Source organism: Dermacentor silvarum, chromosome 1 (genome assembly GCF_013339745.2).
Source record: "Dermacentor silvarum isolate Dsil-2018 chromosome 1, BIME_Dsil_1.4, whole genome shotgun sequence".
In the NCBI taxonomy this organism is placed as follows: domain Eukaryota; kingdom Metazoa; phylum Arthropoda; class Arachnida; order Ixodida; family Ixodidae; genus Dermacentor; species Dermacentor silvarum.
The window spans coordinates 381,517,393-381,589,481 of NC_051154.1; the positions used below are offsets into that span (position 1 = coordinate 381,517,393).

General features: G+C 46.6%; 1 long non-coding RNA gene across 1 annotated transcript; it reads right to left on the bottom strand.

Annotated features, from left to right (window-relative positions):
* Positions 1-23,606: 23,606 nt before the first annotated feature.
* On the bottom strand, positions 23,607-33,426 carry LOC125942446 (uncharacterized). The gene is made up of 3 exons (XR_007465115.1): positions 33,163-33,426; positions 28,433-28,560; positions 23,607-23,762 (listed from the first exon to the last, which is right to left on the bottom strand). It is a non-coding gene; the product is annotated as an uncharacterized LOC125942446 (long non-coding RNA).
* Between the last annotated feature and the right edge of the window lie 38,663 nt (positions 33,427-72,089).

Genomic DNA, 72,089 nt, shown 5'->3' on the forward strand with positions numbered 1-72,089 from the left:
ACGCCATAGCCACAAAATTATCGCCACGGGTTTCTGATAACAAATGATTACGCCAGAGAAATCTGCAGTTAGGAAAAATAGAAATAATCTAAGCCAGCTCGAGGGTGGCAGCGCAACGCCATAGCCACAAAATTATCGCCACGGGTTTCTGATAACAAATGATTACGCCAGAGAAATCTGCAGTTAGGAAAAATAGAAATAATCTAAGCCAGCTCGAGGGTGGCAGCGCAACGCCATAGCCACAAAATTATCGCCACGGGTTTCTGATAACAAATGATTACGCCAGAGAAATCTGCAGTTAGGAAAAATAGAAATAATCTAAGTCAGCTCGAGGGTGGCAGCGCAACGCCATAGCCACAAAATTATCGCCACGGGTTTCTGATAACAAATGATTACGCCAGAGAAATCTGCAGTTAGGAAAAATAGAAATAATCTAAGCCAGCTCGAGGGTGGCAGCGCAACGCCATAGCCACAAAATTATCGCCACTGGTTTCTGATAACAAATGATTACGCCAGAGAAATCTGCAGTTAGGAAAAATAGAAATAATCTAAGTCAGCTCGAGGGTGGCAGCGCAACGCCATAGCCACAAAATTATCGCCACGGGTTTCTGATAACAAATGATTACGCCAGAGAAATCTGCAGTTAGGAAAAATAGAAATAATCTAAGCCAGCTCGATGGTGGCAGCGCAACGCCATAGCCACAAAATTACCGCCACGGGTTTCTGATAACAAATGATTACGCCAGAGAAATCTGCAGTTAGGAAAAATAGAAATAATCTAAGCCAGCTCGAGGGTGGCAGCGCAACGCCATAGCCACAAAATTATCGCCACGGGTTTCTAATAACAAATAATTACGCGAGAGAAATCTACAGTTAGGAAAAATAGAAATAATCTAAGCCAGCTCGAGTTGGGCAGCGCAGCACCATAGCCACAAAAATACCGCGACGGCGTTCTAACAACAAACAATTATGCGAGAGAAATCTACAGTTACGAAAAATAGAAATAATCTAAGCCAGCTCGAGTTGGGCAGCGCAGCACCATAGCCACAAAAATACCGCGACGGCTTTCTAACAACAAACAATTACGCGAGAGAAATCTACAGTTAGGAAAAATAGAAATAATCTAAGCCAGCTCGAGTTGGGCAGCGCAGCACCATAGCCACAAAAATACCGCGACGGCTTTCTAACAACAAACAATTACGCGAGAGAAATCTACAGTTAGGAAAAATAGAAATAATCTAAGCCAGCTCGAGTTGGGCAGCGCAGCACCATAGCCACAAAAATACCGCGACGGCGTTCTAACAACAAACAATTACGCGAGAGAAATCTACAGTTAGGAAAAATAGAAATAATCTAAGCCAGCTCGAGTTGGGCAGCGCAGCACCATAGCCACAAAAATACCGCGACGGCTTTCTAACAACAAACAATTACGCGAGAGAAATCTACAGTTAGGAAAAATAGAAATAATCTAAGCCAGCTCGAGTTGGGCAGCGCAGCACCATAGCCACAAAAATACCGCGACGGCTTTCTAACAACAAACAATTACGCGAGAGAAATCTACAGTTAGGAAAAATAGAAATAATCTAAGCCAGCTCGAGTTGGGCAGCGCAGCACCATAGCCACAAAAATACCGCGACGGCGTTCTAACAACAAACAATTACGCGAGAGAAATCTACAGTTACGAAAAATAGAAATAATCTAAGCCAGCTCGAGTTGGGCAGCGCAGCACCATAGCCACAAAAATACCGCGACGGCTTTCTAACAACAAACAATTACGCGAGAGAAATGTACAGTTAGGAAAAATAGAAATAATCTAAGCCAGCTCGAGTTGGGCAGCGCAGCACCATAGCCACAAAAATACCGCGACGGCGTTCTAACAACAAACAATTACGCGAGAGAAATCTACAGTTACGAAAAATAGAAATAATCTAAGCCAGCTCGAGTTGGGCAGCGCAGCACCATAGCCACAAAAATACCGCGACGGCGTTCTAACAAACAATTACGCGAGAGAAATCTACAGTTACGAAAAATAGAAATAATCTAAGCCAGCTCGAGTTGGGCAGCGCAACGCCATAGCCACAAAAATACCGCGACGGCGTTCTAACAACAAACAATTACGCGAGAGAAATCTACAGTTACGAAAAATAGAAATAATCTAAGCCAGCTCGAGTTGGGCAGCGCAACGCCATAGCCACAAAATTACCGCGACGGCGTTCTAACAACAAACAATTACGCGAGAGAAATCTACAGTTACGAAAAATAGAAATAATCTAAGCCAGCTCGAGTTGGGCAGCGCAGCACCATAGCCACAAAAATACCGCGACGGCTTTCTAACAACAAACAGTTACGCGAGAGAAATCTACAGTTAGGAAAAATAGAAATAATCTAAGCCAGCTCGAGTTGGGCAGCGCAGCACCATAGCCACAAAAATACCGCGACGGCGTTCTAACAACAAACAATTACGCGAGAGAAATCTACAGTTACGAAAAATAGAAATATTCTAAGCCAGCTCGAGTTGGGCAGCGCAGCACCATAGCCACAAAAATACCGCGACGGCTTTCTAACAACAAACAATTACGCGAGAGAAATGTGCAGATAGGAAAAATAAAAATAATCTAAGCCAGCTCGAGTTGGGCAGCGCAGCACCATAGCCACAAAAATACCGCGACGGCGTTCTAACAACAAACAATTACGCGAGAGAAATCTACAGTTACGAAAAATAGAAATAATCTAAGCCAGCTCGAGTTGGGCAGCGCAGCACCATAGCCACAAAAATACCGCGACGGCGTTCTAACAACAAACAATTACGCGAGAGAAATCTACAGTTACGAAAAATAGAAATAATCTAAGCCAGCTCGAGTTGGGCAGCGCAGCACCATAGCCACAAAAATACCGCGACGGCTTTCTAACAACAAACAATTACGCGAGAGAAATGTACAGTTAGGAAAAATAGAAATAATCTAAGCCAGCTCGAGTTGGGCAGCGCAGCACCATAGCCACAAAAATACCGCGACGGCGTTCTAACAACAAACAATTACGCGAGAGAAATCTACAGTTACGAAAAATAGAAATAATCTAAGCCAGCTCGAGTTGGGCAGCGCAGCACCATAGCCACAAAAATACCGCGACGGCTTTCTAACAACAAACAATTACGCGAGAGAAATCTACAGTTAGGAAAAATAGAAATAATCTAAGCCAGCTCGAGTTGGGCAGCGCAGCACCATAGCCACAAAAATACCGCGACGGCGTTCTAACAACAAACAATTACGCGAGAGAAATCTACAGTTACGAAAAATAGAAATAATCTAAGCCAGCTCGAGTTGGGCAGCGCAGAACCATAGCCACAAAAATACCGCGACGGCTTTCTAACAACAAACAATTACGCGAGAGAAATGTACAGTTAGGAAAAATAGAAATAATCTAAGCCAGCTCGAGTTGGGCAGCGCAGCACCATAGCCACAAAAATACCGCGACGGCGTTCTAACAACAAACAATTACGCGAGAGAAATCTACAGTTACGAAAAATAGAAATAATCTAAGCCAGCTCGAGTTGGGCAGCGCAGCACCATAGCCACAAAAATACCGCGACGGCGTTCTAACAAACAATTACGCGAGAGAAATCTACAGTTACGAAAAATAGAAATAATCTAAGCCAGCTCGAGTTGGGCAGCGCAACGCCATAGCCACAAAAATACCGCGACGGCGTTCTAACAACAAACAATTACGCGAGAGAAATCTACAGTTACGAAAAATAGAAATAATCTAAGCCAGCTCGAGTTGGGCAGCGCAACGCCATAGCCACAAAATTACCGCGACGGCGTTCTAACAACAAACAATTACGCGAGAGAAATCTACAGTTACGAAAAATAGAAATAATCTAAGCCAGCTCGAGTTGGGCAGCGCAGCACCATAGCCACAAAAATACCGCGACGGCTTTCTAACAACAAACAGTTACGCGAGAGAAATCTACAGTTAGGAAAAATAGAAATAATCTAAGCCAGCTCGAGTTGGGCAGCGCAGCACCATAGCCACAAAAATACCGCGACGGCGTTCTAACAACAAACAATTACGCGAGAGAAATCTACAGTTACGAAAAATAGAAATATTCTAAGCCAGCTCGAGTTGGGCAGCGCAGCACCATAGCCACAAAATACCGCGACGGCTTTCTAACAACAAACAATTACGCGAGAGAAATGTGCAGATAGGAAAAATAAAAATAATCTAAGCCAGCTCGAGTTGGGCAGCGCAGCACCATAGCCACAAAAATACCGCGACGGCGTTCTAACAACAAACAATTACGCGAGAGAAATCTACAGTTACGAAAAATAGAAATAATCTAAGCCAGCTCGAGTTGGGCAGCGCAGCACCATAGCCACAAAAATACCGCGACGGCGTTCTAACAACAAACAATTACGCGAGAGAAATCTACAGTTACGAAAAATAGAAATAATCTAAGCCAGCTCGAGTTGGGCAGCGCAGCACCATAGCCACAAAAATACCGCGACGGCTTTCTAACAACAAACAATTACGCGAGAGAAACGTACAGTTAGGAAAATTAGAAATAATCTAAGCCAGCTCGAGTTGGGCAGCGCAGCACCATAGCCACAAAAATACCGCGACGGCGTTCTAACAACAAACAATTACGCGAGAGAAATCTACAGTTACGAAAAATAGAAATAATCTAAGCCAGCTCGAGTTGGGCAGCGCAGCACCATAGCCACAAAAATACCGCGACGGCGTTCTAACAACAAACAATTACGCGAGAGAAATCTACAGTTACGAAAAATAGAAATAATCTAAGCCAGCTCGAGTTGGGCAGCGCAACGCCATAGCCACAAAAATACCGCGACGGCGTTCTAACAACAAACAATTACGCGAGAGAAATCTACAGTTACGAAAAATAGAAATAATTTTAAGCCAGCTCGAGTTGGGCAGCGCAGCACCATAGCCACAAAAATACCGCGACGGCTTTCTAACAACAAACAGTTACGCGAGAGAAATCTACAGTTAGGAAAAATAGAAATAATCTAAGCCAGCTCGAGTTGGGCAGCGCAGCACCATAGCCACAAAAATACCGCGACGGCTTTCTAACAACAAACAATTACGCGAGAGAAATGTACAGTTAGGAAAAATAAAAATAATCTAAGCCAGCTCGAGTTGGGCAGCGCAACGCCATAGCCACAAAAATAACGCGACGGCTTTCTAACAACAAACAATTACGCGAGAGAAATCTACAGTTAGGAAAAATAGAAATAATCTAAGCCAGCTCGAGTTGGGCAGCGCAACGCCATAGCCACAAAATTACCGCGACGGCTTTCTAACAACAAACAATTTCGCGAGACAAATCTACAGTTAGGAAAAATAGAAATAATCTAAGCCAGCTCGAGTTGGGCAGCGCAACGCCATAGCCACAAAATTACCGCGACGACGTTCTAACAACAAACAATTACGCGAGAGAAATCTACAGTTTCGAAAAATAGAAATAATCTAAGCCAGCTTGAGTGTGGCAGCGCAACGCCATAGCCACAAAAATACCGCGACGGCTTTCTAACAACAAACAATTACGCGAGAGAAATGTACAGTTAGGAAAAATAAAAATAATCTAAGCCAGCTCGAGTTGGGCAGCGCAACGCCATAGCCACAAAAATACAGCGACGGCTTTCTAACAACAAACAATTACGCGAGAGAAATCTACAGTTACCAAAAATAGAAATAATCTAAGCCAGCTTGAGTGTGGCAGCGCAACGCCATAGCCACAAAAATACCGCGACGGCTTTCTAACAACAAACAATTACGCGAGAGAAATGTACAGTTAGGAAAAATAAAAATAATCTAAGCCAGCTCGAGTTGGGCAGCGCAACGCCATAGCAACAAAAATACCGCGACGGCTTTCTAACAACAAACAATTACGCGAGAGAAATCTACAGTTCGGAAAAATTGAAATAATCTAAGCCAGCTCGAGTTGGGCAGCGCTACGCCATAGCCACAAAATTACCGCGACGGCTTTCTAACAACAAACAGTTACGCGAGAGAAATCTACAGTTAGGAAAAATAGAAATAATCTAAGCCAGCTCGAGTTGGGCAGCGCAACGCCATAGCCACAAAATTACCGCGACGGCTTTCTAACAACCAACAATTACGCGAGAGAAATCTACAGTTAGGAAAAATAGAAATAATCTAAGCCAGCTCGAGTTGGGCAGCGCAACGCCATAGCCACAAAAATACCGCGACGGCGTTCTAACAACAAACAATTACGCGAGAGAAATCTACAGTTAGGAAAAATAGAAATAATCTAAGCCAGCTCGAGTTGGGCAGCGCAACGCCATAGCCACAAAATTACCGCGACGGCTTTCTAACAACCAACAATTACGCGAGAGAAATGTACAGTTAGGAAAAATAGAAATAATCTAAGCCAGCTCGAGTTGGGCAGCGCAACGCCATAGCCACAAAAATACCGCGACGGCGTTCTAACAACAAACAATTACGCGAGAGAAATCTACAGTTAGGAAAAATAGAAAGAATCTAAGCCAGCTCGAGTTGGGCAGCGCAGCACCATAGCCACAAAAATACCGCGACGGCTTTCTAACAACAAACAATTACGCGAGAGAAATGTACAGTTAGGAAAAATAAAAATAATCTAAGCCAGCTCGAGTTGGGCAGCGCAACGCCATAGCCACAAAAATACCGCGACGGCGTTCTAACAACAAACAATTACGCGAGAGAAATCTACAGTTACGAAAAATAGAAATAATCTAAGCCAGCTCGAGTTGGGCAGCGCAACGCCATAGCCACAAAAATACCGCGACGGCTTTCTAACAACAAACAGTTACGCGAGAGAAATCTACATTTAGGAAAAATAGAAATAATCTAAGCCAGCTCGAGTTGGGCAGCGCAGCACCATAGCCACAAAAATACCGCGACGGCTTTCTAACAACAAACAATTACGCGAGAGAAATGTACAGTTAGGAAAAATAAAAATAATCTAAGCCAGCTCGAGTTGGGCAGCGCAACGCCATAGCAACAAAAATACCGCGACGGCTTTCTAACAACAAACAATTACGCGAGAGAAATCTACAGTTCGGAAAAATTGAAATAATCTAAGCCAGCTCGAGTTGGGCAGCGCTACGCCATAGCCACAAAATTACCGCGACGGCTTTCTAACAGCAAACAATTACGCGAGACAAATCTACAGTTAGGAAAAATAGAAATAATCTAAGCCAGCTCGAGTTGGGCAGCGCAACGCCATAGCCACAAAATTACCGCGACGGCGTTCTAACAACAAACAATTACGCGAGAGAAATCTACAGTTTCGAAAAATAGAAATAATCTAAGCCAGCTTGAGTGTGGCAGCGCAACGCCATAGCCACAAAAATACCGCAACGGCTTTCTAACAACAAACAATTACGCGAGAGAAATCTACAGTTAGGAAAAATAAAAATAATCTAAGCCAGTTCGAGTTGGGCAGCGCAACGCCATAGCCACAAAAATACCGCGACGGCTTTCTAACAAACAATTACGCGAGAGAAATCTACAGTTACCAAAAATAGAAATAATCTAAGCGAGCTCGAGTTGGGCAGCGCAGCACCATAGCCACAAAATTATCGCGACGGCTTTCTAACAACAAACAATTACGCGAGAGAAATCTACAGTTAGGCAAAATAGAAATAATCTATGCCAGCTCGAGTTGGGCAGCGCAACGCCATAGCCACAAAATTACCGCGACGGCTTTCTAACAACAAACAGTTACGCGAGAGAAATCTACAGTTAGGAAAAATAGAAATAATCTAAGCCAGCTCGAGTTGGGCAGCGCCAAGGCATAGCCACAAAATTACCGCGACGGCTTTCTAACAACCAACAATTACGCGAGAGAAATCTACAGTTAGGAAAAATAGAAATAATCTAAGCCAGCTCGAGTTGGGCAGCGCAACGCCATAGCTACAAAATTACCGCCACGGCTTTCTAACAACAAATAATTACGCGAGAGAAATCTACAGTTTGCTAGCTTGGTGTTGCTCGGTTGCAGCTGACAGTTTACTGCATTCGAGACGCAGCACGTGTGTGTGTGTGTTCCCTGTGGTGAGACTATGTGTACTCACAGTTTGCTTGCTTGGTGTTGCTTGGCTGCAGCTTGCAGCTTACTGCATTGGAGACGCTGCACCTGTGTGGGTGTGTGTCCTGTGGTGTGACTATGTGTACTCGCAGTTTCCTTGCTTAATGTTGCTCGGCGTCAGCTTGCAGCTCACTGCACTGGAGACGCATAACTTGTTTGGGTGTGTGCTCTGTTGTGTGACTATGTGTACTCGCAGTTTGCTTGATGTTGCTCGGCTGCAGCTTGCAGTTTACTGCATTGGAGACCCAGCACATGTGTGGGTGTGTGTCCTGTGGTGCGTCTATGTGAACTCGCAGTTTGCTAGCTTGGTGTTGCTTCGCTGCAGCTGGCAGTTTACTGCATTGGAGATGCAGCACATGTGTGGGTGAATGTCGTGTGGTGCATCTAAGTGAACTCGCAGTTTGCTAGCTTGGTGTTGCTAGGCTGCAGCTTGCAGCTTACTGCATTGGAAACGCTGCACCTGTGTGGGTGTGTGTCCTGTGGTGAGACTATGTGTACTCGCAGTTTGCTTGCTTGATGTTGCTCGGCTGCAGCTGGCAGTTTACTGCATTCTAGACGCAGCACGTGTGTGGGGGTGTGCCCTGTGGTGCAACTATGTGTACTTGAAGTTTGCTTGCTTGGTGTTGCTCGGCTGCAGCTGGCAGTTAACTACATTTGAGACGCATCACTTGTGTGGGTGTGTGCCCTGTGGTGTGACTATGTGTACTCGCAGTTTCCTTGCTTAATGTTGCTCGGCGGCAGCTTGCAGCTCACTGCAATGGAGACGCATAACTTGTTTGAGTGTGTACCCTGTGGTGCGACTATGTGTACTCGCAGTTTGCTTGCTTGATGTTGCTCAGCGGCAGCTTGCAGCTCACTGCATTGGAGACGCAGCGCTTGTGTGGGTGTGTGTCCTGTGGTGCGATTATGTGTACTTGCAGTTTCCTTGCTTGATGTTGCTCGGCTGCAGCTTGCAGTTTACTGCATTGGAGATGCATAACTTGTGTGGGTGTGTGCCCTGTGGTGTGACTGTGTACTCGCACTTTGCTTGCTTGATGTTGCTCGGTGGCAGCTTGCAGCTCACTGCATTGGAGAAGCAGCACTTGTGTGGGTGTGTGCCCTTTGGTGCAACTATGTGTACTCGCAGTTTGCTTGCTTTGGGTTGCTCGGCTGCAGCTGGCAGTTTACTGTATTCTATACGCAGCATGTGTGTGGGTGTGTGCCCTGTGGTGCGACTATGGGTACTCGCACTTTGCTTGCTTGATGTTGCTCGGCTGCAGCTTGCAGTTAACTGCATTTGAGACACAGCACTTCTGTGGTTGTGTGTGTCCTGTGGTGCGACTATGAGTACTCGCCGTTTGCTTGCTCGATGTTGCTCGGCTGCAGCTTGCAGCTTACTGCGTTGGAGACGCAGCACGTGTTTGCGTGTACGCCCTGTGGTGCGACTATGTGTACTCGCAGTTTGCTTGCTTGATGTTGCTCGGTGGCAGCTTGCAGTTTACTGCATTGGAGACGCAGCACTTGTGTGGGTGTGTGTCCTGTGGTAATACTATGTGTACTTGAAGTTTGGTTGCTTGGTGTTGCTCGGCTGCAGCTTGCAGCTTACTGCGTTGGAGACGCAGCACGTGTTTGCGTGTACGCCCTGTGGTGCGACTATGTGTACTCGCAGTTTGCTTGCTTGATGTTGCTCAGCGGCTGCTTGCAGCTCACTGCATTGGAGACGCAGCACTTGTGTGGGTGTGTGTCCTGTGGTGCGACTATGTGGACTCGCAGTTTGCTTGCTTAATGTTGCTTCGCTGCAGCTGGCAGTTTACTGCATCGGAGTTGCAGCACTTGTGTGGGTGTGTGCCCTTTGGTGCGACTATGTGTACTCGCAGTTTGCTTGCTTTGTGTTGCTCGGCTGCAGCTTGCAGTTTACTGCATTTGAGACGCAGCACTTGCGTCGGTGTGTGTCCTGTGCTGCGACTATGTGTACTCGCAGTTTGCTTGCTCGATGTTGTTCAGCGGCAGCTTGCAGTTTACTGCATTGGAGACAAAACTTGTGTGGGTGTGTGCCCTGTGGTGTGACTATGTGTACTCGCACTTTGCTTGCTTGATGTTGCTCGGCGGCAGCTTGCAGCTCACTGCAATGGAGACGCATAACTTGTTTGAGTGTGTACCCTGTGGTGCGACTATGTGTACTCGCAGTTTGCTTGCTTGATGTTGCTCAGCGGCAGCTTGCAGTTTACTGCGTTGGAGACGCAGCACTTGTGTGGGTGTGTGTCCTGCGGTGCGACTATGTGTACTTGCAGTTTTCTTGCTTGGTGTTGCTTCGCTGCAGCTGGCAGTTTACTGCATTGGAGTTGCAGCACTTGTGTGGGTGTGTGCCCTTTGGTGCGACTATGTGTACTCGCAGTTTGCTTGCTTTGTGTTGCTCGGCTGCAGCTGGCAGTTTACTGTATTCTATACGCAGCATGTGTGTGGGTGTGTGCCCTGTGGTGCGACTATGTGTACTCGCAGTTTGCTTGCTTGATGTTGCTCAGCGGCAGCTTCCAGCTCACTGAATTGGAGACGTATAACTTGTTTGGGTGTGTGCCCTGTGGTGCGACTATATGTACTTACACTTTGCTTGCTTGATGTTGCTCGGCTGCAGCTTGCAGTTTACTGCATTGGGACGCAGAACTTGTGTGGGTGTGTGCCCTGTGATGTGACTATGTGTACTCGCACTTTGCTTGCTTGATGTTGCTCGGCTGCAGCTTGCAGCTCACTGCATTGGAGATGCATAACTTGTTTGGGTGTGTGCCCTGTGGTGTGCCTATGTGTACTCACACTTTGCTTGCTCGATGTTGCTCGGTGGCAGCTTGCAGCTCACTGCATTGGAGAACAGCACGTGTGTGGGTGTGTGTCCTGTGGTGCGACTATGTGTACTCGCACTTTGCTTGCTCGATGTTGCTCGGTGGCAGCTTGCAGCTCACTGCATTGGAGACACAGCACGTGTGTGGGTGTGTGTCCTGTGGTGCAGACTATGTGTACTCGCACTTTGCTTGCTCAATGTTGTTCGGCGGCAGCTTGCAGTTTACTGCATTGGAGACAAAACTTGTGTGGGTGTGTGCCCTGTGGTGTGACTATGTGTACTCGCAGTGTGCTTGCTTTGTGTTGCTCGGCTGCAGCTGGCAGTTTACTGCATTCGAGATGCAGCACGTGTGTGTGTGTACGCCCTGTGGTGCGACTATGTGTACTCGCAGTTTGCTTGCTTGGTGTTACTCAGCTGCAGCTGGCCTGTAACTGCATTGGAGACTCATAACTTGTTTGGGTGTGTGCCCTGTGGTGTGACTATGTGTACTCGCACTTTTCTTGCTCGATGTTGTTCGGTGGCAGCTTGCAGCTCACTGCATTGGAGACGCAGCATGTGTGTGGGTGTGTGTCCTGTGGTGCGACTATGTGTACTCGCACTTTGCTTGCTCGATGTTGTTCGGCGGCAGCTTGCAGTTTACTGCATTGGAGACAAAACTTGTGTGGGTGTGTGCCCTGTGGTGTGACTATGTGTACTCGCAGTTTGCTTGCTTTGTGTTGCTCGGCTGCAGCTGGCAGTTTACTGCATTCGAGATGCAGCACGTGTGTGGGTGTGTGCCCTGTGGTGATACTATGTGTACTTGAAGTTTGCTTGCTTGATGTTGCTCAGCGGCAGCTTGCAGCTCACTGCATTGGAGACGCATAACTTGTTTGGGTGTGTGCCCTGTGGTGCGACTATATGTACTCGCACTTTGCTTGCTTGATGTTGCTCGGCTGCAGCTTGCAGTTTACTGCATTGGGGACGCAGCACTTGTGGGGGTATGTGTCCTGTGGTGCGACTATGTGTACTCGCACTTTGCTTGCTCGATGTTGCTCGGCGGCAGCTTGCAGCTTACTGCATTGGAGACGCAGCACGTGTGTGTGTGTACGCCCTGTGGTGCGACTATGTGTACTCGCAGTTTGCTTGCTTGGTGTTACTCAGCTGCAGCTGGCCTGTAACTGCATTGGAGACTCATAACTTGTTTGGGTGTGTGCCCTGTGGTGTGACTATGTGTACTCGCACTTTGCTTGCTCGATGTTGCTCGGTGGCAGCTTGCAGCTCACTGCATTGGAGACGCAGCACGTGTGTGGGTGTGTGTCCTGTGGTGCGACTATGTGTACTCGCACTTTGCTTGCTCGATGTTGTTCGGCGGCAGCTTGCAGTTTACTGCATTGGAGACAAAACTTGTGTGGGTGTGTGCCCTGTGGTGTGACTATGTGTACTCGCAGTTTGCTTGCTTTGTGTTGCTCGGCTGCAGCTGGCAGTTTACTGCATTCGAGATGCAGCACGTGTGTGGGTGTGGGTGTGTGCCCTGTGGTAATACTATGTGTACTTGAAGTTTGCTTGCTTGGTGTTGCTCAGCTGCAGCTTGCAGCTTACTGCATTGGAGACGCAGCACGTGTGTGCGTGTACGCCCTGTGGTGCGACTATGTGTACTCGCAGTTTGCTTGCTTGATGTTGCTCAGTGGCTGCTTGCAGCTCACTGCATTGGAGACGCAGCACTTGTGTGGGTGTGTGTCCTGTGGTGTGACTATGTGTACTCGCAGTTTGCTTGCTTAATGTTGCTCGGCGGCAGCTTGCGGCTCACTGCATTGGAGACGCATAACTTGTTTGGGTGTGTGCCCTGTGGTGCGACTATATGTACTCGCACTTTGCTTGCTTGATGTTGCTCGGCTGCAGCTTGCAGTTTACTGCATTGGAGATGCAGCACTTGTGTGGGTGTGTGTCCTGTGGTGCGACTATGTGTACTCGCAGTTTGCTTGCTTAATGTTGCTCGGCGGCAGCTTGCAGTTCACTGCATTGGAGACGCATAACTTGTTAGGGTGTGTGCCCTGTTGTGCGGCTATATGTACTCGCACTTTGCTTGCTTGATGCTGCTCGGCTGCAGCTTGCAGTTTACTGCATTGGAGACGCAGCACTTGTGTGGGTGTGTGCCCTTTGGTGAGACTATGTGTACTCGCAGTTTGCTTGCTTTGTGTTGCTCGGCTGCAGCTGGCTGTTTACTGCATTTTATACGCAGCACGTGTGTGGGTGTGTGCCCTGTGGTGCGACTATGTGTACTCGCAGTTTGCTTGCTTGGTGTTGCTCAGCTGCAGCTGGCAGTTTACTGCATTCGATACGCAGCACTTCTGTGTGTGTGTGCCCTGTGGTGCGACTGTGTAGTCGCAGTTTGCTTGCTTGGTCTTGGCAGTAACTGAACAATGCAATGCACAGGGCCTGTTCCATGAATAGTGAGAAATGAAGAACAGCAGGAATGGTTTCACATCATCACAGTGTTTCAGCATCATAGCATGATGACATTATACCATGCCATTGTGATGATGTCATCATTTCATCCCCCTAATGTTATTGCGATTTCTTTGTTGTCATTTTGTATTTCTATCAATTTCACTATGACTCTCACTCCTTAGCCATTACTTATCACGCTGTTATCTACGTGCCGTTTTCATGGTACGGTGAAATCTGTCGTCAATATTTTATCAGTTGCATGCATTGTGTCCGCATCTCGGAGTCAATTGTGCAATTGTGGTTGTTCTGTGTCAACAGGTGGCAGTGCATACCCGCAGGTCTCGACAGGCATTCGAAAAGAGCAGACAGCACATGTCAGTGTATCACAGTCTAGGTGTTAATCTGGCAAACACTAGCCGACGCTGGCTCAAGCATAGCGCACCACCCATGATCATGAGGATGCAAGTGTCTGCTATTGCATTTATTCAACACGTATGCTGCTGCCACTACAGCTCCTTTATTGTCATTATGTTGAAGTAAAAAAGTGTCCTCATCTTATAGTCGTCACACCATAGTCATCACACTGTCATCGTACGGTTCTACGTATTAGGCATCACCGTTGTTGCTGTGCCATTGTCACGGTTCCACCTCCATTATTGGCTTTAACACACCACTTTCATTGTGCCTTAGCATACCATGTTCATCGCTCCATCCTCATCATGTCATCACGGTCTGTGTTACGCCCATACCATTGCCTACACAGCGTATCACAACTTTAGCAATATCATCCTATAATCGGCATGCTTTTGTCATACCATCAGCACCACACCATCGTGTACTTCCCATGGTTGTCTTGTGATCATTGCTTGATCCAGCAATGTCATGCACAGATTCCCATCCTGTCGGCATTGTGTCATTTTGGTTGTTGAACAGTGGCGATGTTGCGGTAATGCTTTTTGTGTCGCATGTCTGTTGACACCTTTTGCTCAACATTTTATCATCAGTGCCACTCAGGTCCGGTTCTTGCAGATGTTGTATCATTGTTGAGCAAGGTGGTTATCATTGGAAATGTCCGTCTGAGGCATTTGGTGCCAACTTGCTAATTAGTTGCGCAGCAACAGCTTCCTTAAAAAAATACAATAGCTTTGGGTGCAGCAATTTTAACAATGCTTAAGATCGAATGAATGCTTTTTGCTCAACGAAAGTGGGACTCGTATATTAACCGTCTGTGTTGAAGTTTTATTCTTGAATGGATTGAATGCCGCATTGACGTTTCTTTCTTGCACTCAAAGTGTAACTTCAAGTTGAATATAAAATATTGTCATTGCAGTGTAAATAATACAAATTGGTATTACCAATACAAGCAAGTAATGGATAAACTGAAAATTCTACAGCGAAATAACGTTACTAGGAACACTGTGTAAAAATGTTACGGAGCTCAGACGAAAATGTTGGAATTTACTAAATTTCAATATTGACCAATTTTGCAAATATGTCAGTAGTTCGTACTTTCCTTGAAATACTTGTTTGAGTTTTGTAGGCTCCACCACATGTCCAAATGGAAGCTTTATTTTGCAACGAAATGGACACAGTGAGATGAAGGGAAACTCTAGCGATTTCTCAATTTCCATTGGACTTAATAAGATTTTGAATGCACGTTCTCTTTTGCAGTCTGAGAAAATTTTCCAAATGATATGGCTGAAAGTTGTTTTCCAGCACATGAATTTTAGATTGGTTGCACATTCGTGACTCATGCGTACAACTGTGTTACATTTTACTGACCACCATGTTTTGCGACATCACAGATTAAACTGCCACTTCACCCAGAAACGACGAAGCTGGCTCCTTTTCCAATGAGATCATTGCCAACACTCATTATTTTGAGAGATGTGATACTGCTGCCTCTCTTCGTCATATCGTAGCGCACTACGTGGACCTCGGGCCTGTCAACTGCCTCGTGTGGCGGCGGCTGGTTAAAAGAAAACGATGATCCTTGAGCACCCGTACTGTCGGTGAAATCGCCGCGGTCTAGCTAGAAGGATTTGTAAAACCTCTTCATATCATCAGGAGGCACCATCAGCGTCATTTTTTTGCCATTAGCACCACATGTATTGCGTGTTTAGCGCACATTCTGGGTGTTTACGTTGCGATATTGAAAGACCTGACGTCCAATCATCGTGACGTCACTCGAACCAGCTACTCGTTCTGGTTTCAGGACCTCGTTTCCTTTGATATTTAAATTTAATGATGAGTTTCTAAGCGAATTGAACCACGCCACCGGTATAAGAGAACTGTCGGTGCCATTTGAAAAATGACAATATTCAATCACATATACTTTATAAACAGACCCGAGTTGTCCTTCAAAGTATTGCAGAAATGCCGTCCTCAGATAAACACCGAAACAGTTCTAATGAATTGAGTTCAACTTTAGTGATAAATTGAAATTGTAGCTATGGAAGAAAGGGCAAATTAGCTTTAACATGGGGATAAATGTTATAACAAATACCCAAACGCGTAATTTCTGAATATCTTTACAGCAAGAAGTTGAACAGGACGAGAGTTTACGAGGAAAAACACATTGCACATATGCCAATGCTCGGTGAAATGCCTAACATGAAACATGTACATGATTGTGATTGACACATAGCATTGCTGTTTGCACATATGGTACAACCTACGTAGCATTGCTTCGCATTCACTAAAGTTTTGGAAATGTAACAGGAAATTGGCAGTATACTTTGAACAGTTGTGTGTACTTCATCGCCTGTTTGCTTTATATGTGTTAATATGTACAGCTCACAGACTTGTGTTCTTTTTAGTGGTGCATAACAGTTGTGAAATTGACATTTCCTTTTCTTTAATGTCACGAGTATGAAAATTGAAATAACCATCAAACATCATCAAAATCACTTTTATTTCAGGGCATTTCCTGCCGAGACAGAGACTAAAGGCTAAAACAGCCTGACAGGGCCCCTGCCCCCCTTCAGTTCATACAGCATTTACTCGAACAATAACGTATACAATGAGGTGCACATTATATAAATATTGCAGTTGCACTCAATGTACAGCCAAAGAAGGAAAAAAAAGTGAATTATAGTACATCAGATAACAAGTATGAGATGCATACATATGCAGACAGATCACGCAGATAGATATATACATATACACAATGTTCACACAGGATTCATGTGTTAGATAGCTAGTAGGCCTTTTTATTGTGTTACAAATATGTAGATAATAATTATGCACCAGTACATTGTGAGTACAAAAGGAGAAATTTTTTTTTAATGAGAAAATGCTATGAATAAAGTAGAGACTAATGTGAAATGGTCTACAGTACACATGCTGCTGTGACAAGAAACGTTTTGTACATCCTTATAAGTTTACCAGAGCTATCTGTCCAATTTATTATATCTTTTTGTTTATTTAGAATCTGTATAGCTTCATATGTTAACGATTGTTGTTTCCCGTAATTTGTCCTAATCTTCGGAAGCCTCCTCCTATGTTCCCTAAACCCGTACTGATGTTCAACTACCATATCAATGTCTTTGTATATGTTTTTGGCGTGTATATGCTGCACTAATTTATAAAGATAAACTTGATTGGCCATAAGCAGGTTGTGTTTCACAAATAACTCGCTGGTACGTAAGTCACGGGTATCTCCTGCATAATTTTCAAAAATATGTACGTGCTTTTGTAGTACCATTAATCTAATATAGCAATGTCTTTGTATATGTTTTTGGCATGTATATGCTGCACTAATTTATAAAGATAAACTTGATTGGCCTTAAGCAGGTTGTGTTTCACAAATAACTCGCTGGTATGTAAGTCACGGATATCTCCTGCATAATTTTCAAAAATATGTAGTACGTGCTTTTGTAGTACCATTAATCTATTATAGCAATGTCTTCGTATATGTTTTTGGCGTGTATATGCTGCACTAATTTATAAAGATAAACTTGATTGGCCATAAGCAGGTTGTGTTTCACAAATAACTCGCTGGTACGTAAGTCACGGATATCTCCTGCATAATTTTCAAAAATATGTAGTACATGCTTTTGTAGTACCATTAATCTAATATAGCAATGTCTTTGTATATGTTTTTGGCGTGTATATGCTGCACTAATTTATAAAGATAAACTTGATTGGCTATAAGCAGGTTGTGTTTCACAAATAACTCGCTGGTATGTAAGTCATGGATATCTCCTGCATAATTTTCAAAAATATGTAGTACGTGCTTTTGTAGTACCATTAATCTATTATAGCAATGTCTTCGTATATGTTTTTGGCGTGTATATGCTGCACTAATTTATAAAGATAAACTTGATTGGCCATAAGCAGGTTGTGTTTCACAAATAACTCGCTGGTACGTAAGTCACGGATATCTCCTGCATAATTTTCAAAAATACATAGTACGCGCTTTTGTAGTACCATTAATCTATTATAGTTGCGCTGAGTGGTGGAACCCCATACTAGCGAACAATAGGCAATCTTAGAATATACTAAAGTGTAATAAAGAGTTTTTTTTAAGCCGAAGAAGTATTAGTGTAGAAATCTTTCTAATGCATCCTATTGATCGAGCTATATCGACTACCAAATGGTCCACATGACATGACCATGACAGACTCGTGGAACCAAACGCCTAGGAATTTTTGGTCATTTGTTTGCTGAATACTCTCAGTTCCATACGTAATATGCATGACATGTTGGTCGCGTTTATTTGGAGGAGAAAAAATGATGTATTTGGTTTTAGAGGCATTTAATTGTAGACAATTATCATTAAGCTATTCAGATAGGTTTTGTAAATAATGATTAGTCTTTTCTTGCAGTTCACGTTTCATCCATGAATTTAAAAATGTTTATATCGTCCACAAACATTACTATATCAAGGGTGTTGTCAATCTGAGTTATGTCATTGATGTATAATAAAAACAGGGTAGGACCTAATACTGATCCTTGGGGTACTCCATTTGTTACATTTAACGATGTAGAGGAATAACTATTACCATCTGTAAATTGGAAGCGTTTCTCAAGATAGCTGGCTATTAATTTCAATGACATTTTTTGTCTCCGGATTTGTGTATCGGAACAACCCTTGCTATTTTCAGTTGGTCAGGGAAGATACCAGTGTCGAACATTAGGTTAATAATACGGGCGAGAATGTTTTTTAGTAAGCTGGAAACATACTTTACTGGTTCAGCCCTAAATTCGTTGTAACCAGCGGCGACATCATTTTTTTTTCTATTGAGTAACTCTTCAGTCTCTTGCGGGGAGACGTGATACAGAACAAACAAATTTGGTAAAGAACTGATGTGTCTGGTTGGTTGATGACTGCCTGCAATTGAGCTATCTGCCTTCCCTGATTCTATAAAATACTCATTGAAGGTGTTAGCCAAACGCCGGCCTGCTATTGCATTTCCATTTATCTCAATCTCTTGTACGCTGGTTGTTGCATTTTTTCTGCTTGTCAATCTGTTTACTGTTTCCCATATCTTTTTCACATTAGTTTGCAGCGAAGAAACAAACTTTCATAATAATTTTCTTTTGCTTTCTTTAGATTTGAAGTTAGTTTATTTCAAACCTTTTTGAACTCCTTAAATAGGTTTACATCACGCGTAATAATAAAAGCATGATACATCTTATTTTTTTCTCTTATTCTTCTGTGTAGTGCAGGGTTAATCCACGGTTTTCTTATTGTTTTGCTATTCTTTCGGCCACATTGTAAAGGAAACGCCTCATCATAACTTACTTTTAACTTGTTATAGAAGTTCTCGTAAGCATCATTAGGGTCATTTCAGTCATACACGCTAGTCCAGTTTATTGCCTTCACTAAAGAAAAAAAATTTTGAGAGATTTGTCATTTATCACTCGATACTTACTTACTTCAAGATGTCTGCGTGTGAAGTGATCAGTAACACAAAACATGGGCAGATGATCGCTTGTGTCGCTAACTATCACTCCACCCATTAGTTCTGATACACTGATGTTCGTAACACAGATGTCTATGGTTGTACCTGTTTTGGGACCAATGCGTGTGGGAACCAAAACCAAATTCTCTCATCCGTATGACATAATCAGACTCTTATAATTCATTGCGTACTGGTCATTACTGACCATATTTATATTTATATCACCAACAACGAAAAAAGGTAACTTGTTTGTCTGAAAAAACTGCAGCTATTGCTCAAGAAAGTCTAAGAAGTCATGTTTAGAACCAGCTGGTTGCCTATATATGGCAGCAAGCTGAAATTCAGATGTTTTTATAACTAAGCATTCAACATTTACATTTGTAACTGTGTACTCCTCAATGATGCTGTAAGCATAGCTATGATTGATATATACCGCCACACCCCCTCCTCTTTTCCCTACGCAGTCCAAGCGTATGCAGGTGTAATTGGTAATGACGTAATTGGTATCATCGGTAATAGTCAGCCAAATCTCTGTAAAAACAATGACTTCAAATCTCAGCACGAGAAACTCCAAGAAAATTTGTAAGCTGTCAAGCTTGTTTTTTATACTTTTAATGTTGAAATGAATCAAAGAGAAGTTAGATTGCTTGGTCGTAAATGTGTTAAATATTTCTGATGTGTATACATCACACGAGCTCATCTACAGTAAAGAGAAAGCAAGCTTTTAATTAACTGATGCAATCTTTAGTTCATTTTTGCAAGGTCATCGGAAGAAGAGATTCGCACGACACGACTATCTTCGTCTTTCCTTGCTAGGACTTTGCCACCTGCTGTCCACACAAATTTCTACTGTATTTAAGCTCTTTCTTCTTTGCTACTGTTGCTCCAAGCAACTGCTTGTTGTGGCGTGCCAAATGTTCATTGACGAAAATTGCACTGTTATCACCTACAAAGCCAACGTCTTTTGCGCCAATTCATATTTTCTTAGTCTTGGCTAGTATCGAGTCTCTCTCAGCATGCCTCACAAAACGAACAACAATGTTCTTGGTTGTTGAGTTCGCAGTTGGGACTCTATGGCATATATCAATGTCCCTCTCATCAACTGGCTCACTGACTAGTTCATAAATTTTTCGAACCGCTACTAAAGAGTCGCACTCGTCCGGAACACCTTTGATCTCAAGATTCTTACTTCTTTGATACTGTTCCAACTTTTGTAATTTCAGAGTTATTTGTTTGTTTTCAGCTTTTAGTTTTTGATTCTCAGAGACCAAGCTTTTTAACTCATCTCTTAGTGCCTTTAGATCCTGAGTCACATCTTTGACATCGTCACACGTGTCACTGCAGTGCTGAACATACTTTTTCAGGTCCCTGAGTTCAGCACGCATTTCCCACTTAAATTCGGCAAATAAGGCTGCTACATCACTTTCCCCCTCTTTCCCTTTCCCCGGCGACATTGTACAATAGCACAAGTATCAATCCAATCACTTTCATACAAAAAGACAATGACAACGGGCGTGTTCGGCAGCAGTGCAGAGTTGCAAAGACGATTTCAAATAAAATCGACCCTATTTCTCACCTGCAAAGGATGCAGATTTGTCGTTAGCGTGTGCACGATTCAATGCGCTGCCACTGAACTGGACGCCTGGACTGAAGGGGACTATATTTAAGCCGTTGGCCATCAGGAAGGTACAGCAACGCCCCTAGTTGACTTCATCACGTGGTAGAGCCTTGACGGGCGCAACAGATCTTGTCTGCAGCGCTGATTATCTCGGCCACTTCTTGAGATGGCTGCAAAGGATGCAGATTTATCGTTAGTGTGTGCATGATTCAATGCACTGCCGCCGAACTACGTAAACTAACCATTTAGGAAAAAATTATGGCGTTGATTGTACAAACATTTTTGTTTGTAGGTGCTTTTTGTAATTCTCCGGTCACCAGATTGGCTGAAATCTCATGTGACGAACAATGCTTCCAAAGCAAGTACACTTCATAGTGAGATGTGCACCAAATGACTGCTAGAGTAAAGTTTGATTCTTATAGAATGGTTGACGAGAAAAGCACCTTTCCCACTATGATGTATTAAGATGTGCTCTTACAAGGACATGTTCATTGGTACCGAATACGAATAATGCTCGCACTAGATATGCCATTTGATAGTTTCCACCTCGTTTGTGGTCATGTGAATTATTTTATACAGGCAGTTCTGTTTTCGATACCATGATTTCAAATGAATACACTCCAACAGTTTGTTGTTCTGTCTGCATTGGAATATATGTTGTTCTGTGGCATGCGATTTTGCTCTGTTCTCTCACTCTGTTTCATGTGACTATTTTTTTTAAACAATCATTGTCCTCTTTGTCGGATTGCACATATTTCTCATGGTTGTGTTACTTTGTTGTGGCTTACTTCCATAGTTATTCTTTCATTTGTTGCAATGCCACATACATCGTGATTCATTGGTGTCTAGAGGCATTTATGTAATTAAATTTTGCCTTTCTTTGAGGCAACTGTCCGTTTGTGTCCTTTCAGCGATCTGTAGTATACTTTTACCTTGCATTATGTTGTGAATTAAATGGATTGATCATTTTATGGGAATCAGTGAGACTACTTCGAGCGCCTTCTATCCCGCAATAAATGCAACTTTCTTTCTACTGTCTTGACAAGTCATCTCTGCAGTGTTGTTTGAAACAGTTAAGAACACAACAGTAACAAAGAAATCTTTGAGATTTAGATGTAACATAATGCACGGTAAACATTGCTCTGTGGTTGTAAGGTTTGTAAGGGTTGCACATTTGGGAGTTGAGTGAATCTGCGGATGACCAATGACTACCTTGAGAACAGCACGAAATGCTGCCACAAATTGCACGACTTAGAGTGCGTGGCGCCTTCGCATGGTGCATTTTCCTAGTAGCAACACACAGATTAGGCAACACGACATGCAGGTGGTGTCACAAAAAATGTTCGCAAAAAACATGCCCCCCCCCCCCCCCCCCATGACGGCATTTAAATTTTTCAGTGCAGTGCGGCCGTAGCCACGTTTTGCGTGTGCACATTTTCATACAAGGTGTTTCAGTGAACGCTTTCATAAATTCTTGAAGGTTGTCTGTGACAGACAGTACGGTTGTAGTTCATGAGCTAGTCTACTCAAAGAGGCAGGCATTACTTGCAAAAAAAATTGAAATACATAACCAAAGTAATAAGAAACATTCACTAATTAATTTTCAACTAATTACCTCATTGCCCATATTACAATTTACAAATTTCAGCCGTGAGGTTCGTGGAGGTACTGATGCGAACAAATTCTCAGGATGACACCAGTTTCGGATAGTAATTACCGAACTTTGCGGAGAAACACTTTTTTGTCCCGTTACTTTGGTGCTTCAAGGCATTAGGTGACGTTTTATTTAGAAATCAAGTGGACCACAAATGCATTTCCCCGTAAAGTTTGGAACCTAATATCTCTAAATAGGTGTTCCTGACAATCCATTTCAAGTGGATCCTCCTTGTGATCTCCACGGCTAGAGACAGAGGGATATAAGGAAGGCGGGGATGTTAAGCAGCTGAGAGTCTGCTTTGCTACCCTACGCTGGGAGAACGAAAACAAAGAAGGGACAAAGGTAGAGGGGGTATAGAGACGTGCACATACAGTAACACACAGTCACAAGTGCTCGTGCAAACCAGATGACTAGAGTTTGTAAATTCCAATATGGGCCATGAGGTAATTCGTTGATTATGCTTTTAAATTCTTGTTTCCCGGTAATGGCTGCATCTTCAAGTAGACCAGCTCATGAACTACAATTGTACTATCTGCTACAGACAACCTTTACAATTATTTGAAAGTTCGCTGAAATGCCCTGCATATATAGATATAGAGATATGGACACTTGTTTATCTATGTATATGCTGAATGTCCGCAATTTAATAAAATTGTCCTCCTAGTAGTATGTTGTTCAAACACACATGAGTGATCAACACCTGATCGGTACTTCTGTAATAAACTGAGCATGGCAAGCAATGACGACAGTTCTTATTGAGCACTTTCATTTAGTTGCTCGGATACCGAAATATATAGCGCATGCAATTTATGGCTTTGGCACATATTCGGGTATTCTACAGAATGTATACGTGATATTGTGATTACAGTGTGGGTGAAACATTTAGTGTACACATTGTCGCTTTTTTCTTGTACAGCAAAGGAACACCAAAGTTGTACAGTACTTCGCCACAATGGAAAGGCAATGCAAGTGCATGGTAGCTCACAATGATGGTGCTACACAAAAGCATTCGTAACACTTGAGACATAGGGTTTTTTTTAATAATGAAAGATAAAAAACAGCACATTATAGGATCAGTCCTGCAAAACTGAATTTCTAATTAACGATGCAAGCAGCGTGGCTAAGTCCGTGATGGGCTTCAGCTGCCTCTCGAACGCCTCTGTTTGTCGTTGCATAGCGTCAGCAAGCCTGCTGACCTCGTCCTTTATGGCCCGCAGTTCAGCAGTTTGCTGCAGTCAAGGAAGGTCTGTCCGCAATGTTTGCACACATGTTGACGAAAAAGATATAGCTTTGCTGAACATGTAGTCACATTACACGGCAAAACACACCACCATTTAATGTCTCTAGCACCGACCCTTTCAGCTAAGCTTGTTTGCTCTTGCTTTCGTACACATCCACCTATAAAACAAAGCTCTCATGTGTACACTCTCTGTTATTAAAACATGCACACATGTAACGAACGTAGCGAGGCTACTGCTTAAACTCTACTATCTTGCAGCTGCAATCATTCACCCTCACTTCTAATACGATGTACTGCGGCCACAACAATGCGAACATGTGAGGCAGCACCGGATGCAAGTGCAACAGGAGCACAAGAGGGCGGTTGGTTCAAAGCGATACATGTACAATTGTAATGAAGCACTAGCGATTCTGCCACCCGAAACATGTATGAAAAGTGGTCATGGATTCTCTTTTCAAGCAAAAAACGGTGTTTGTGCACACATCTATTTGTCTGACTTTATTTTGCATCATGTGTGGCCAAGCCAGGACATGCGGATGCACATTTACATATCACTTCAGCGATAAACCGCCCAGCGTCGTTCATAACTGTAACGGGTCAGTGGAACTATACTTGGTCACACATATTGCTAGAATGTATTGCATGCCCGGCATTAGGCCGGGTGCAATCTTGTTGTTCCATCTAGGTTTCAGCCTTTGCTGTTTCATCGTGATGACAGGCACGCATGTTCTTTGCACCTTCATTTGACCAAAGTGTCACCGTGGCAGTATATCACGCCAACTTACTAGTACTCGCTTACTGTTGTTTCTACGTGCACATGTGCACCGTCAATCTCGGTGCATTTGCAGCACTGCACGAACATACCAACATAAAGCTTCGTGAGCGGAAAATGTTGGGATAGCATTGCAACATGTGTCTGATTGTTAGGTACATAGACAAGTGAACAATGCTTTCCATGTAATGTTAACTTTACATCATAGCACATATGCAAACATGCCTTGCGAAGCAAAGCTTCAATTGCATCACTAGTATGCACTGTTTTCTCTGCCTTTTGCCATGTGGCTTTGAGCATTACTTGAAACTTTCTTATATCTGAATGCATTCCCACTCGCTCAGCTATTCCTGCTACTGCACTACAGCTCTGGATCCGTAAATAAAATAAAGTACATGGTTGCCTAGTTCTTATATTGCAAAATCTGCGAGTATGTATTGCATTTAGAGTGAGATGATGGGTATTGTCCTCCCATTTCTGCATTAACCCTTTAAGGCCCAGTGATTCCAAATGGAATCATCAATTTTGTAGCTCAGTGGGCAACCCAGGGTAAGAAAAAAAGGTTGTTTTTACGCTACAACTCATATTTAGCCCTTGCTCTACATATGCTGGCAAGGTGGTAGACACAAGGAAGTGCTGCCACCTCTGAACAAAAAAAATAAGAGAATCGCTTGCACTGTTCCCGCCATTCGCTGAGATCCCCTCTTCTTTTCAGCGTGCAGAGGTATGACAATTATTTTATTTTTGTCTCGAACATTTGGACTTTGATTATTAGGCGTTATGGTGTCCCTCCGCAGTAATTTTATTCGGCGAAAAGTATTTGCGGGTACCGGAGAACTTTGCAAATCTTGATGATTCCAAATGGAATCATTGGGACGTAGCGGCCTCGACTACTCACGCGATACATTTTCGATTGACGTTACCTCACTGGCTAAATCGCGTGTTTGTTCGTGCTCAAACGGCGTTTTCATGCCGTATTTGGCCATGTTTTGGGCGCGTGTTACCTGATGGATCATTATCGCGTCTGGAGCTTGTATTGTTGGTGGAGCCTTGCTCTGCTTTTTGTGATTTTATGCTGTTGATATGAGCTTATGCCGTGCAGATAAACTTTTTTCGGGGAAACCCCTCCGTAATACGGAAAGATTTGCATTTGGAACAGATGGCGACAATCAGCACATGCGAGTTTTATGGGAAAAAGAAAAGTCCCGAAGCTTGTGCTGATCCCTCGAGGTGACGTTGATTCGTTCAATGAAAAAGAAGTCATCGTGCAAACTAGAAAAAATAGAGAAGAATGTGCTCTTACTACCGCATTCGGTGCGAGAAGTGTGGTACACACCTCTGCCTCAACAAAGAATAGGATTGCTTCAAAGAGTTTCATCAAAAATCGACTTTTCACGTATTGCTTGAAACGACGCATTTCAAGTCCACAAAGTCCCACTGATTCCATTTGGGATCATTAAATAAGTTTTCATTGAAAAGTGCGAGCACAGATTTCTTAATTTTTTTTACCTACCACGATCATGCACATCTCAAATTGTAAAGACCAATTGTTTACATTGAACAGAATTAATTTGGGCCTGAAAGGGTTAAAGTTTATTCCAGTGTTATGGACTTTTTCATGAACAGTGTGTGGTCTGTATTCATTGATGCATTTTTTCTGAGGCCAGTATTGCCTCATCATCATTTTTGCAACTGCTAGGTTTGTTTGTATTCATATTGTTAGTGCTATTCATCTGTTTTACTTGCGGCGCAAGCTGTGTACTGAAAAGCTTAGTGTTACAGGTGCACGAAATGATAAAAAACAAGACAAACTGCAAGATGGGGTACATGCAGTAGAAAGAATGGCACCGCTCTCTCTTTTTCGTTTCACATCTCACTGAGGCGCCGGGCCATATGTGGCCTTCGAGACTATCTGCCACATGCTGATGTGTGCCCTTTTACAAATACAATGACTGTACCTCGCACTGTCATATGTAATGTTCTGTTCGTCAGCCTCTGTTGTGATGCAGCATTTCATTTTTTTCCCGCACTCAACAATAACATGTTTTGTAGACATTTCTGGTGCAATCAAATATAACTCTGTGCACATTTATTGCATCATATTTGCCATAAAGCTTTCAACTATGCCACATGCTGCAGCTCACTAATGTGAATTCATTAATACATTAATAAAATCAAGGATAACATACACTACATTGGTACAAATTATTAGACAGAACAATTTATCCTTATGAGCTCACATTGAGGATTCTGATAACATCAAATGCATGGTTAGAGCAAATGAAAATTGCGCACATTTGTACGAATTTTTTGTATGCATATGCAACTCTGTGCTTTTGCCCCCCCCCCCCATTATGTATTCACCCAAAAGGGACCTACAAGGGTTATTAAATTGTAAGTGATGCTATGTTGGCTGAAAATTGTTTGTTTGCAGGGTAAGCAGTCGCCACAGCCATTCCGAATGAATTAAATACATGTTCAGCTACATGCATGGCATGTTTACACATCTGTGAACGACAAAATTTTGCACTAACACTTAAAACAATACACAGTATAACTGAATTGGTAGATATCTTAGGGTACACCGACAACAGAACGCATGACCTGAAAAGAAGTTCACATCCGACATCAATTTTGCAGGGCGATTATACATGCGGCACTGACGTTTCTGAGTACAAGAGCCAGGAGAATGTAGCAAACTCCTAGGAACATATCAACGGCATTTCAGGTGTGCATCAATACAGATTCACTCACATCCACAAAAATACAATACAATGCAACGTTACCACACACGTAAATAAAAGTGCAGCTATCCTGTGACAATACGTAGGCAACAAATACATCCAGTATATTATAATCGCAAATGCACATTGTGATTTGTAGCGTTATTCATATTCATATCGCTATGCGACTAACGGCTAGATAAAACACTGCTGCGTTGTTCTACTTGGGCATCTGTCACGTTTTGTCAAATGTATATATGTTTTAAAAACAAACATGCCTATAATAATAGTTCTATGTGGGGCAGCACAACTACTCAAACTATTGATTCTTTCGCAAGCATAATGTGACACAAGAGATCATGAGAAAGTATCTCACATTTTGGACTTATAGCCCCATTGCAAGAGCAAGATGCAAATTCAGAATGAAAGTTTTTCAGGCATGTCAAAGGCAGCATGTGTGGACTGGGAGTCATAGGGGGGCTGTGGAAAATAATGATGCATCTCAAATTCAGAGACACATCGTCCTGTTTTGAAATGCTAATGATATCCGTAGGTGTGGTGAATGTCTTGTGGGTGCAGAACAAAGTATTTACGAACTAATTTCAAAATCTTGCAGACAAGTCTTACTGGAGCTTGTGAAGTGCTCATATGCTGTCACCTTAATCGCTTTACACTGTACAAATATGCACATTTTATGCTGGTTGAGCATCCATGATTGACAATGTATTAAATAGGACATGTGGCAAGAGGTCACGCAAATGCTAACATACTGCTAGCTCTTCACTATAAGGCATGAATCTCACTTTTTAGTAAATAAGCTAGCATATGATATGCAAATTTCCTTTGTGAAGTACATTTGTATGTTTATACTTTCAGGAAAAGTAAACTGCTCTACAGATTCGCCTGGATAATGGACAATAATTACTTCTCATGTCGATTGTTACTTACATGACAAAGAGCGCAGGTTATTCCTTGTATCTCATCTGCACTTCAGTTACTAGTGTGAATTGTGACAATTACTATTTTGTGTTGTATGCCGAATTACAAGAACATTTTCCCTGAACTTTTTCAGTCACCAGATACACACCTCTATTCGGCAGCATTAAAAATTAATTTTGTCAGGTCTAATTACATGTATGCCCTCCAGCACCACCATCATCTTACCTTGCAGGACTCCTCCAACATTTTCTCTGACACCTCGTTGCTTGCTGCCACCATGTTTACTCGCTTTGCCGTGTCGGAAACAGCTTGTTCAAGCAGGCTACTTTTGGTCGGTGCGGCTCTTGGAGGTCCTGCAAAATTTCCGAAGCACATTAGCTTGTCAGTGCCACGACCATCAAAATATAACATTGCTATTTCAGGTAGAACACCGCAATTATGGCACCAATAAGAAAAGGTAATACAAGTCTTTACCTGCACCAGGTTTGATATTGTACTTGACTGCCCATACCTTTCATTGCTGAATTGGTATACCAAATAATGCGCATTGATCACTGAAAGCAGGAATACTTCGTATTCTCACTTAGATGCATAGCACTGAACTTTCAATCACTATAGAAATGCACGAAATTGGAAATTGACGTTACTTTTACAACTGCATTTCTAATGAAGCACGTAATTTCATTTATGTTAAGTGTAATGTTTCTGCTGTGCCTGAAATATAATAAAAAAGAAACCGAACTTTTCCACGTCGAGAGAGTTCGCACTGTGATTCGTGGAAATCATCGGTTGACTGTTCGTGAAGTCGCTGACGAAGTGGGTATCAGCGTAGGATCATGTCATGAAATGTTGAGTGACAAACTGGGGATGCGTCGTGTCAGTGCAAAATTCCTGTCGCGTTTGTTGACTGCCTAACAGAAGCAGACCCGTGCTGAAATCAGCCAGGAACTGCTCGCTGCTGCCAATAACGCTGAAAACTTTTCTAATAACGTCATAACAGGCGATGAGACATGGGTTCATGGCTATGATGTTGAAACGAAAGTGCAGTCATTGTAGTGGGTGGCTAAAGGTTCTCCTCGCCGAAACAAAAAACATGCATGAGTCGGTCGAACGTGAAGGTGATGTAGGTTATGTTTTTTGACTGCTAAGGCATTGTCCATCAGTAATTTGTGCCACATGGTCAGATGGTAAACAAAGAAGTTAACCAGGGAATCTTAGCATGTCAGAGAGATCCTTATCACAGTAAGAGGCCTGAATTGCGTGACAATCACGCTTGGATATTGCATCATGACAATGCCCCGGCTCACGCGTTGCTCCTTGTCCGCAGCTAATTAGCGAAATAACACACTCCTGTTGTGCCCCACCCACCATATTCTCCGGACCTAGCCCCAGCAGACTTTTTCTATTCCCCAAGCTGAAAACCACCTTGAAAGGATGTCATTTCTAAACTGTAGAGGAGATCCATGACATTGCGAGAAGAGACCTGCGTGCCATTCCAGAAAGCGCGTTCCAGGAGGCTTTCCAAAAATGGAAGAAAAAATGGGAAGAGTGCATTGCCAGTAGATGGGACTACATTGAAGGGGTCAGCACTTAAAATGTGTTACCATAAGCTGTAAAGGTGTTATGCAAAAGTTTGGTTTCTTTTCGAACACACCTCCTATATATATTTCCCACAGAGCCCACAGCATCCCACTTCCCAACAGTCCAGCATAGCATGTAAAGTTCAGGTGCTTCCTTTGGAAATTTCTCGCTCTATTTTAATAATTATTTTCAATATAACCCATACAGGCAACCAATCATGCACAAGTGCTCTGCCAACAACCACTTTACATGAGGTCATGAAAGTAATAATATGGCTTGACTACATAAACGTATGTGTTGAGTAAACAATATTTGTCTTCTTCAAATGTGTGTAATGGCTTTTCCATCATTATATCTATAATATTACATTCACGAGAATTTCACTTTGACTTTCTGGGAGTTGTCTAACCTAAATTTTCCATGTCAAGCCTTGCCGGTTCAAAAAGGTGACATTTGACCCCTAGAACACATTCGTAGCTACATGCATAGACAAACTTTGTTAACAAGTTGCTGCGTAATCGAATGATTGAACGTTGGTGTACTATTCTTTTAATCGCGCAATCACTACATACCTTGTAGACGTATGTTAAAAGTGTGTTGTAGTTGACGCCTTGATTCAATGCTTCAGTGATTCTTGTTAGCTATCTGTGGGTAGGTAGCATGCCTTAGGTTTGTCTACCCACTAGTTACACTGTACATGTTCAAAATGGTTTTCACAATAACAACTGTTATGCTGAACGTAACAGAAATTTCTGGACAAGTTCTAAGTTCATGACATGCCACATTACTAAAAATGCAGGCTACCTAAGCCATTCAAATACAAGCCGCAGTGATTACTTACAAGACTGGTAGCGTTACCATTCTGTAACAGGCTATTCATATAGTAGTTGTTCAGTTTGACTTTTCACCACTACCATTAAAATTTAAAGCTAAATGTTGTGCTGCTTGGGTGAGAGTAGCTGTAATGTAAAGCAGGCATCTGAAGTGCACACATAAATTACAACATACGCAAAACTGGCCAGCACTGTTAAGGTACGGCCACGCTAGCAGCAAAAAACGCGTGCGTCATGCCGCGAGCGGCAAGTTGCTGCGCATCCGCGCCTTGCCGCAAGGCCACCGTGGCAAGCGCGTCTCGCTGCGCGGCAGCACGATAAGATCTCGCGCGCTCTCAGAACGCTGAATCACCATGAGCAGAAAGGGTACGATCGGACAGCGTCCACAAAACCCTCCATGGAACAGCGAGAGACGACGATCATTGATTGGAAAGCCAGCGCAGAGCAGCGGCGGTCCGGTTGCCATGGCTCCGTGACGTCACCGTCGTCGCTCCCCCCCCCCCCCCCTTGATTGGTTCTTCATCTCGCGGCACGCAACATTTGCCGCAGAAATGGGTCTCGATCCTATTTCGTGTGGCACGCCACAAAACCCCCGATTCCTGCCACTTTTGCCACGCGGGGCATGACGCGTTGCAGCGCATTCTTGACGCGCGTTTTTGCCAAGTGTTTTTGCTGCTAGCATGGCCGTACCCTTACATGCGTTACTCACACGCTTCATCCAACTGCATTTTACACCACCGTAGGTTCTTTACGTCACATATTCATATTGAAGCAGGCTGGATTTGTTGAAAAAGCGTTGCCTGCCTGTAGCCGAAAAATTCCTAACTGCTTTGGCAATGTGAACGCTTAGACTTTCACCAAAGCACATAGTGACGAGTGTGCAATGGGAGGTTACAGAAGACCTGTCTCATAGGTTAATCCCCAAGAAGACGTAAAACAAGCAGGTTAACAAATGGTTGCCTTGGTGCAAAATTCTGATATTAAAGCACAACGACGTACAGCATATGTATTTTCTCAAAAGCTACAGTTCTTGCAGTTTCATGAAAATGCTAGCAAATATATCTATCTGAAAATGTACAGCACGGAATGGTTACAGACCTTTTTCTCAGGACTGTTTGTATGCCTGTGTATGTAGTGTTTGTGGTTAGTTACACTAGCTTGCAGTGCTATCGAAACAAATATTCCTAGTACACCTTCGGTTTTCCTGTTAATCAATATGCCACATTTGGACAAATCAACTTTACGTGTCTTTCACATCTAATCACTGGCTATGAAGGGTGATCACTTGGTTATGTTGGTATATCATGTTAAGATGAGAACAGAGCGGGAGACGGGGACAAACAACCGTATGCACATGTAAAAGGTGTGTGTTTTTCTTCTTTTGTCCATGTCTCTCGCACTATTCTTATTTTCAAATAGTCACTTGCTTTAGGCTACGGAATTCATTTCGTGCTAAGCATGCCACGTTAAAGGCGCACTACAACACCTTTTTGAGCATAGTAAGAAAATGTTTACCGTCAGCATATTATGGTGCCATCAACATGTACTAATCCAGTAATTCGCTGCATGCAACAAGTTCATTGCAACATCTAGTACAACATTGCTTGCTGCCTTATAGTGATTTCAGGGACGGGCTAATTGTTCAACATCAATGGCGTATCCTCCAACGTGACAGCCAATTATGATGCTCCACTCCTGAGCAAAAACTGCACTATGCTTGTACATCCCTGCAATATTCTTCTGAAATAGGATGTTCACGTTGTTCACATGTTTTGTGTGACCTGTCACCGATCCTCTTTAGCTCTCGGGTATCCTTATTGGACAATAACATAAAATTGAGCCACATAAAGAACAAATCACACAAATCTCTAGCACGCTGACATCAGTGTCACTGCAGTTGGAGAAGAAAAATTACACTGTGCGCTAATGTGAAGTTTGCACTCTTAAAATTTGCATTATATTTTTAAGTTTTTTTTTTTCCTTATTGTAATGATTGATTTTTTTATTCCAAGGCTTCGGATTTAATCTAATGTGTTCCGAGTTGTTAAAAAATAATTTTTGTATATTCTCATCTCATTGCTGCTATGAAGCTTAGTCTATTTTTCTATCATACAACAATTAACCAGTACACATTTACTGTGTCCTTACTGTAAACATTATAATACCTTCGCGTTACTGAAATGTGTCGTGACACATATGTTCCTTGCCACCCCAACAGATGTCAACATGTATACCACACAAGAAATGTCACATTCCCATAGTTGGTGATCTACAGGGTTTTGTGCAAATTTGTTTTACCTTGCTGTGTCTTTATGCATACACTGGGGCTAACCAAGCAGCAATAAAATCAGTTGGTATTAGCACCTCTCTCGAGTACATCTTCTCTGTGTGGTGTCCATTTTTTGCTCAACATGTTTATTTCTCGTGTGTATAAAGTACTACAAGGTGCATTTCATCTAGTACTATTACAGCTATATTGAGATTACACGCACACATTTTTCGCATGTTCGGTCACAATTACGTAATAAACAGCAGACTTACGGCTGACACCACTTGCAGCTCCTGCAGTGGACGCACAAGAGGTGCCGCTCCTGTCTACCGATGATGGCCCAGGCTGCTGCGAGTCGCTCTGTGTTTATGAAAAGCAAACTGTTAAGCTTGACAGCGGCTAACAGAGGTCACAAAAGTTAGGAAAAGTAAAGGATATTTTGTAATGCAGTACAGCAATGCCTGTAAGGCATTGATTTGTGATGACAAGTGGTGGTCTAGCATCGTTCGTTGCCTACAGGTTCTCTTTACAAAATCTGATTACGCCCCTCCTTCTCGCTTTGTTACGCAAGACAATAGGACAGGTGACGCCTTTGACTACCAAACCTGCCATTCTGAAGGTATAAACAGAAACAAAGCAGCTTCGCAGTCGCTCGGAGCAAAGGGCGCCGGCCTCGTCGGCACGGTGCTTGCTGGGCCAAGCAGGGCGAGCACCCGACCTTTTGCTCCTCCTACGAGACCACCGCCCGTTGTCCTGTAACGTGATTTGTGCAAACATTCGAAACAGACCTTACCGAAAAGCGTGCACGCCTGCTTTACTCACTTCATTTCAGTGGAGTGGTGGCCTGCATCTGCCCTGGCGCGACAGACGAATTTATTCTACCAGCAACGCCACTGCACCGCGGGTTTCATGGGAGGCTCAGTATCATTAAGCAAATTGGCGAGCTGTTGCCACATTCCCTTTTTTCTATGAGCGGTTACTTTTGTGTCCAGATCTCCCGACGACTTAACTAGGCGTGGGTTCCTCTCCATAAAGTTAATTATAATTTCTAGCTGCCGATGATTGATATGAGAGGCACTGTCCCGTGGAGCCATGGCGTTGTGATGGACAAACACAGTCGTCTGGAAGCTTGACAGGAAAGGAGAAGAAAATATTCAGGAAAACATACAGACCGCCACTCGACTGTTTTATTCATTGTCATGAATAAATGCTTCGCCGTATACTGTTCTTCAACTTGTGCATCTGCATAAAGATATATATGCACAGTCCACATCAGTGCCGTCTGTTCAACGCCGCAACTTACCGTTGCATGTCAAATTTCGTCGACGCAGCAGACGATGCAGTTGTCGGTGTGGTACAAGAGGTGATTGGAGTTGCATGCTCTCTCGAAGCATCGCAGCCATGACAACCAGTCATACATTGTCTGGCTCACGATCAGCGACAACGATTTCAACATTACTGCGGAAAATGCACCGAGACGGCAACTATGACATACTGCGACCGTCAGTTCACGGGGTTTATCTATGCTCGGTAGCCGCGACGATCCTGCGTCAGCTGTTCATTGCAAGTATAGAGGCTGTGAATGTGCGTTTCAGTTCCAACACTAGTGTCGGAGAATGCACCAAGACAACAACTATCATCATGAAATGTTGTGACTGCCAGTTTACGGGGATTGTCCATTCTCGGTCACCGACGATTTTTTCGTCAGCAGTTTCAAACAAGCTCGGAGGCTGCCATTTTGCCGTTCAGTCCGCTAACGTGGCCCCCTGTACCATAGAGAAAGAAAAAAAAGTTAGAGTGGACACTCCCATAGACCCCGGCGGCCCAATCGACTCTAGCGCACCTGGTGGTTGGTGAGAGCAACTGGCCTGCGCTTCCCGTTTCGGTTTCACTGGCGCAAATTTTGGATTACTGTGCGCAACCGACGTTTGGCTATGGCGAAAGTTAATGATTTCAGACCACTTTTCTCCGCCCAAATAGCAATGCTATTGTTTGTCGTTTTGATTTAGCGAATCCCTATTTGTTTTAGCTCAAAACTGTGCGTGCGAATTGAGGTCATGACATAATCTTTATTTCGACTAAGTTATAATAGAAAGATATGCAGGTAATCATAATTCACTATGGCTTTATTCATCGCGCTTTTCTTTTGGAACAAGCGGTCAATCTATATATCAATCAAAGAGACAGAGTACCCGCAATGTTTTTATTCCAAGGCAAGGTAGAGGCTGAGCATATAAAAAGCACAAAATGAGAAGAACATCACACAGAAATGCAAAGTAGACAACAAATGCATCTAGACTTACAAATAAATTCTAACAAATAGAGTGAGAACACAGAAAATGCACACATCGCTAGAGTTGGCAGTAGCCGACAAGCTGGTGAAGAATGACGCACTGGGCAAGTGGGTAAGGATCTATATGGATCTATGGCAAAAACTCAGCGCACAAAGTTGATAAAGAAGGAAGAAGTGACGTATACACAGCAATAAAGTCCCGAGTCACGACTCGGGTTAACAGAAGTAATGCACAGAAAAGAAAAAGCGTACAGAAACCACACGACACAATATATCAGAAAAGCAAAAATACAGTGTGTTGGCTGTTCTTAAGAGCAACTTGCCCAAAATGAGAAAAAAAAGCGAACTTGATGCTTCAACGTTGCCTGTTCGTCCTCGGAAAGGTAGGGCAGCTTGCCCACAATGTGAAAGACAGACTTTATGCTACAACACTTGCAGACCTGTTGCCTCTTCTTATGTGTCGCTCTCATCAAAAACTTACACCCCAAGTTACTTGCGTATGGGCGTTGCTGTGACGCTTCCAAGTTGAAATAGACGGTAGTCATCACTTATCCAAAATTGTGGACCTTAATTGGTGCTACAAAGCGGTATCAGAGGGCTAACAGCCGAAGAAAACCACTTTCGCTCATTATTTTTCAAAAAGGCTGCACACAGTGCATTATCACTGTCATTGTTTTTCACAAAGGCTGTACACAGTGTGTTATCACTGTCATCATTTTTTACAAAGGCTGTACATATTGCGTTATCACTCTCATTGTTTTTCACAAAGGCTGTACATAGTGCATTATCACTGTCATTGTTTTTCACAAAGGCTGTACACAGTGCGTTATCACTCATTTTTTTACAAAGGCTGTACATATTGCCTTATCACTGTCATTGTTTTTCACAAAGGCTGTACACAGTGCGTTAACACTGTCATTATTTTTCACAAAGGCTGTACACAGTGCGCTATGACTCACAAGCTATGATAATAAAGGGGCAGCGTCCGCAACCCCATCAACAGCTGCAGTTTTGGACAATCTTATGAAAAGTTTTGATGGGCGTGGTGAGGAGGTTGACGAGAAGCTAATATACGAAAGGCATGAAAATGTGAACCATGCCCACTTCATACTGTGTTCCTTACCCGCTTGAATATATTTCAACACGCGCTTTTGCTATCGTTATATTACTTGAGCTGGAGAGATAAAGTGCACATAGTGACCGACGACCCACACTAACGTGCAGAGTTTGCCCGCATATGCTACAAAAATACAGAGAGGCTACCAAGCATAATTTCTTTTAAGGTCATACTCTTCATAGTGGGTAAACAAAAGAATGGACATAACGAAGGAGTGGTTAGTCCCGTTGAACTTGATAGAGGGCCATAATGAGGCCTGATGTAACGAAGTAATGACTATAACAAAGCTATTGCAGGATTCGGTTCAACTTGAATGCTTTTGTGTAAAGCAGCCGCTAATTGCCAAGCTTTGAACTTGTCAAGCTGTATACCTGAAATTGAAGACTGCAACCTAACCCTATCTAAGTTTCGGTTCACAAAACGCACATGCCAACATAAACAAACCCGGCAAAACATTTTCAGAAACTTCTTACGACACCCAGCAGAGCAGAAATGAAAATCGCCAACACTTGAGAGATGGTGATACAAAACATCAGACACTTTCAGGTGATGTGCAGTGGCCTCAATAATGGCAAGAAAGTGACATTCAAGTTGTTGTACGTATTCAAAAGCTGCTTCCGATGGCACAGTTAGATTTCCGAAAAGTTTGCTGGGGACGTGGTATGCTTTGAGCATTGTGAAATACTGATGGGTCCCCTTTAGTGTCTCGCTGTCGTCTATCAATATCTGTGGGCAACTGCAAGTATCACGTGCATTCCGAAGAAAGTATTTGATGAGAAAACCAGCTACATAATATGTAGCGGAGTCATCAATAATATGGGAGTGAATGTTGGTCGCAAGTTCAGAGAGATCGTCTAGAGCGGGAAAGTCGTCAGGCTGTGGCTGTGCACACTCCTCATTATCCACAAGAGACGCAGTAGCGAGGGAGAATGGCGAGAGCTCCTGAAGGAGGTCACATTCATCATCCTCGACATTTCCGTATTCTGACAGTTTGAAGAGTTTTCTTATGCAGATGTGCTTCAGGCCACAAATAAATTGTGCTACATTGGGGTTGGTGTTGCAACCTTGCTTTTGCCTTATGTGGCCAAATATGTTCTCCAGAGGATCCTGTTGAAGTCTGCGTGTTAGCAGGTATTCAAAATTGTAATTTTTGGAGAGGTCGTCCCACAGTTGACAAATAGCCTGAATTGTGATTTGCCAACCAACGACGGTTTGTGGTTGACGTCTGCCATCAAACATCCATGATGCAATCCAGGGAGGCTGGCCTCGAAGGAAGTCAATCAGCTCTGAATCCTCTTTCACGATTGCATGCCGGAGCTTTTGCGAAGTTTTCTTTTTACTCGAGCTGTTCAAGGCATCGAAAATCCTGTCCATACGATCACAAAATTGTGCTGTAGTGATGGCCGAGGCAGGCAGCCCTTTCGCATACACCAATGCCGTGATAGCAATCGAAACTGATGCACTGAGGACCTGCGTTGCTCTGCTGACCTTCATATTAGAAAAAGGTTTCTGATGAATGTGCCTTTCAGTCAACTTTGGAGCCAATCGCAACCGCAACTCATGTGAGGATTGGTAAAGGCTTACAATGTGGGACCAGTCAACGATGTCATCCCCAATATATAACTTGTGTGCTTGCACATTATTGCGCGTTGTTTTAATTAAATGTGGAACATCAAAGATGAAATATACCCGCTCACCATTAACTTCAAAAAAAGGCTTTGCTACAGTCACTCTTAGTTGGTTAGCGAGACTTGCATTTGAACTGCCCTGGTCACAAATGACTGCTTTCACTGCAATGTTAATGCTCCTAAGCTCCACAATGAGTGACACCAGCAGGTTATGCATAACAGATGATGGTGTTGATATGTGCCCTATAGTAAAAGCAACCGGTTGAACCCACTTTTTCGAAACACCAACAAGAAGAACTACCATTGCTCGATCAGCAATGGTTGAAGTGCGATCAGTGCCATCATCTGTAAAACCCTGGACAATGTCCCGTGCAGCATCATAACACAAATTCTTTTTGAGTGCTATTTCATCGAAAACTAAAGCACACACTCGGTCCCGTTCATTCCAAGCTTGAGTATTTGTTGCAATGGAAGAAATGATTCCTGGAATTGTGCCTGGAGTCATCTTTACATTGGCTAGCCACCTCCTTAATGAACGCCGGGAGGGCAAAGAAAAATATGGAGCCAGAAATCGGTATGCTCGCGGACCACGGAAGTTTAAGTGAAGAGCAAATTTCTTGAACCACACGGGAAACCGCTTGCCCTTGCCTTTGGGCCTCAAGCGAACATGTGCAGAAAGAAGTTTAAAAACCTCCTCGGTGACGTGCGGTCGGATAATGCCAAGGGCCTTTGAAGTCGATGACGGTGCTCAGTGAGGCTGCCTCAGCAGTCTTTTGATAGTTTTCCGCTGTGCTGCTACTTTGGCTTGCAGACGTCGAATGGTTTGCTTGTATTTCTTTGATGGAGATCTTGCAGCTGGCACACAGGAAAGCACTGCAATAAACAAAAATTGATTTAAAAGCGAACAGCAACTAATCCCGTACGAGCGCTTTCTTCGCTTCTTTTTTACCCAAGGTGCCCAACTTTCTGTGGTGCAAAGTTTTCGATTCCACAAATTGAAAAAAAAAAAACATTAACAATGGCACCCTAATAATGAAAATCACTGAGAGCCCACCATGACATTTTATTGGTGCTAGTTTGCTCAGAATGTCCTAAACATAAAATTGCACATTGAAAACAGCTGCAATAACAGCATAATCACCATTTGCTGTAGGGCACTCAGGCGTGGAGCTGTTGGAGGACACATCTTCTGGAGAGTCTTGTGAAGCTTGTTCAGTACCTCGGACACTGCTGTCGGAACAATCTTGCGAGCAGCCTGCGGAAGTCTCTATATCAATAGTCTGTTGAAGTGAACATAAGTGTTGAAGCAAACAGTAAACTCACCAGTCACACATGTTCCCTTTGTGACAACTGAGCGACTGCCCAAGGTTTCCTCCAGCAAGACGCAGTCAGCAGGAACTCCTTCACCAGCTACATGGGAGCTGCCACCTGTAGAGGTTTGGTCAACAGTCAACTCAGTTCGAAAAAAAAGACAAGTCGACACTGTACACAGCCTGCTCCTCGGGGCACTTCAATGTGTGGGAGCCGCTTTTCGAAGCCTCTGCCGCAGACCCTAAAGAAATGAAACAACAACAATTTGTCAGTAAGAGGCTTAAAATAACAAAAACTGAAGCACATCCACACCTTGCAGTGCGGCTTCTGCAGTCATGTCCCAGTCACTACTTGAAGCGATGCTCAGAGAACCTGCATATATGTGTAGTTGGTACAAGTTACAAAGCTTGTAGCACAGGGAAATTTAAACCGCCCTTTCAAACGCATGAATTGGTAGGTGGAAGAAAAGAGAATGCATCAACAGAGAAACAAGCAATTTGTGGTTTGTGGAATTATCGACAGTGCCAGCTTTCTTTGATACGAGGTATATGTGTACATGTGCATGAAGGCTTCAAGTTAACGTTAAATAGCCCTTCAATGTATTTCAAAACAAGTTGCACAGGTCAATAGCATAAAAGAATGACAGGAATGTAAAGCTGTTAGGAAGGTAATAGCCCACAATTCACAAAATTTAAGACTTTCGAAGTGTTACTTCTACAGCGAGGTTTCTCCATCGGCTACAAATATCTTCCAGGTTAACTGTCACCACTGATTCAAAAGAAGTGGCTGCTATCGCAGATAATTGAGTTTCTGTCAATCACTTACATGGTGAAATTGGTTGCACACTGGGAACAGCCATTCTTGTAAGCCTTGTGTGCCCAGGGTCCATGAAACTTTCAGCAGTAAAATGGTCGCTGCAAACCCTGTACGTTGCGTACAATAGGCTGGCCGGCTTACTCAGGAGATCATCTCGTCCGGCATACTGCATCCATGCTGTCATCCTGCATCGGCAATGAACTATCAGCTGAAGGCGAAGTGCTCGAACAGCGATTTTGTTATTGTTAGCCTCACTGAGCAAGCACGAAAAGTAAGCTTGAAGACATGCAAACCATACAAAAGCTTTAGCGCACCTGCCGTCCCGTGGTATGCGGAAGAAACTCGTCCCTGGCTTCTTGTGGGTTCTGCCATTGTTCAAGCACCACGAAACACTGCAGTAGCTGCCGTAGCTTGGACCGCCGGACGGCATGGCATCAGCGCGGTCTGAAAATGTCAGTAAATGCACACCAGGATTTATTCGTGGTCCGAGGCTTCGGGAAACGCGTCGTGAAGCATGCGAGGCCCAGCGACCGCTCCTCAACAGGGAGTTTTCGAATAGCGAAAGCAAAGCTTGCGGGCGTAGCGTTGCGGGCTTCACTTAAGGGGAGCCCGCGAGCGTACGACGCGTTCGCCGCTACGCCGCAAGCTTTTCGTACGCTATTCGAAAACTCCCTAATGTTTCGCACCGAGCTCAGCGCACAGCACGCGTCGCCTCGGCTTGACGCCGTGCCCCAGTTTGCTATACTAGGGCGAAATCTTGTACGCGTTCTTGTACGCGTTCCACGATGGGACGGAGGCGTTCCGTTCCATCGAGCCGAACGCGATTCTGCATACGTTGCACAATGTTCACGTCTTGCCGCCGCATACAGCCGCAAACTGTTTTTTTAGCAAACCTCGCCGTCCTCACAAGCTCCAGAAAAAGATTACAACTGCGCGAATAAGACACCACGTAAGAAACACAGAAACGCCCACCCACACGAATCGCAACGCGTGTGGGCGTGTTTATGTTTCTTACATGGCGTCTTATTCACGCAGTTGTAACCTTTTTCTGATTCAATGACCCAACTAGCCCAACAACACGTAATTCAACAAGCTTCGCTTGAAAACGTACCTCACCTGCTGTCTCACACACGAAAACACCGAAGCAGCCGACGTTGACGAAACCTTCCCGCTGGCATGCCTATGGTCATGCCTGGGCTTGTCGCATGCTGGTATGGCGAGTACTCTCGGCGCGAAATCGTAGATGCTGCTTATGGCACTGCGGCTGAACAAAAATAACCACGTAAGGTGCGTTGAATAAATTGTTTTTATGTATAAATAACATGTCAAATATAGGCGCATAATTATTATTTTGTAAAAAACATTCTGTTTAATTCATGATAACTTTTTGTTTTTCGCACTTGCGTCCTCTGGCGTTTGGTGAGAGCACTAGTTTGTTACGTGGTCGTGACGTACTTCCTGAGGCCAGATTTTGCGGAGTGTCCTCTCTTAACTTTTTTTTCTTTCTCTATGCCTGTACCCTGGTGACACGCTTACAATTGCAGCCGTTACAATACCGTAAAAGAATTTAAAAGCCGCGCTGCCGTGTCTGGAGTTTGTGCAAGTAAAGTTTTTACACACATTACTTTGTTAAAAGCACGGTAAGGCTAGAGCCACCCTAGCACGGTGTAAAAAGTAAGGTGATCCGACGGCGGCGCGAGGCGCGGCCACTTAGTGTGACTCTACGCACGCTGCTGCCGCAAGGGGCAGCACCTGTTCCGGGGGCCACTTTTTCGCTCGCTTTGCTGGCGCTTTTATGGGCACGCGCGGCAAAAGTGCTTTATTTCGATGAATATATGTCGTTCGCCTGCTTAAAACGACTCTACTTGGTTGGAGGAACGTCCCTTTATATTTCTGCCGACATTCCGATTGACTCCGACGCGGCGAGCAGCGGTAAGCGCAGCGCGCCGTCTGCTCGAGCAGACGACGCGTCTCTCTCGTGTTCGAAATGACAGTATTTTGACTGTAAGTGGCATGAAACCTTCTACCTGCTCAGGATTTGGCGTCTAAATAACGAAAAATTGCATATCTTTAGGTATGGGTGTTTAAATGCTGACGGAGGTTGTAAATTATCCACTGTTGTGCCGCTCCTCCAAGGCCTCCTAAACACGTGCTGCCCCTAGCGGCGGCGCTCACATCCGGTCACACGAAGTGGCCGCTCTCTCGCCCCAGCGTGGGCGCGCCGTCGGAACACCTATCTTCTTACACCGTGGTTAAAAGTCACCTAAACAAGCTTGTTTCAGAGGTTCACTCAATAAATGGCCTACGAAACTAACCACACACGGCTCAAGAGAATTTCATTCGATTTACAATTACACCGGTCACTCCCAGAGGGCACCAAGTGCCGTGTTCTGCGTGTGCGAGGTCTCCCAGTGTATTTTGACCAAGTGCGCGTGCTCTTCTATTGACGTCAGCACTCGCCGATGTTTCGAACAACCAAATGCGCTCTGATAACGTCAGGCCGAAATGGACTGTCCACTAGGTGGACTCTTACAAAATACCACCCTAAGGTCCCTGTATTTTTAGAGGGACCTTATACCACCCCAGGTGCGCATTTGTTTTACGACGAACGCCGGTTAGTGTCCCCACAAGCATAAGCTCGGTGAATGATTTCCCATGGCGTGAAAGGGCATGCGCATAACGTCTTTGAACGCTTGAAGCTGCGCTATAGACGACTTCGCTCGCGCGATAACAGCAGCGATAGTGCGCTCCCAAGAAACTTCCGGTCACGGGCCTTATCAGTCTACTGTGCCGGATCACAAAGCGCACTCCTGCTAATCTATATCACCGCCACGGCCTTTCTTGCTGGCTATAGTTAGCGGACTACGTCATTGAGCCAAAGCGGAAGCCGTCCAAGAAACAGCGAAACGATCTATACCAACTTTTTTGTGATGATAAATGAGCACTAAAACGCAATAGATAAGAAGGACGTACCGCCTTAGCACATTGAATATGAAGCTTTGCCATGGGAGCTCCTATGAAAATACATGCGAACGGAGAAATCGCGCTCTCTGTATCCAGTGCACCGAATTTTATTAGTGTGTTGCACTGAAAAGTAAAAATGTCGAAGTTTCACCCGAAAGGGGAAGCATCAATTGCAATAGCAAATTAGTAGAGAGCTATACGGAGTAAGGATAGTAGTTTTATCAGCTGTATAAACTTGGACATGCAGCAGCACCGGCAACACGCAGAACTGTTGTCCACGCCGTCGGTGTTTTGCCCGCGTTCGCATCAAACGCGCGCGGCGTTGGTGACTGTTGCCGGTGCTTCTGGGGGCGGCTCGGAGGTTTTCGACGAGATCAGAACGGGACACTCGTCGAGAAGCGTCGGAAGTCTTTACCACCTTCTCGCCTCACAACGTTTTTATATAAATAGGCAGTTGGTGCCGCAGCTGAACGTCACCGGCCCTCCCTCCCCTCCACCACGGCCTTTCGTGCGTCGGAAGAAGTAGCGTTTGCTCTCTATACATGGTGATTGTAAAGCAGGAAAGAGGGGCCTAATTCTGCAGCCCTTCAGGGAGCACGGCGCAGAACGCGCGTTTGCTCTTCGACGTGCGTTCGCTCCCCGTGAAAGCACGCGTCCCTCGCGCCCTTTCACCCGCACACGACGTCATTATTTTTTATTACGACGCCATTCTTTTTTTTAAAACGGCAAGCCATTGGTATGAATTCGCGGAGCATGAAAATTTTGGCAAAGCAAATAACAGTGGTAGCGTTCCAAACAGTATTTCCTTTATTTTTTTTAAACGTTAAAAATTGTTCTGAAGACGCACATTGCACGTCCCTCCACGAGAGATTTATGCTACTTGAAGAATGGGTTGGATTTTTTGAGGCTACGGTGTAACACGCAGTCGCGTCTCTCGCTTAAAAATTCATTCCTTCAAGGCGCAACGAAGATCGTGATCTCGACCACCGTAATTAGGTCAGCCTGTGGCACGCTCATCATTCTCGCGTCCAGATGGACAAGCCAAAGCATGGCGAAAGATGTCAGCGTTCCGTAGTAAGCAAAAACAACCAAAACGTTTCGCTACCATGGCAACGCTCGGAAAGCGGAGGCAGTCACGGAGCGCTCGGCGTTCGAACGCAAATGTTCTCAACTATAACGAACGCCGCTTTGGACCTTGCACGAGCTTGTATAGGAGAGGGGGCAGTTGAGCTTCATCTGCACGGGACACTGCGGAAGGCAGAGAAGAGGGAGTAGTTGTGGAGAGGGAGAGGCGTGGGTTCAAGCTGTGCGCTTGAGCGAGAGGGAAAAATACGTCATCTGCTGCCTGACGTTCCAGAAAACGTCATTTTAGATTGACCACTCATGAGAGAGGTGAGGATCGAGCTCCATCCATGAACTGTCCTCTGCCTTTGTCCAAGTGAAAGCGAGCCAGCTCGACCATATTGCAAGCACTGCGGCAGCTACGGACGACATCACCGACGATCACATCTTCGACATCTCCCAGGTGACGTCGCCCGGGGACAACATGAAGGTCGAGCCACCCGCGACCGCGGGTCGTCGCCGCCAGAATAACTACAGACGTCGGTCCTCTGCTAAGCCTCGTGGTAAGTGTCTTCGCCATCTCTGCCGCTTGGCGCTTGCTAAGCCTCTTTGCCGCGAAGAGATGACGGTTCGCGCGGGTAATCGGCGTGCGCGTGGTAACTTTTGGTAAATGTTTACGGGCCTGGGAACTTGAAGGTCGAGCCACCCGCGACCGCGGGTCGTCGCCGCCAGAATAACTATAGACGTCGGTCCTCTGCTAAGCCTCGTGGTAAGTGTCTTCGCCATCTCTGCCGCTTGGCGCTTGCTAAGCCTCTTTGCCGCGAAGAGATGACGGTTCGCGCGGGTAATCGGCGTGCGCGTGGTAATTTTTGGTAAATGTTTACGGGCCCCACCCAGCTTGTTGATTGTTCGTTTTTTTGGTTTGCGGTGCCACGCGTGCGTGCTCGCGGACACGCTCGGTGTGCGAAAGAATCATTCCGTATCGGTTTTGCGGATCGTAATGGCAGATCTCGCCATTATGGGGCAACCTTCTTCCCGGACGGCGTCGAACGTGCTTTTTTGTGTTTTGTTTGTTTTTATGTTTATTTGGTTTGTTTGTCAATTCGTCACGTTCGACACTCTTTCATAGATCATCGCGCAGCGCTTAAGAGCTTTATTTCGGGCTAGTTTGCTAAATATTATTGTTTTTTCCAAAGAGCAATGCAGTTTTGATTTTCTTTTTTTTTTCAAGTAGGGTCGTCAATTTTAGTGTCGTTGGAGTCGATCATGGCGCATGCTTCGTCTAATGCCTGTCACGGTGTTGGGAAAATTTCTAGGCTATGCTGAATCGGTCTGACCGGAAAATTTCTTGGTTTGATGTTTCTTATTTTACCCGGACAGGAGTTTATATTCCCTTTAAGTAAAGGTAAACTAATACGTATCAGAACCCAATGCGGTGTATTTTTCGTCTGTCACACGGGGGAATTTCGATCGAGATCAACGCCGATCGGGATCGAATTTCTCTTGGTCGCCATTGGCTTTTCTGAGCAAGCTGCGGGAGGGATGCAATACCGGTTCACAATTTCGATGCACATTGTGCTCTATCGCAAACGAAAGTCCTGCGCTTGGTAACCGCTGGGTGTGCGGCACCACGGGTGTTTGTTTATTTTTATTGTTACTGTAGCTGCAAGTTCATGAGCTCGGCTTGCGAAAACAAAATGCCTACTTCGTTGGCGTAGATTGTAATTGATGCTTTCACCATGACTGCGGTTTATGCTACCTGGTCATTGTGAAGTCTCATTTTTTCCTGCATCGTTCGTTGTTCTTTTTTTTTTGCACTTACCCTATAGCACTTTTTTTCGCTAGTGTGCTGAATAGGGGCCGATTTCTTTAGAAGTCTCAGGCTGTATTATTTTCATGCGCTTCTCTTCAAATCAAAACATTTTTTTTATTTTGAAAGTCACTGTGACGCACGATTTGGAATATGCCGTTGAAGGTGTACTGAAAATCGCTTGGCTATGGCGGGCTCTTTGCATACCAAGCAGTCTGCGTGCTTCACTTTTCTGGTACTACCCGAATGTGAGTTCAACTTGTTTCCGATAAGAAGAAGAAATAATTTTTAAGGCAGTAATCAAATGTGATTTGTATTTCATCTCTGCTCCAGTATTCAAATTCAAATTGAAAGTTTATTTGTGAATACAGCATATACATACATAAATTATGACCTGCCTAAGCATGTTGTGCTTGTTGGCTGGTCAAGCAGCAGGTGGAGAATCTTATAAAAAGTTTCACCCGAAAGGCGAAGCATCAATTGCGATAGCAAATTAGTAGAGAGCTATACGGAGTAAGAATTATAGTTTTATCAGCTGTATAAACTTGGACATGCAGCAGCACCAGCAACGCGAGAACTGTTGTCGACGCTGTCGGCGTTTTGCCCGCGTTCGCATTAAACACGCGCGGCGTTGGTGACTGTTGCCGGTGCCTCTGGGGGCGGCTCGGAGGTTTTCGATGAGATCAGAAAGGGACACTCATCGAGCAGCGTCGGAAATCTTTACCACCTTCTCACCTCGCAACGTTTATATGTAAAGAGGCATTTGGTGCCGCAGCTAAACATCGCCTCCCCTCTCTCCCTCCCGTCCCCCCACGGCCTTTCGCGCGTCGGGAGAAGTCGCGTTTGCTCTCTATACATGGTGATTGTAAAGCAGGAAAGAGGCGCTTAATTCTGCAGCCCTTCATGGAGCACGGCGCCGAACGCGCGTTTGCTCTCCGCCGTGAGTTCGCTCCCCGTGAAAGCGCGCGTCCCTCGTGCCGTTTCACTCGCGCATACAGCATACGGCGCGCGGCGACGATTTCATCGCCATTGACGTCATACGGAAGCTCATGATGACGGCGATGGCAGAAATCCGCTTTGGAGTGTCCATATAATTTCTGTAGCAATAAAATAAATAGTAGTAGTACCTCTACTAAGAAAGAGCAAAACCATTCGCAATTCTTCTTTTTCCTTTTCTTTTGCCAACGTGTTAATTACTGCGCTGGAATCTCACTTGACGCCTGGTATTATTGGAAAAGAAAGTATGGCACCATGACGTGCCCTGCCATTCCTTCCGGTTGCGGCTACTTGTTTTCAATAAACTGACATTCATTTCTAGATCAATCTGCGCTCCTTGCAATGCTGCGCGATATAGTTTATTGGACGAATCAACCAAGTGAAGTGCCGTCATCGTATTGCGAAACTATTTTGAAGCATTCAAATTTAATTTCCGACAAGTTGATATAAAGAAATAATTATCATAAATATTGCCACTAATTAACACAAAGAACTTTCTCTGAGCGAACCAGATATTCTAGTAGCAGCTGACTTGCCCTTTTTCTTGCCAGTGAGCGCCTCTCTATCTCTGTGTGTGCGTGGGTGTGTGCGCGCGCATGCGTGCGTGCGCTTGCGTGCGTGCGTGCGTGCGTGTGTATGTGTGTGTGTGCATGCGTGCATGCGTGCTTGCGCGTGTGTGCGTGCGTGCATGCGTGCTTGTATGTTTGTGTGTGTGGCTGTGCGTACGTGCGTGCGTGTGCGTGTTTGTGTGTGTGTGTGCGTGCTTGCGTGTGTGTGCATGTGTGTGTGCGTGAGTGCATACAAACCAACCACACGTGCACGTATGCGCGGTATGTATGCGTGTGTACTCGTGTGTACTCATTCGCCATTATGATTCGCCATTCGCCGACTATGATCGTAATAGCCATCACTGACATTGACAACTATTAGTAATGGTCTCCGCACATTATTATTAAAACGAGACGATCCGAGAACGTTGCGAAGCCGTAGTATTCGAGCGTAGCGAGAAGTCTGTTGAACAGGCAATGACGGCTGTTCAGAGCACATCTAAACCGAATAGAGAGAGAGCACGTTTTGCCTAGAAAGCTTGCTTCTCCTCAGGACCACTACGCCTGAGGAGAGGCTGCCGCCTTTCCCACTGCTCGCTTTGCTGACAACCTGAAAAGTAACTTGTAGACACGTGTCCATCACACCTCAAGTCCAAGGCTCAATCACATTTGCGCGCACGCGCACCGATATCTTTTGCAGGTTGCGTCCGCAAGGCAACCAGCGATACAGGCGCCAAGCGAGGACGTGCTCACCATGCGCGTGCCGCCGCAGAAGCCTTCGTCGCGACTGCTGCTGCTGCTACTCCGCAGAGAACGGGGTACAGCGGCTGCGTCAAGGCCGAAACGGCCGAAGTGCCGCTGGAGACCGTCACCGCGGTAAGTGTCAACACCTTAACGGTCTTTCATTTGGCAGCGCCTCTTCCAGTGTAGCTAAAATATTTTCGATTCGACAGCGTCCAATGGTTCATTCAGCGAGAGAGAGAGAGAGAGACAGACAGACAGACAACGAACTTTATTTGATCCTGAAGAGAGACACGATAAAGTTTATTTGTTTGAGAGGAGAGTTTCTGCAGAGCGCCTGTGGTGGGTCCTCTGTCCAGAACTCCCGCGGCCTTAGCTGCCAGTCTGGGGCGTTCAACCAGCCAAATCTGGTCATCCGGTTCCCAGCTCGACTGCGCAGCCTCCCTGCACCGGCATGGCGTTGTGCACGATGGGTACTGCCTCGCAAGAAATATATTTACACTGTATTTACAAGTATGGCAGCGGCTGACAAGATTATAGCTCGCGAAGTCCAGAGCGTCGTCTTCTTCAACTCATGTCCAAACGTCTTCTTCGTCGCTCTGTCACATGACCCCCGGCGGCTGAAGCACCGACCCGGTGCTGGTTAGAAGGCGGTCGAATGATACGGCTTAAGAGGCGCCACGTGGACTACATCGGAACGAGGCTGAGCCACGGTGGGGTCAAGAGGGGCGATTTCGTAGGTGACGTCGGTTACTTGACGCAAGACGCGGTAAGGGCCAGAGTAGCGTGAAAGCAACTTCTCCGAGACGCCAACGCGTCGCGACGGAGACCAAAGGAGAACCAGGGCGCCCGGCGTGTAGTGGGCATCACGATGGCGGGTGTCATATAAGCGCCGCTGATTTTCCTGCGAGTCCACAAGTCGACGTCGGGCAATATGGCGTGCCTCTTGTGCCTGGAGTATGGCGTCCCGGGCGTACTCTGATGTGAAATGCAGGCTATCAGGCAGAAGGGTGTCGAAAGGTAGCGTAGGGTCGCGGCCGAACAAGAGGAAGAATGGAGAGAAGCCTGCGGTATCGTGGCGAGAAGAATTATAGGCGAAGGTAACGAATGGTAATGCAACGTCCCAGTCGCGATGGTCAGCGGAGACATACATGGACAGCATGTCAGTAAGGGTCCGGTTGAGACGCTCGGTGAGACCATTCGTTTGTGGATGGTAAGTAGTAGCAAGTTTGTCTTTAGTCGCGCACGAGTGTAGAATGTCATTAACAACTTTAGAAAGAAAGCAGCGGCCTCGGTCGGTAAGGAGCTGTCGAGGGGCACCGTGTTGAAGGATGACGTTTTCTAGAAGGAAAACGGCGACATCGGTTGCACAGCTTGTCGGAAGAGCCCGTGTGATTGCGTATCGGGTGGCGTAGTCTGTTGCTACAGCAATCCACTTATTTCCCGAAACAGACGTAGGAAAGGGGCCTAAAAGATCAATGCCTACACGAAAGAATGTTTCTGATGGCACGTCAAGTGGTTGAAGGCGGCCAGCAGGGAGTGTGGTCGGCTTTTCCCGTCGTTGACAAAGGTCACACGAGCGATGTAACGGCAGACGTCACGGTAAAGACCAGGCCAAAAAAAAAAAAAGCGCCGACGAACGCGGTCGTAAGTCCGTGACACGCCAAGGTGACCGGAAGTCGGCACATCATGAATCTGGGCGAGAACAGTCCGGCGCAGATGCGAAGGGACAACTAAGAGTCGGTCAGGGCCGTCAGGGCGCATGTTACAGCGCTACAATATGCCATCGTGGAGTTCAAACATTCGAAGGGAAGGATCGGGCGTCGTTGAAGTCAGCCGGTGAATAAGGTCTTTTAAGAAGTCGTCCCGCCGTTGTTCCGCTCCGATATTGTCAAAAGCACTCAAAGAGAGAACGGTGACAGGAATTTCGGCCATAGAAACGTCAGGTGGGTCGACAGGATGGCGCGACAAGCAGTCCGCATCTTGGTGTAACCGGCCGGTCTTGTATACAACTGAGTAGTTGTATTCTTGAAGGCGCAGAGCCCAGCGGCCAAGGCGCCCAGAAGGATCTTTCAGGGAAGAAAGCCAACACAGAGCGTGGTGGTCAGTGATGACTGTGAATTGCCGGCCGTACAAATAGGGGCGGAATTTTCCCACTGCCCAACGAGAGCCAGACACTCGCGCTCAGTGATAGAATATTTGCGCTCAGCAGGGGAAAGAAGACGGCTGGCGTAAGCAATAACACGTTCTTGTCCTTGTTGTTTCTGGGCCAGGATATCTCCAATACCGTGGCCGCTGGCATCAGTACGGACTTCTGTTGGAGCTGATGCATCAAAGTGAGCGAGAATGGGAGGGGAAGTAAGCAGCCGGATCAGCTCAGTGAAAGCAGCAGCTTGCTCACGGCCCCAAATGAAGGCAGCGTCTTTCTTGAGGAGCTCAGTAAGAGGGCGTGCAACGTCCGCAAAATTGCGGACAAACCGACGAAAGTAGGAGCCGAGGCCCAAGAAGCTGCGAACGTCCTTGGCGCACGTTGGCACGGGAAAGTCTTTCACTGCCCGGATTTTATCTTGATCAGGACGTACACCAGAAGAATCGACGAGATGTCCGAGCACAGAAAAAAACGATCACATCGTCCAAGTAACAGAGGCAGATGGACCACTTGAAGTCGTGTAGGAGGGCGTCCATCATTCGTTCAAATGTGGCCGGGGCATTACATAACCCGAAAGGCATCACTTTGAACTGATAAAGGCCGTCGGGAGTAATAAAAGCCGTTTTCTCACGGTCCATTTCATCGACGGCAATTTGCCAGTACCCGGAGCGAAGGTCTATGGACGAAAAATATTGTGCTCCATGGAGACAATCCAGGGCATCGTCAATGCGTGCTAGCGGATAGACGTCCTTCTTGGTTACCTTGTTTAGGTGCCGATAATCTACGCAAAATCGCCAACTGTTGTCCTTTTTCTTAACTAGTACAACAGGGGATGCCCATGGGCTGCAAGAAGGTTCAATGATGTTACGAGAAAGCATCTTATCAACTTCGTGTTGGATGATGTCGCGCTCAGTAGGAGAGACGCGATAGGGTCGCCGATGGTTTGGACTCGCATCCCCGGTGTTAATGCGATGTTTGACAACAGATGTTTGCCCGAGAGGACGGTCTCCAAGGTCGAATAAGTCCCAGTACGAGGCAAGGAGGCAACGTAGTTCATTGGCACACTGGGGCGGAAGGTCGGGCGCAATCATTTTCGTTAGGGCATTCAAGTCTGAACGGGCAGGAGGCACAGCAAGAGTTGCACACGAGGAGCCGTCAGCAGTTAAACTCGAAATGTGGTAGTCTCGGGCCAGCGTGATTTGCGCAAGTGATATGCCGCGCGGGAGAACTTGTGCACAAAGTCCAAAGTTCACTAGCGGAAGACAGGACGTGTTCTCCGTAATGGTAATGACGGTGTGAGGAAATGCGACGTTATGCGAGAGCAGGACATCCGGATTAGGGGTTACGATGTAGTCACCGTCTGGAACGGGCGGAACGGGTGAAACACCTATGTAGGAAACGGCAAGGTGAGGGAGGCGAATATGCTCTGTGGAACATAGCCGGATCGGAGCACTATCGAGGGGATCAATAGCAACAGGTAGAGCGAGTTGCACAACACCAGCAGAACAGTCTATCAAGGCGGAATGGGCTGAGAGAAAGTCAAGTCCCAGGATTAGGTCCTGAGGGCAGTGTTCGAGGACATAGAATAAAACAGAAGTATGATGATCGGCGACACTCACAGGAGCTCGACACATGCCAATAACGGCCGGCGTTCCCCCGTCGGCGACTCGGAGCACAGGCGACGGGGCAGGATGAGGACTTTCTTGAGTCGATGACGAAGCTGAGCACTCATCACAGATACATGCGCGCCAGTGTCAATCAGAGCCGTAACATGTACACCATCCACGTTCACTTTGATGAGGTTCCGATGTGTAGGCAGGGTCAGAAGAGGATTTTGGCGTCGGGTCGGTATAGCAGCATCACCTCTAGGTGCTGCACCCGTTAGTTTTCCGAAAGCGTGCGCCGGAAGGAGCTTGGGGACGGTGACCGACGCGATGGGGGCGAGCGGGAGAAGCGGCGATGTGGCGAAGGAGAGCGGCTAGAACGGGTGGGCCGAGAAGTGTCGCCAGAAGTTACTGGTTGTGTGTGCGGTGGGAAGCGAGAAGTAGCACGAGGAGGACGGTCGGATGGGAGATAGGGCCAAGGGGTCGAATTGCACGAAGAGCGGCAGTGACGTGAAATATGACCGATACGGCCACAAGTGAAGCATATTGGCCTGTCGTCTGGAGTGCGCCATTCAGCCGGGTTTCGATACCGCGGAGGGGCATTCACGTTTCGAGGGCGCGTGGCAGAGGTGGACGAAACGTAGTCAGGCCGATTAATGGAGCAGACGTTGGTCAAGCCAACGTTGGCCAATTCCTGGCGTACGACGGTCTGGATCAGGGAAACGGTGGCCTGTCAATTGTCGGAGCCAAGGGTTGGGGTTGGCATAGGAGATGCGGCTTCGATTTCACGCCGGATGATGTGGACGATGTCATCAGAGCGATTGGGCGTAGGCAGACTGCGGAGGTCTTCGCAGGTGGACGTAGCAGCCGTGTTGGGGAGGTGGGGAAATGGGTGGGCAATGCTACGACTCTTGGCTTCTTCAAATCGCCGGCATTCGGTAATGATGGCTTGTACAGTAGAACAATTCTTAAACACAAGGAGGTGAAAGGCATCATCGGCTATGCCCTTAATGACATGTGCGACTTTATCAGCTTCGGACATCCTCGGATCCACTTTGCGGCACAGAGCGAGCACGTCTTGAATGTATGTGAGGTAGGACTCAGTGCACGTCTGGACACGCGAAGCGAGGTCTTTTTGAGCGGCGCGCTGACGTCCAACAGGCCTGTCAAACAAATCCGTGAGCTTCTGTTTACAAATGTCCCAGGTGGTAAGTTCCTCCTCATGGGTCTGAAACCAGACGCGTGCCGTCCCCGCAAGATAGAATATCAAATTAGCCAGCATGGCGGTCTGGTTCCAGTGGTTGCTCTTGCTCACCCGCTCATAAAGTTGAAGCCAATCTTCAACATCCGTGTTGTCAGTGCCGGAAAAGGAGCCGGGGTCACGCGGTTGTGCCAGAATGACGGTTGGCGTGGGGGCCGACGAGCGCGAAACATCCTCGCCTTGAGCTGGCATGGTAGATGCAGCCAAGGAGCGCCCGCTGCGTAAATCCGTCTTGTCCTTGAGCCCGCAAACTCCACCAAAAATGTTACGGGGAAAAGAAGCAAGAAATATATTTACACTGTATTTACAAGTATGGCAGCGGCTGACAAGATCATAGCTCGCGAAGTCCAGAGCGTCGTCTTCTTCAAGTCATGTCCAAACGTCTTATTCGTCGCTCTGTCACAATATTCTGACATCCCCACGTTGTATGGTATAGCGTCGGTTTCTCACCACACCAGGGAAAAATTTCTCTGTGTATGGTGGGAGGTATGTTATTGTAAATAAGTAGACATGGATATGAATTTGTTTGTAGCAGCCGTCCGCACACCGACTGCTGCCTGTAAAATTTTTGTGGCGCGGGAACACCGCCTTCCCCAGAAGTGCTAAAAAAGGCCCCCGTAGGTACGGGTCACCGCTCCTCTACCTCTAGATTCTCATCATCTCTATTGGCTGGCATAGCCTCGAGCTATGAGGTCGGCCACGAGATTCCCGCCAATGTCCCAATGCCGCGTTGCCCAAATTATCGGGTGTTTTTCTTTACTTTCGCCAACAGCCTTTAAGGTTCTCGCTTCTTTCCTGCCTACCGTATCATTAGTGAATTCCCGGCAGGCGTCCTGACAAGCTGATAATTACTAGCGAGCACCCGGACCTGTTACCTTCAGCAACCGCGAGGGCGACACCGGCCTCCTTGACTTCAGACACGGTGCAGTTCTTCACCGGTGCCCTGATCTCACTACTGCATCCATCCCATTCACGTATGTAGCAGCGTCTACGTACACGGTGTTCTTTCTGTTATGGTAGATCCTGGCTATGAGTTCCACCCTGGTTCTGCCAGGCCCTGAGGACCGACAGAATGCATGTGCTAGGGATAGGAGCCACCTTGAACGTGGACCTCATCTCGTCCGGTATGCCTACCGTACGTTCGATCTCGTATGCTGTCCTGGTGGCCTAGTCTCTGTGGGAGGGCTCATCTCGCCGTGATATGCTGTAAAATCTTATCTTTTGAGAGGCGAGCTGCACCTCCCTGCGTTCATCATAAGTACTTGTTATCGCTAGGTCTAGTAGTGTTGTGGATACCGTTCGTGTTGTCAGACCAAGCGCTGTCTTGTAAGCTTTCGTGAGGATTGACTCGACTTGTTCACTTTCCCTTTTGTTTAGGTGCTGGTAGGGGAAGCTGTAGGTGGCTCTGCTCACCACTACTGCTCTTACATTTTGAGGGTGTATTCTTCCGTGAATCCAGTTCTTCTAGCTTTGTTCCGCGTAATCATTCTTGTTATTTGGGCAGCAGACCCAGACAGCAGTCTGATTCTGTGGTCCGCCCGCTGGTTACATTCAATCCACATTCTCAGGATCCTTAGTGTTTTTACGTACTTCCGGTTGCGGCCCCGGCCAACGTGACTGTTAGGTCTACCTTGCCATCCTGTTTGGGCCTGGGCACTGTAAGTATTTCCGACTTTTCTGGCGAGCAGAATAGCCCCCTTGCCCCTGCATAACCGTCTACATATTTGGCGACCGCTTGGAATCTCTCTTCTTTCAGTACCAGCCAGCCCTCCGTCAGCCATATCATTATGTCGTCGGCGTACATTACATACCAAATGCCGTCTATGGTGTTCAGTTTCTCCGCCAGACCAACCATTGCGATGTTGAAGAGAAGGGGTGAGATCACGGACCCTCGCGGCGTGCCCTTTTTGGGCAGCCTGAACGTGCCCGAACTGAGGTACCGATCCCTATGGTAGGCGTCCTGTCTGTGAGGAATGCCTTGATGTAGCCGTGGATCTTTCTTTCGCAATTTAAGTTGTTCAGGCCCGATAGTATGGCTTCATGGCTAATGTTTTAGAAGGCCCCCTTGAGGTCGAGGGTCATGACCACGTGTTCTCCATAGTTTGGAATGTTGCTCATAAATTCCTCCTTGATGAGGATTAGATTGTCTGGCGTTGATAGCTTGGGCCGGAACGCAAACATCATGTGAGGCGTGAGGTCGTTATCCTCCAAGTAATTTTGCAACCTGGCCATAACCATACTTTCATACAGTTTCCATACACTAAAAACACCCGTGTGCTTGCGTTGTAGTGCACGTTAAGGAACCCCTGATGGCCAAAATTTATCCGAAGTCCTCCAATACGGCGTGTCTCATAATCATAACTGGTTTTGGCACGTCAAACCACATAAAGAAGAATAGTTCAGTGAGGTTAGCCGCAGAAATCTCGTAAAGTTAATCGAGAGAGTTCTGTATAGTCACATTGATAGGTGGATAGCCGAGAACGAAATATTAGGTGATTCTCAAATAGGATTCCGGACCGGCTGCTCAATTTGGTGTGCTCATGTTGATTTGAAGAGTCGAATTCAACTCGCTCGCCGCAACAACCAGTACGCGGCCTTAGTTACATTAGATATTACGAAGGCGTATGACAGTGTCGACCACAGTACCTTAATCAACAGACTCGAAAGCCCACAGTATATAATTGCATGGGTTAAAAATTTTCTAAGCGGACGAAAATATTATTGCTACCAAAACGGTGTTTCTTCTCACAGTTACAGATAATGGGCGTTCTTCAAGGTGCAGTAAGTTCTCCCGTATTATTTAATATCTTACTAAATCACATCGTGACACCTCATGACGTACATGTATAGGTATACGCTGATTATATCGCATTTTCCTCGGTATCAAATATAAAACTTTGCCGTCGTATTTGAATCACATTGAAATTTGGCTAAAAGGAATACAAATGTCGCTAAATGTCAACAAAAGTGCAATAATTGTTTTCCCCTTAACTTTTCCTATCCGAAAAACACTGTCGTATGGCCCGGAAATCACTCCGCAGGTACAATCTTTAAAATATGTGGGAATGATTTACACAGAAAAGGTTAATTGGCAGGCACACATAGAATACATCTCATCTAAAGGAGCACACTCCGTTGGTTTATTGCCAAGAGTCAGCAGCCATCGTCTTGGAATGCTCATGGAGACATAGCTGATGATTTATTGTATGTATGGCCGCCCCATTCTAGAGTTTGGATTCGTGTTATATTCTGGAGGTCCCACTTATAAGTTACGCCCTCTGGTTCTTTTAAAAGTCGAATCGCTACGTCTATACCTCGGCCTTCCAAATTTTGTAGAGAATGATATTCTTTATCATGAAACTCACCTGCCTTCTCTTCAAACTGGATTTCGTATACTGACAGTCCAAACATTACCGAATATCTATGCTTCTCCCCAGAGATGCTCCTACTATGCGTTTGTTCGAGATTCGACTGCATTCTTTGAGGATCACTGGTCGAGACTGCATTTTCCCCAGATAAGTTTTGCGCAGAAGGTATTAGAGCCATTACAAATATCAATCCGTGATGTGGCTTTTCAAAATTTACCTACTGCGACAGTAAGCGTTCAATTCGATGGTATATTTCCCAATAACGCTAAGCTCCTGCCTTTTCGATACCTAAAAGATTTGTTAGATGACCACCTGCAGAACCTCGAAATAAATGCACTAATATCTATAGATGCTTCTGTCAGTGAAGAAGGAAGGAGTGGGCATTTTTTCGGCATCACTAAAATGGCCTTTGTCTCTTCGACTACCCGATTTTATGCCAACATTCTTGGCGATCATCCTAGCTCTACCAAAGCTTCCCACATCTATTTCTTCAGCCGTAATCTTAACCGACTCCTTGTCTGTTTACTCCGCTTTACCAGTACCCAATTCAGCTATCATTCTCCGAGAATTTCATTCATCCATCCCCCATCATTTACGCCTCATCCATCTGATATGGGTGCCAGGGCACGTGTGGCTCACATTCAGCAGACGCACTATCAGCGGCATCTCTTAAAGACCCGGCACTGAGGATCCTAAGACCTTCGGCATACGTCACTACTGCAAGTTAAAAAAATTTTTTTCGTTCAAGAAGAGCATCTCAAATCATCTGCATTAAATAACTCCGATTTTCAGTACCTTAGACTTCCTTGGCACAGCAGATGGTGTCCAACACGAAAGTTTGAAGTTTCATTTGCGCGAATTCGTTGCCGAATACCAAGGCTTAATTTCTATTCTTATAGGTCTGGTTTGGCACCTTCCCATCAATGGTTTTATTGTAATGAACCCGAAACTATGGACCATTTCTGTATGGTGTCGTAGGTTCACCATGCATAGAAAACGACTTCTAGAAGGTCCCCTCCACCAACTTGCATTAGTCTTTACGCTACATATAATTCTGTCTCTGGGGGCGTCCACACTAGAACACTGCAATATGGACGTATGTGATGCCATATTGAATTTTGTACTGGAAAAAAGGAGATTGCCATACTAATTTTAGTGTTTTACTTTCCAGAACAAGAAAACAAAAATATTAACTTCAAGTTTTAGGATACTATAGCAGGACAGTTATTATTATCGATAAAAATTCATTGAATATCTCATTCTTAAGTAAGAAAATCTTATTTAAGTATTCATTCTTTGTATTGACCCTTTTCACGGCGCTCCCGTGGGTGCTGCCATTTTTGATCACGTGGTGACGCGTCCATTGCTTGCCTCAGACGCCTCCGTTGCCTCCGCCTTTACAATGCACGCGCGTGACGCCCGCGCGGCGCAGCAAACCTCTGTTTCGATGCGTATCGTAGACGGCGAGTGCGTGCACGACACGAAGCTTTGGCCACAGCTTTAGAGGACATGTAGGTGCTTTCAGAGCTCATTACGCCTTGTCGAAACGGCGTGAGCAGCGTATACGATGCTTGTACTAAAAGCGGGGCTAGAAATGTATTCCAAGCTGTCCAAACTTTCCGCTTATGAATTAAATCGGTGTCAGTGTGCTCTGCGTTCTTTATTTGGCAAACATTTTGAACCAGCGGCTTGTCATATTTCTGACTCAGGTAAGTTCCTCGGTGCGGCCAATATCTGATTGTTTATTTTCAGCGTAATCACTCGCGGGTATGCTCTGCTGCGATAAATTTTTTCTTGCTGCGCACAAAGCTTCGAATTTAAATGTTCTGTACTTTGTGGTAGCTCGTAGCAAATACGTATTATCGCTAGTCCCTCGCTTACTCTGTGGACCGTCACGAAACATTCAGCTTCTAATATTCGTGTCTTGTCGGTGTAGTCGCCGTCACTCATGCTCCGGCACATTGATTCAAGTGTGCGCCTATTCACTTACACGTTGGCGATACGGTGGGCGTAAGTTTTCGTGCGAGTAAGGGTGGATGTGTGCAGATAACGTGCGGGAAACTTACTATGCCAGTAAGTGGCACTACTTCATTTTGTAACGAGCGGTACTCACTGCCAAGTGCCGACGTTTCGGAGTTGAAGTCCTTTCTTTGGAGGTTAGCTATACAGCGCAGGTGGATGAATTATATTTTTTTATCCTTGAGGAAAGCCGTGCATCGCGAAGGGCGTAAACACAAGCAGTCCTTATGCACCAGCTGCGACACAGATTGATTCCATTCATTAATATGTGAATCACTATTTTTGCAGCAAACTACCGCACACGTCTTCCCTTTATCGTTACACATTTTGCAGTATGAATTGGGCACAGTGCATTAGCGCACACCCAGTTGCATTTTCGACAGCTGATCGCACAGTAGCAGGGTAGACGCAGTAATGGTTTCTTATTCGTGCGCATTCGCTGAGGCAACGTATGGCGCGCCGCCGAAAGCGCCATCTCGTTCCTCTAGAGCAAACTGCTCCGCGAAAAGGGTCAATACCCACTGCCGCCCGATTCATGGCCAATACCCCGTAGTGAGTTGGGCTGTATTTATAGGCACCAAACCAAACCAAACCAAAATTTAACAAGTTTCTCTTTCCGCCTCCCAGTGTTCGTTCAGGAAATTCGTGGTGCACTTAATATGTTCCATCCTTTTAGTTCTTATAATGGCGTTGCCTATGTTTACTGCTTGTGCTGCCATGTTCTTTACGGCCATTTTGACCACCGCATACACCTCTTCTTGCATAATGGGGCGGTCCAGTTTATTGTTTTCGACGCCTCGATGCGATTCCGCGATGGCGGGGGTGTCCGCGACCCCAAAGTACCGCTACCTGATTTTGTCTAGTAACTCCGCATCACTACGCGGGTAGTTGAGGGCAATTTTCTGCTGAGACTTGTTTCCGCTCTGGACTTGGTTGAGTCGAGGATGTTCCTCAGCAGCGGCCAAGTTTTGGCAGTCCCCAGCATTCTCTAGAGCGAGTCACTGAGTTGGCCCCAGTTTTGCTTAAGAGAGTTATTGCTCGTATTGCTCTGGTTCAGCCGTGACCGCAGCGATTTTTAAATTTAGTTTTCTGTCGCCTTTCTGTCTAATTCACCTCTTAGTCATGCTTCTGTGAGCTTCCCATAGGCGGAGAAGATGATTACCAATTTCAGGGGTCGTGTCCGTCCTTCTCCCTGCCTTTGTGGCCCTTTCGTAGGCCGCTTGGATCCCTCTGCTATATTTCTCGATAGTTTGAATCGGATCCTTTTCGCAGTATTGTCTGAAAGCGTTCCAATTCGTTATTTTCGCCTGTTCGAATTTTCTCCGGATTCCCGCAGTGGCGATGGACATTTAAAGGATAAAATGATCACTGCCGATGTTCCGTGTTTTGCTAACACACTTCGTTGTTGTTCTTTGCAAAGGCGAGGTGTGGGCACGTATATCTGCTGGCACTGTTCCCACGTCTAGACAACTTCGTAAAGTACCACACTAGTTCCACGTCTCTGTGTGGGGCCGCTTGAGCAATATTATTGCCCTTGCTTGTTTCCTTTACATATCCGCTGCTCTTGTGTTGCGCAGAGCCTGTTAAGATAACCAAGCTGTTGTTATTAGCTGCCGTGCTTGCTCCTTTGATCAGTATCTTGAAGTCAGAGTTCTTGTGCCTGGGCAGGCTGTACACGTTCAGAACGAATACGCTTCCCTCGCCTCTCTTGCGTGGTATGATCTCGGTTAGAACGTGCTCGATTTCCGTGTCTAACATCGGGTGTTAAATGACCTGATCGCTTTGGCTACCAGGGTGGTCGCTATCCCCTCTGTCTGGTTCGAGTATGCGTCGTACACCGTTAGACTAGCAGAGCAGCCAGTCTCCTGCAGGGCTATGATATCGCACCTGACGAAGATTATTTGCACGTATTGTTTCAAGTTGATCTGCTTCTTACGGAAGCCGAGGCAGTTCCATTGCTAAATTTCTAATCTTTTTGTGTCCCCCTTAACGTGTCTCGCCATTATGCGTAGTCCTGACTGCTCTGGGTTGATTCGCTTAGCTCGCTGTTTTAATGAATGCTTTTATACGCTTATTCCTCGACTTTTTCTGAGTGGTACTTCTTTCTCACCGCGCTCTTTACCTCGGAAAGTTGAAATTGAAGTCGCACCTCACGCAGCAGGGTAAGGTGCGACTGCGTTAATTCTTGCTGCTGCTGTACCTGCTGTTGCAGCTACTGCAGCTGTTGTTGCAACAGCTGTATTGTTTGCGGAATATTTTGCATGAGGTCGGCTGACGTTTGCTCGACCCTCGCAGCTTTCGCCTGTGGCGGATGCATCCTCCCTGGTGTCCTCCTTCCCAACCTCGCTGTACGAGTACGTTCTCCCCGGGCCTACTGCGTTAGTTCCCCTGTCTCTCGTGGCTTTCATTAGCTCGTCTACGTGCGGGTCAACTCGTTGCATTTTGCGCGCGTAAATTCGAGTTCCCGCCTAATACTTGCGCGTTCGTTACAATTGTTTGTGGTTTGTGTGCTTTGTGCAGTGGCCATAGCAGTGGGATTGGCTGCTTTTGCAGCCCAGCTTAGCCTGCCAGTCTTCTTGTTCTTCTTTTTCTACCCGCCGCGGTGGCTCAGTTAGCTAAGGCTTTGCACTGCTGAGCACGAGGTCGCGGGATCGAATCCCGGCCGCGGCAGCCGCATTTCGATAGAGGCGAAATGCAAAAACGCCCGTGTGCTTGCGTTTTAGTGCACGTTAAAGAACCCCAGGTGGTCAAAATTAATCCGGAGCCCTCCACTACAGCGTGCTTCATAATCAGAACTGGTATTGGCACGTAAAACTCCAGAAAGTAGTTCTTCTTTTTCTTGCCCTGGTTCGAGTTCCTTTCGTCGTTCTGCTGGCGCCTCGTTGTAGACGTCGACCGGAACCTGGATCAGCACCGGCTGCGGCTCGCCGAGGTTTTCCCTCGGAGCTGAACCACCGCCTCATGTCTCCTCCATCACTGTCGTCCTTACGGCTGCGCCGATAATTCCTCTCGTCGCCATTTTTCTGGTCACTAATGGGCGGACGTCTCGCCTTTTTCAGGCGATCTCTCCACTTACAAACACCGTTGGGGTTCGCTTCCCCGCACAGTGCACATCTTGGGCGCACAATTACGTCCACCTTCAGGGTTGCCCAGTCCGCAATGTCGGCATGCACGCAATACCGGTTTTCGGCAAAAGTCCGAGCGGTGCCCCAACTTGAGGCAGACGTCGCAGATCTGCCTTGTGGGCCGGTAGAGGTGGCACGGTTCCTCGTCTATGTACTGAGTAACAAACTCAGGACCACCTTTCTATCGAAAGTGATCACCACAGTCATAGATTTTCCTAACATTCTCGTTTGTGGTATTTGACACCGTGCGTGTGGACCCTAAGCTGCGCCATTAGCACTTCGGGTGGAGTAGCCGCTTGGATGCCGTGAACGACTGCACGAACCAATGCGTCCGGAGCTGTCACGCACGCGCTCACCTTGTACAACTTGCCGCTAAGGGTCAGCTCGGTCATTCTTCCCAAGAGGTTAGCGGCTTCCTCCCTGGGTGTGCTAGCAATGATGATCGTCGTGCCGATGCGAAGCCTTATAAGGAGGTATTCGTCCTCGCACACTTCGTAGTTGCCACACACAGCTGCGACAGCTCGCGCCACTTCATGGTTGGTGAAATTCCGAAAAATTAGTCCTATCTTATGCCTAATTATCACTTTGATGTCATTCTTCGGTAGCGGAGGCAGTCTTCTTCGGAATGTCTACCGCTTTGTTTTCTAGCGCATTCCCTCCCACGTCGGAAGTAATGTGATGATGACTCACGTTTCGCTGTTCACCGAAAATTTCCGCAGTCACAGTCACTCCAGTTACGTTCCCTCGCTTCAACTTCTTCAAGTACCACTAGCTCAAGGCTAGCTCAGAGTTCAAGTTCGTCTCATCATGCGTCCACGGTAGATCTGAACTCGCGCGGTCTGTTCTTGCTGAAAATTCTTGCAATTCGATGTAGTAAAGCTCGTTCGTGGCGGGCGAAATGGTTTAAAACCCATCTAGTCCGGCCGATGGGCATAGTCAGTCTATATTGTTACGCGAAGTACGAGTCAGTAAGACGGGCAACTATTTACAGGTTGTATTTACAACAGCGGTTGCAGCGCTGACCGGTTAGGTTCACAGCGCGAGCCCAGCTCGTTCTTCCTCTTCTTTTCTCGAGTGATGGCGCCGCGCGCCTTGGTCAAATAATCAAATACCACACGCGTGTAGCATAATCCCCCGGCGGCAGAAGCGACGTCCCGGAGCGTCTAAATGTCATCACTGGGAGGGTGATACTGCTTCAGTCGTGTAACGTGCATGATATCGCTGAACTGGGAAGCAGATGGGGCGTCAGAGGCGATCTCGTATGTGACGGGAGTCATGGCACGAAGCACTCGGTAGGGGCCTGTGTAACGCGACAGCAGTTTTTCTGACAGGCCGACCTGACGCGACGGAGACCATAGAAGCACCAAAGAACCAGGCGGGAAGTGCACGTCTCGGTGTCGCTGGTCGTACAAACGCCTTTGACTCTCTTGGGAGTTCAGAAGGCGGGCACGGGCAATTTCCCTTGCGTGAGCAGCGCGGGCGACGGCATCAAGTGCATATTCACTGGTGGGTGCCGCGTGAACAGGGAGAGTTGTGTCGAGGGGCAGTGCTGGTTCTCGGCCGAACAGGAGGAAAAATGGGGAATAGCCGGCTGTGTCGTGGCGCGAGGAATTATAGGCAAAGGTGACAAACGGCAGAGTGAGGTCCCAGTCTGTGTGGTCTGAAGAGACATAGTTCGCGAGCATGTCTGTGAGAGTGCGATTAAGACGCTCCGTGAGGCCATTTGTTTGCGGATGGTATGACGTGGATAGCTTGTGCCTCGTGGCACAGGACTGCAGGATGTCCGCGATAACTTTTGACAGGAATGTCCGGCCACGGTCTGTAAGAAGTTGTCGCGGCGCTCCATGTAATAAAATCACGTCGCGTAAAAGAAAATCGGCAACATCTGTGGCGCAGCTTGTAGGGAGCGCTCGGGTGATGGCGTAGCGCGTGGCGTAATCTGTGGCCACAGCGATCCACCTGTTCCCAGAGGTAGAAAGAGGAAAGGGACCAAGTAAATCTAAACCAACCCGAAAGAATGGCTCCGCGGGAATGTCGATTGGTTGTAGGTACCCAGCAAGTAGCGTCGATGGCGTCTTGCGTCGCTGACATTTATCACACGCAGCTACGTATCTTCGAACGGAGCGAGCAAGCCCAGGCCAAAAGAAGCGTCGGCGGATCCGGTCGTAGGTACGTGAAACACCGAGGTGACCGGCAGTGGGGAGGTCGTGAAGTTCGTGGAGAACAGCCGAGCGAAGGTGTTTAGGGATCACAAGGAGTAATGCTGGGCCGTCGGGGTGAATGTTGTGGTGGTAGAGTACGCCATCTTGAAGTGTGAATAAGCGAAGGGAACTGTCGGCAAGTGGAGATTCCAGGCGGTCAATGATGACACGCAAGGACGGGTCACGGCGCTGCTCGTCGGCGACATGGACCAGTGGAAAAACAGAGAACGCAGGCGTCGGTGTCAGGCTCAGACGTAGAGGTCGGGTCTTCGACTGGGTAGCGAGAGAGGCAATCTGCGTCCTGGTGTTGGCGCCCCGACTTGTACGTCACTGTGTAGGGATATTCTGGTAGTCGGAGAGCCCAACGACCGAGCCGGCCAGTAGGATCCTTGAGCGACGAAAGCCAACACAGCGCATGATGGTCTGTGATTACTGAGAAGGGCTTGCCATATAAATATGGGCGGAACTTTGAAACAGCCCAGACGAGAGCAAGACATTCGCGCTCGGTAATCGAATAGTTGCGCTCTGCAGTTGTCAGGAGTCGGCTAGCGTAGGCTATAACGCGGTCGTGTCCGTGTTGGCGTTGCGCTAAGACGGCGCCGATCCCATAACCACTGGCATCGGTTCGGACCTCTGTTGGTGCGGACGGGTCAAAGTGGGCCAAGATCGGTGGATTAGTCAGAATCGTGATAAGGCGTGAAAATGCGGCAGCCTGAGGGGAACCCCACGTAAAAGGCACGTCTTTCTTCATAAGTTCTGTGAGTGGTTGAGCGATTGCTGCGAAATCTTTCACGAACCGTCTGAAATAAGAACGGAGCCCCACAAAACTCCGGACGTCTTTGACAGACTGAGGTACAGGGAAAGCCGTTACTGCTCGAATCTTCTCCGGGTCGGGTTGTACTCCGGAAGCATCGACGAGATGGCCGAGCACTGTAATCTGTCGGCACCCGAAGTGGCACTTCGATGAGTTTAATTGGAGCCCAGCCTTGCGGAAGATGTCAAGGATGACTGCAACGCGCTCAAGGTGCGTCTAAAATGTAGGAGAAAACACAAGGACGTCGTCGTGGTAACAAAGGCAAGTTGACCATTTGAAACATTGAAGCAGAGAGTCCATAATCCGTTCGAACGTGGCGGGGCATTGCATAAACCGAACGGCATAACCTTACATTGGTAGAGGCCATCTGGAGTGACGAAAGCGGTCTTTTCTTGGTCTTGCTCATTGACGGAAATCTGCCAATAACCAGATCGAAGGTCAATGGACGAAAAGTATTTGGCACCGTGAAGACAATTAAGAGCGTCGTCAATTCGTGGTAAAGGGTAAACGTCCTTCTTAGTGATTCGGTTTAGGTGGCGGTAATCAACGCAGAAACGCCACGTGCCATCTTTCTTTTTGACGAGCACGACCGGCGACGCCCAAGGACTCGACGAGGGCTCAACAATGCCTTTGGCGAGCATCTTGTTTACTTCCTGCTGAATAACTTGCCGCTCTGCCGTGGACACACGATACGGTCGGTGGTGAATGGGAACAGCATCACCAGTGTTTATCCAATGCTGAACAAGCGACGTCTGACCAAGTGGGCGATTTTCAGTGTCAAATATGTCGCGGTAGGACAACAAAAGGCGATATAGGGCGGCTGCTTGGTCAGGGGCGAGGTCCAGAGCGACCATGGGACGTAATGGGCCGTCGAGGTTCAAGGCATCCGGTGGGTAATCAGGAGGATCGGAAGACGCGTCGGCTGCAAAAGCAGTGACGTGGTCGTCGGTCACAGACCGGAGCGTGACCACCACTATGCCTGCAGGTAACACTTGCTTCGTCAAGCCAAAATTGATGACGGGGAGACACATCCGATTAGCGGCAAGGGTAACGACGGAGTGTGGCACAGAGACGTCGCGCGCCAGGAGGACGTCACGAATAGGTGCAACGACATAGTCGCCATCAGGCATGGTTGCCGTTGAGGCCAATTCGACGAAGGTTAGGGCTTTTGGAGGTAACCGAACAAACGCTGTAGTGCAGAGGGTGTTCGGTTGTTCGGGGCGAACGTCGGAAAGAAGAGGAAGCTCGAGGCACAGCATACCGGTGGAACAGTCGATGAGGGCAGAATGCGTCGTCAGAAAGTCGAGCCCGAAGATGAGGTCGTGAGGGCAACTGGTCAGCACGGTGAACAGGACTGGAACGTGGCGGCCAGCAATTCCTACGCGCGCAGTGCACATACCACTGACAGCAACAGTGGCGCCATTGGCGACGCGTACGGCCCGAGTGATGGCAGGCGTAAGAACTTTTTTGAGGCGACGACAAAGATTAGCGCTCATTATGGACACTTGGGCTCCAGTATCAACCAATGCCTTGAATGGAACACCATCCCCGTCTACGTCAATTAGGTTCGCGTTCGTGAGGAGCGTCAGCGGAGGATTTGTACAGGACGGACAGGATGCAGCACTACCTCCAAGAGCTGCATGGCCTAGTTTTCCGTCCGGCGGTTTGGCGAGGAAAAGCGGCGAGGTTGGGGTGACGGGGAGCGACGGCATTGAGGCGACGGCGATCGCCCGGAGGAGCGGCTGTCAGCGGCATCAGGAGTACGGACGGCGAGGTGAGTAACGGCGAGCGTCGGCGTATGGGCGAGGAGCAGGGAATGAGCTCCAGTACGGCGGCATCCAGGTGCTGCGGCAGTGGCGGGATACGTGACCAACTCGGTGGCAGCGGAAGCAGATCGGTTTGTCGTCGGGGGTACGCCATTCAGCAGGATTGCGTGGTCGGGGAGCGAAATACTGGTCGTTGAAGGATGTGGCCATGGGAATGGATGCCGAATCAGGTCGGGAGACCGAGCAGGCGGTAGGGATGCCAAGGTTTGCAATTTCATGCCGCACAACTGCTTGTATATCGGAAATAGTAGGGGCCGCTGGGTCAAAGGTACCGTCGAGGGGTCGTGGATGAAGGGGGGCCGGAATCGCCGCTTCAATCTCACGGCGAACGATACGAGTGATGTTCTCTTGAAAAGGTCGTGTGGCAGGAAGAGCGGAGCAAGAGGACGTAGCAGGGGTGTTTGGGAGCCGGGAAAACTGTGGGACGTCGCGGCGGCTTTTGGCTACCTCGAAGCGGCGGCATTCTTTGACGATGGCGTCGACAGTAGAGACGTCGTTATAGACGAGCAAATTGAAGGCGTCGTCCGCGATGCCTTTTAGGATATGGCCCACCTTGTCAACCTTGGTCATGTGCTCGTCGACTTTCCGGCAAAGCGCGAGCACTTCCTGTATGTAGGCGACATACGATTCTGTCGACGACTGGACACGGGTAGCAAGCTCCTTTCGCGTAGCCTGTTGGCGACCTGACGGGTTGCCAAAGAGGTCGCGAAGCCTCTCTTTGAATGTGTCCCAGCTGGATATCTCAACCTCATGGGTGCGAAACCAGACAAGCGGTGTCCCGTCCAGATAATATATCACATTGGCAAGCTTGATGGTAGGGTCCCAGTGGTGGCTTCGGCTAACACGCTCATACATGCTGAGCCAGTCGTCGACGTCAACGCCATTTTGGGCGGAGAATGTCCCAGGATCACGGAGACTAGGAACCGTAACGTACGTTGTGGTAGGCGCCATAGGTGTAGGTGGTGACTGGGTGTTTCCATCGGAAGCCATGGCTGAGAAGACGACGGTGCGGCCGCTTCGGAGCTCCGTGGCGAGGACGGGGAACGTTCCACCTCCACCACGATGTTACGCGAAGTACGAGTCAGTAAGACGGGCAACTATTTACAGGTTGTATTTACAACAGCGGTTGCAGCGCTGACCGGTTAGGTTCACAGCGCGAGCCCAGCTCGTTCTTCGTCTTCTTTTCTCGAGTGATGGCGCCCGTGCGCCTCGGTCAAACAATCAAATACCACACGCGTGTAGCAATATTATCAGTTCGTTTCGTTCCCGTACCTACAGGGTCGTAGCCAGAAATTTTGTTCGGTGGGGGGGGGGGGGTAAAATACAGTAAGTACGACAGGTACAGCGGGAGTTTAGAGCAACGGCCTCATCTCACCACTGTGGACCAATCTTCGAAAACGCATCATTGAGGAGAAGACATCGTTAATCGCTAATCTCTCTTAAGCGTAGAGATGGCGTACTCCTCGTCGGGGCGAAGTGGGTTTCACAAGTCAAGGACGGCTATACACGTGAAAATGCACGTGTGACCACATAGCAATAGCTTGTTCGCTGCGTCTTTGCGCTAGAAAACTTAAATACGCGCAAAAACGAGTAATACTTTTTTTTCCTGAAGCTTTTGTCGCCCTGCTCCCTGAAACGAGAGTGTTGCATTTCCTGCGGCAAGGGCATAGACCGCTGTGTCTTCCGCTGTGTGCGAGCGTTCAGCCGTCATTTGCCTTTACGTCAGCAGATTCAGAATTGTACAGATTATTTCACTGCACAGCATAGATATGGCATGTGTACGCAGTTTTAAGTAGTACGTGCAACTCATTTCTGCTTCACTTACGCCGGCGCAAACAGGAAGCGGCCACGTACCTCACAGAATCTCGACCGATCGGTGCACTAGTGATGCAGGAATGAACTCTGGTCTGGTTCAGTGCATAGTGCACATAATCAATTTCTCAGGACGCGTGAACTCCGACGAGAACTGTCAGCGCATGCAACAAGGGTTTACTTACGCTGTACTGCGCACAGCAGTAATCCATGCTTGTCGGCTGTCTGTTTCGTGCATTCTGTTACGAGCCGGTGGAATTTCACTGCTGGCATCAACCCCTTCGTGTGTACATTGCTGGTTTGGGATTCAACAACGCAACAGAGACAACCAGCCTTCCGTAGGGGCGCAATCGCAAACAAGAGACGTTTCACGCGCAGACTATTGCGCGAGCGCGACCCCTGAAGGAAAGCGGCGGAAATATATACCCGCGAACCTTTGCGCCAGGGGAGAAACGAACGCTTGTGTTTAAGGCGAAACTTTAGCAGCGGAGAGGTATAGTAGGTAAAGTTCTCGTTTCTCGCATCCAGTGTCACCGCCCGAACTCTGCCAAGTGCTTCGCTTCCTCGCAATGCGAAGTGGCCCCCTTGAAATACGCTGCAACACGTTCTGCTGGGTAGTTTGTGTTCTGTGTTCATCAGCCCCCTTTTAGAAGAGAATCAATCAAGAAAGTTAAGTGAAATTATTCCGGGATTAAGATTTTTCGAACAGTCTTAAAGACACAGTTCTTAATTGTGTATTGTTGGGGCTCAACGTCCCAACATTTGTTGCGTATTCTCGCCCAAACCCTCACAGAGTGCCAAAGCCTTGACAAACACCGTGACACGTTTTTCCGTATGCAGACATGATTCACTGTAATTTACCAATCCAAACGGAAGCGCCCAGTAATGAAATTGTGATAGGAGCACCGGTTTCTTGAATCATATCAGCGCGAAGTGACGAGAAAAAAGAGTGAGTAAGGAGGGGGGGGGCGCAAAAAATTTCGGGGGGGGGGGGGGGTCTGGCTACGCCCCTGCGTACCTAAGCCTAACCTCGTCCAGTCTTAGCGCGCCTCTGTATTCTCTATGGCGCGACCCATAGTGCACTAGGCTTAGCTCGGTGGTCTCTACTTCAACGACTAAAAGTTCAATTCTTGCCTGAGAGCAGCACTTAGGGCCTTGAAAATTATGTCCATCGATTCCGCACCTTGATATCTCCCAGTCCGCACCAAAATGATGGTACTGCGATGACTTGGTCCGCGCAAGATGGTCGTTGCAGACGGAGCCGATGTAAAGCAGGTCTGCTCACTCTGGCCCCTTAACGGCGTCTCCTCGTTGAGCGAAAAAGCGGCGTCTGTCATTTGTAGCAGCGAAACGTCAACAAAATTCCCACTGGCTGGGACGCCATGTGTCAGCGCGCCTTCACGGAGCAGACCGGATGAAAGGGAATGCCTCCTATCGCGATAGCACGCCAAGTGTTGTCTGAGGGGAGAGGGCATCGCCTCGATGCCACCTCACCCTCGCTCTCTCTCTCTCGGAAGACTGCGCTATCCACGCGTTCCTTGTCCGCGCAGGCTCTCACCTGCGTTCTAACTGCACCTCAGGAAGGCCACATCGAAACGCGCCAATCGTCTGAACGTGCTCGCTTGCCCGCGAGGAGTACATAACACGAAGGACCATCCAGCGTCATTCAATTGCCCATAACGCTTTCGCATTCACAACTCATAGGAAGTGCATAGGTGTCCTCGGATCATTTGTTTATTAGAAATGATATTACTCTACAATATTACTCAATCATATAACTGCCTATAATGTCTGCAGAAGTTTTTATGTGTGTGTGTGTGTGTGTGTGTGTTAAATTGGAACAAATGCAAGACAATACTAATCCGCGGCGTCACTCGTACGTGCCATTGCGGTTCTTCCAATGCGGAATCTAAGAAAGCGAATGGTCGTCTTGATTTTCTGTAACAGTAATTAGCATACTATTCTAAAAATAAATAGAAACAGAATCGGTGAAAGGATACGTGTTTCTTTAGAGTTCACGTTTATCTACCTGTGCACGCAACAAAAAGCTTGTTAAAACATTATGAAATACCTAATTTGTGTGCATGCTTTCAATGAGGCTGGAGATGGATGAATGTTGTTATACGTAAATTTTCAACAGGCGCACCAATTTGACATATAATGGGAGTAGGCCAAAGTACGAAGCGCTTATTTATTTCTGTTTTTGTTTTATTGTACCTCATGGTGTGCAAGGCCAAGAAAGAACATAGTGTGAAAGTTCCTTAGATCCCATTTTACATCTCGGCATGACAGCGAGCCGTGAGACTGCAGAATGCTGCAGTTCAGAGTCTGTTACTACGAGAACAAAATGTGTAGCTTGCTACATTTATGCTAAGCAAAAGACGGCGGAGTCCTTACTAAGTCACTAAGTGGTCCACTCCTAAAAACAACATTTATACAGCGTGCGATTTTTTGTGTTTTTTTATAGCAAATGCACAATCGGGCAGCTCTGCAGAAGATCACATGTGGTTTCTAGCGCTGGCATATTTCTGGGAATCCAAGCCTGTCGTTCTAATAGACATAGCGGCCGCCGGGACTTGCAGGTATAGCTGGCACTCTAGCTGCAATGGAGCTGTTCATTTTACACTGGACAGCACTGTACGTCTGAACAGATGGAAAAACGTCATGAACTACCCTACTACCACAATCTGTTATCAGGATGTACTATGTCGCTATCAGTTCACTACAGTTAATGGCTCTGCCAGATCGGGTGCAAAATTTGCTCACTCACCTTTAAGTGTGGTGGGCCATGCGTTGATTTCTTCAGCCCCCCCCCCCCCCCCTCCGCTGTGTTGTATCACAGGAGAGCGAGTCGACCATCGAGCAGCAGGCCGACATGTACGTCTCGAAGATCGTTCCGGACCCGGCGACCGTTGCTTACCCGGAGCAGGGCAGCGTGCCGGCAGCCTCGTGCAGCGACCACGCGTATGACAGCTGTGAGGAGCCGCCTACCCCACCACCGCATCGACGCCACGGTGAGTCCCTAAGCAGGCGTCGTTGCCAGAGCAGCGACCAACTGCCAAGTACACTGAACAGTGTCTATAGCAGAGCGTCTTCTTGGGGGATAGCCGGTTCATACCTAAAGCAATAACGGTAGCGTGTACGGTACGGACACAAGAAAGTTGACAAGGCGCTTGACCCTTTGTCGGTGCACTTATATTTCTGTCTCACTCAGCGAAATAAACCCTCCGTGAGTGTACGGTCTGTTTGGTAACCTTTCTTGCGTCCGTCTCATAAACGCTACATAATCACTGCTCCGAGTATACGTAAATATGAACACAATCATGGAAAGGAAAATGGCGGCTACAAGCGATGCCCACGGACAATCCGCGTGCAATGTAAATTCCGAGTAACACAATGCTGCGCATCCTGCTTTTTCTCCGCCGGTGTGTGGAACGCTCTCGCGCTGTGTTGGCAGAGCAATGTCGTATACATGCCGAAAGGACTCGGCGACTGTGTGTGTTTTTGCAGGAGGGCGCACTCCCCGACCGACCCCAATGCGCCGGCGCCGTCGCAGGGCGGTCGACGGCGACGAGCGCGTCGTGTGCAAGGCCCAATCGGGCCGCTGGTCCTCGCTGCTGCCCTTGGGCACGGTGGTGCGCCGACCCTCGGTCAAGCTGGTCCAGCTCGTCGCACAGGCCATACACGAGAGCCCGCACCGGATGCTGCGAGTCACGCACGTCTACGCCGCACTG